This window comes from Sus scrofa, chromosome 6, assembly GCF_054392235.1.
Source record: "Sus scrofa isolate SSC_HxYL_T2T_F1_AM1 chromosome 6, Sscrofa_HxYL_maternal_Yorkshire_Landrace_v2.0, whole genome shotgun sequence".
NCBI lineage: Eukaryota > Metazoa > Chordata > Mammalia > Artiodactyla > Suidae > Sus > Sus scrofa.
This window is the reverse complement of record NC_139388.1, coordinates 48,387,674-48,441,846: the sequence shown is the minus strand read 5'-3', so window position 1 is coordinate 48,441,846 and position 54,173 is coordinate 48,387,674. Positions and strand designations below refer to the sequence as shown.

At 43.1% G+C, this 54,173-nt stretch overlaps 2 protein-coding genes across 5 annotated transcripts; both read left to right on the top strand.

The window, feature by feature from the left end:
• Nucleotides 1-4,089: 4,089 nt before the first annotated feature.
• LOC110261279 (zinc finger protein 550-like) lies at nt 4,090-33,222 on the top strand. 2 transcript variants are annotated; one of them, XR_014806130.1, is made up of 8 exons: nt 4,090-4,197; nt 4,952-4,989; nt 7,019-7,145; nt 8,536-8,606; nt 23,680-23,806; nt 25,918-26,013; nt 29,432-29,545; nt 31,219-33,222. XR_014806130.1 is itself a non-coding variant. In XM_021097226.2 (7 exons), exons 2-6 carry the CDS (start codon nt 4,957-4,959, stop codon nt 25,998-26,000), a joined length of 441 nt encoding a protein of 146 aa, XP_020952885.1. In that variant the 5' UTR covers nt 4,090-4,197; nt 4,952-4,956; the 3' UTR covers nt 26,001-26,013; nt 29,432-29,584. The 2 variants fall into 2 exon arrangements, 1 of the variants encoding a protein (XP_020952885.1); XM_021097226.2 differs by lacking the exon at nt 31,219-33,222 and having other exon boundaries at nt 29,432-29,584.
• Nucleotides 33,223-34,284: 1,062 nt separating this feature from the next.
• On the top strand, nt 34,285-53,155 carry ZNF599 (zinc finger protein 599). Of its 3 annotated transcripts, none has more exons than XM_021097155.2 (4): nt 34,285-34,364; nt 36,658-36,784; nt 39,476-39,571; nt 50,713-53,155. In XM_021097155.2, exons 2-4 carry the CDS (start codon nt 36,751-36,753, stop codon nt 52,236-52,238), a joined length of 1,656 nt encoding a protein of 551 aa, XP_020952814.2. In that variant the 5' UTR covers nt 34,285-34,364; nt 36,658-36,750; the 3' UTR covers nt 52,239-53,155. The 3 variants fall into 3 exon arrangements, with proteins under 3 accessions (XP_020952814.2, XP_020952812.2, XP_020952811.2); XM_021097153.2 differs by having other exon boundaries at nt 34,285-34,457; XM_021097152.2 differs by having other exon boundaries at nt 34,285-34,737.
• The last annotated feature ends 1,018 nt before the right edge of the window (nt 53,156-54,173 follow it).

Sequence of the window (54,173 nt, the reverse complement as noted above, 5' to 3'; positions counted from 1 at the left end):
AATGTGTGGTTTTTTGGGATTTTTTGTTTGTTTGTTTGTTTGTCTTTTGAGGGCCGCACCTGCAGCACATGGAGGTTCCCAGGCTAGGGGTTGAATCAGAGCTACAGCTGCCATCCTAACACCAGAGCCACAGCAACTCAGGATCTGAGCTGCGTTTGCAACCTACACCACAGCTCATGGCAACGCCAGATTCTTAACCCACTGAGTGAAACCAGGGATTGAACCTATGTCGTCATGGATACTAGTCAGGTTCATTAACCACTGAGCCACAACAGGAACTCCAATAAATGTGTGCTGTTTCAAGCTGCTAAATTTGTGGTAAACTTTTTTGCAGCAACAATAGAAAACAAATAAAGGGACAGACATACAAGAAGAGGAAAGAATAGAGACAGAAGAATTTAGAACAAATTAACGGGTGCTCATTGCTCTATGAGGTAATTCTGACCATGAGATGGGGTGGGATGAATGTGGATAAAGGAAATATTTCATTTTCTGTGGCTTCATTGTTTATACACATTATATATAATCAAGTTAAAATGTAATGTATACATGGTGTCTCATCATAAAATTATTCAGGTGTGAATTGGGTCAGCTATGGGTAGGAGATCATCCATACCATATTTATCTGACATTAAAAATAGTTTTGCTTTCATCCCATATATTTTGGCCACTGTATGGGTTTTGTACTTTGCTACCAACTCCTGTATGGATCACTGAACACTGGGATTTGTGTCCTAGGAAGGGTGTTCCCAGTACCTGGGACTTTCATTGCTGAAACCAAGACAATCTGAGCAAATCAGGGTGATTGGATATTCTTCCCACCCAGTTCCCCAGACATTTTCCACAACTATTGGTGGAAGTGGAGCCCAGAGAGCACAGGGTGGAGGCAAAAGAGATCAGAGCCTCAGGCTGCTCTGGCAATTGGGGTCTTTGTGGGGGCCTCTCATTAAAATGGGATATGTGTAGAAAAGCAGCCCAAGAAATCTGTATGGGTTCCCCTGGCTTTTTGGTGGAAGACTGAGTTGGGTGGCTTCTGGACAAGACTCCCTAAGGTCTGATGAGAATAGCTACTGGGGGCTGAGCGCTGAAGGGGGTTTTGCAGAGGTTTACAGTGCAAGATTCATTTGAATCCTGTCCTGCCCAACCACAGGGGAGAGACATCCTCCCTGAACACGTTGGGCGTTCAGTGGAGACACCAGAGAGACCACACCCTAGAAGTAACCCGGTGCCCTAGCATGCATGTTCCTCCTCCAGAGGGGAGGCGGCTGCCCACGGCTGCTGGTAGAAGGGTTCAGAGAAACTGGCTGCTGGCACAGCAGATCCCCAGCAGAAGGTATCTTCCTCTTGAACTCGCTTTAAGATTCTTTTCAACTTTGCCAGTCAGTTCTTGTAGATAATTGGTCTCCTGCTGGGGGGGAGGGGGGCTGGCAGGTCGCTGAGAGGGTGCTGAGTCCCCTCAAGGGTCGCCTCCCAGAATAGGAAGCCATTCTAAGTCCCTAGCTCCTCTCGGCATCTGGGATGAAGTCAGAAGCTAGTCCCCAGCGCTCGCGCAGGAGCTGCGTCCTGGCTTTCCATCCAAAGGACTAAGTCTTGACCTTTCACTCCAGAGATTGTCTCCAGGACACATAGGGTCGGGTCCCCTGGGCCCCGGTAAGGCCTGCCTGGGTGGCGTGCGACGGCCCAGGCCGGTCCCTGCCAGCAGAAGGCGCCCCCGAGCACGGGCCGAGCCGCCGCATCTCCTTCACTTCGGCGGGCACAAGGAAACCTGCCAGGATTGCAGGTGCAGCCGTCGTGTTGCTACGCGATTGGCGGGAACCAGGATGCAGAGGCGGCGAACTCGACTCAGCATGAAACCAAAGGCCACACTGGGAAGCATCTGAGTCATGAGACCAAAAAGACGTCCCAGCAGGTCTCTGCCACGCTCTCAAACAAAACCGCGTTTCTCACCCCTTGGGGGTCAGAGAGCACCGCCCCATCACATCACGGGACCCCCCCCGGGGGGTCCTCTGCGGAATGTTTCATGGCCTTGGCAGAGCAGCCCCGCGATTTTAAACAGTAGTCTGTAGCCTCAAGCAGGGCTGAGCCCATCGCACACGGGCAGACCTCGTGCATACTCACCAGGTCACGATGCAGCTTTTAAAAGAAGGCACTTTGGGCGTACAGGGTGTTGGTAAGGAGACATTGTGAGCAAAATAAAGAGGTAGCTTTAGGTTGACCAAGGTATACTGAGACAAGCAAACTGCAAATCAGTTTACGAAGTAGAACAATTTTCACTAAGAAAAACGTGTTTAGGAATATATCTGAACACAGATACATACGCATAGAGCAAGGCCTACATGGTGAAGAAACCATTCTAAAAGGATAATAGAATCTGGCAAACGTTTTGCTCCAGAAGCCAAAATTACCAGAGACTTTTCACTTTATATTTTATAAATGCATGTAGGGTTGTTTTATATGTTAATTGTTTAAGTATTAGGAAAAATAACCTGCACAAATGCATCTTGCAACCTCAGTTAAAAACTCCTGCGCCTTTAGGAGGACTCCTGTTAGTAGCAAAAACCAAAAACGCATGATTCCCATCCATAGGAATCACAGCAGATGAATGGAATGTTCTTAAATTTGCATCAAAATCACCTAAAGAAAGGCCCTTTAAAAGAGATTTGGGGCCCTTAACCCCAGAGCTTCTGATTCAGTAGGTCTGGGTTCACAACAGAGTGTTTGTGCTTCTAAAGGGTTCTCGTGTGATGCTGCTGCTGCTTCTGGTTCACAGATCAAACTCAGAGAAGCAGTCTTCCAGGAAAGGTAATGCTGCATGCTGTCTCAGGTCCCAGTCTACAGGGCTAGAGGTTTGCAGACTCCAAGGGGCAGATCCCAGAGTTCTCACCTACATCTCTAAAGGTCTCTGCAATGAGTAAAGCAGAGAAATGGCCATCTGGAAGTCTTAGTTCCTTCACTGCTAGGGGGCGCAGTGAGGAATTCCCAGGATTCAGGTGATCACGAATCCTGGCCAGGCTCCACCCCCAGAAGCCCCAAGTGGCTTATTTCTTCTGGAACTCAAAAAACCCTATATGGCTCATTCCTCACCTCCTTCAGGTATTTACTCAATTATCCTCTTACTAAGGAGACCTCCCTTGCTGCACTGTGTAATATTACAGCCTATCTCCCTACTCCTCAGCACAGTCACTCCTTTCCACTCTACATACTACATTCCACTTATTATATAATTTAGCGCTTCTTTCGTGTTGCCTGTCTTTTTTGAATATAACATAAGCGCCGTGAAAACAGGAATTTTTGTCTCAGTTGGTTCATGGTGTTTCCCATGCACCATGGGAATAGATGCTCATTGAACATTTGCAGTAAATGAACATGACACCATAGATCCCTGTTCGTCTTCACCATTACGTCACTCTAAAGGTTCTCTTTAGTTTCCCCTCCAAGCTGGATGGAAAATGCTCAATATTTTTGAGAATGAAAAAGAATCGCATTTGGAGAGAACGTCCTGTGTCCACTTGCTTCGGGGCAGCCCAGCATCCCTGTTCTGTCTTCCTCGACCTGGCCCTATCTGAAGATTTTTTTCTCATCTTCGACAATATACTGAAATTCACAAAACTGACCAACACTTCAGGCTATACGCATTTGAAAGACAGTAAGTTATGTTTATTAGTTCCCACTACGAGTGGAAACACTGTAGGTGCCCGTGACACCATGGACTGATCATTACACTTGGACTTGTAGCCTTTGGGAGCATCGGAAATAATAGGTTTAGCCTCTGGAGCATGCTTAGCTTGATAGAGTATGAAATGGTATGTATCAACACTTTGGTGATCAATTGCTGACAATATTGCTCAGAAATCTGGGCGCCTTCCTTTTGAGAGAATGCAAAGCGCCTTTTCCTCAGTAAAAGCCTGAGGATACCTTTCCCGCGGTTGGAGATGTTGGGGGTGGGAGGGAGCGGGCGCCTTTCGCAGTGTGCAGAGCTGGGGCTGTATTACCCAGAGTGCTCTGCGCTGAGCGGCGGCAGTGCTGATCCAATGAGGGGTGATTCGTGTTTGGCGCCAAAGATAGGGGCGGGATTTCCGGTCTCGTTTTGTGGCAGTCATTTTGGCTGCTTGGAGGTTGGTTCCCAGTCGCTGGGTCGGGTCTGAGGCAACAGTAGGCTGACCGATCGAGAAAAAGTGTTGTCGTCACTGCACAGAGGTGAATCTGAGGCTTGGTGGGGGCTGCCCCGGGGTGATCCCACGTCAGGGCTAGGCCGGAAAGGGTGGGGACTGAGTCCTCCCTGTCCGCCTACGAGATCGCAGAGGCCTCACTTGAGGACCTGGCACGAGTTGGTGTGAGACCTTCAGGGCCTCACCAGAATCCCCCCTTCTTTTGAATAGTGAAACTCCAAATATGGGGAGCCTGTTGTGATCACTGTAGCTGAGGCCTGAGCATTCAGCATTGGCTGGGGTGTAGGTGATGTCCCCGTCTCTGGAAAGCCAGTTTGATGAGGTGTGGGGAGTATCACAAGTGGAGGGATCAGTATGTGCAAAGGCTGGGGCTGGGGAGGGGTCCTGGTCCTGGGGCATTTGGGAGACCTGGACTCCCTGTTGTGTCTGTATAGAACAGAGTGTGAAGGGGAGTCCCGCCTGGAATGGCAGGTGGAAGAGGTGCACCTAAGTTCTTGGAACGATGGAGGCTCATGACCAGAAGAGGGGCATGGTCTGAGTTAGGGTTTTTAAAGTTTCTTCCAAACTGGAAAAGGGGCGATGAGGACAGTGAGGCACAGGGAAGTTGAGTCCTGCTCCAGAGTCACACACCTGGTAAGAAGCATTACTGAAAACCAGGGTTCGCAAGTTAACAGTAAGCCCAAGTTTGCCTGGTTCCAGGGCTTTCCAGGAGTATAAGGGGATCTGAGCCCAGGAAGCCCTTGCATGGTTGGTTGCTTCTCACAGCCTCCTTCTCCCCATAGGTTCCATGGCCACAGAAGTGCTTAAGGACCCTACACAGGTGAGTAGGCCCTCACCAGTACCACCTCTACACACACACACACACACACACACACACACACACACATACACATGTTCTCTGCAATTGTGATGTTCTAGGACTCTGCCACTCTCCTAGCTCTTGATAAATGTTCAACTCTAGGCCAGAGTTTATATTAAATAGTTCCTATGTCCAGCAGCCAAGAATATATGAGATGTGGAAGTTTATCCCAGGCACAGGTAACATCATGTCCAAATGCTTGAAGATGGGGCTGATCTGGGAGTGTTCAGAGAACCACATTTCTCTTTCCTTTGTGGTGATCAGGAGATTAAAAGTTGGGCCTGGAATGGCAACCTGAGAAGATGGACGTTTTCCTGGAGGTGATGGGAGCAATGGGATGGGAAGGAGGAAGTTGTTTGACCCAGTTCTTCGAAGGCTCTGTTTGGCTTCAGAATGGAGAACAGATTTTTAAGAGGGAGGGAGAAGTCAGGAAGACCAGGGATGAGGCTACTGCAATAGTCCAGGTGAGTATTGGTGGTAACTGGACAGTGTGGTGGCCGTAGAAGTGGGAGGAGTGGTTGGATTCTGGATCATTTTTTTTTTAAGTATGGCTGACTGGATTTTCTAATGTTGAGGGTAAGAGAGGAAAATGTAGGAATCAGGGATTACCCCCAAGTTTTTCGAAGGAAGAAAGGAAAGTTGGCAGTCATTTTCAGTGGGAATGTCAGGAGTTTTGTTTTAGCCATATTGAGAATCCAAGATGTTTCCAAGAACACTGCTTCATGGCATCAAGTTGGCAACTGGACCCAAACGGCTGAAATGGATGGATCCAATCTGGTGGATGGATCAGGGTGGAGACATCCAAATGGTGGTGGCTACTCTGTGTATCCAAGAAGAGGTGGAGCCGTGGGTCACATTTGGGAATCTTCAGGTTGTGGTGATAATGCTATTAGCAGACCAGGAAAGGGAGGGTGGTGCCCCAGGACTGGTTCTCTTGTTAGAGCACCCGGTTACATGTGGTATGTGTCACAAGCACAATTGAGGAAGAGAACTGGCCATGAAAGGAGGTCTGGAAAGAGGATGGTCTGTCAGTGGCCAAGGCTTCCAAGGGCAGGATGCAGAGGCCTAGGAGTAGTTGAGGATCGTGAGGCTGAGGCTGGTTCTTGTTACATCTCAATGGAATTACCTGGATTTTTGGTGACCCTGGAGTGTTTTGGTCAGGCTGGTGGATTAGCTCAGGGGGAAATGTGGTTGTGTGATGGAGTCACTGAGCGGAGCGGCTTCGGGCCAGGAGCCCTGAGGTGGGCTTTGAATGAGGGTTAGGTTGAGAGAGGAGGGATATGACTAATAAGGGGACAGCGAGTGCAACACAGAGTAGAAAAGAACCTGTGGGGTCTGGAATCTTCATATGGATGGTTCTGAATGACTGAGGGGGACACAAGCAACAGAGCCAGCGAGTGAGGCTTTTGTAGCAGGATTCGAAGCTTCCCCTGGCAGTGGGAGCCATTGAAGGCCTTCATTTGCATAATCTTGGTGCTGTGTGGTGAGTAACACATGGGGAGGCCAAGGGAGAGATTTATGGCTTGGAGCAGGGAGATGGTGGCTGTGGGGTCTGGGCATACAAGAGGTACAGTCTAAAGAACGAGGTGCGCATGGAGAAGTATGAACTTATGTCCTCAGATCCTGGTAGTGGGGACCTCTCTAGGTAAGGCCCTCATACCTAAGGCAGGCCCCAGTTTGGTTGGTTTGGGAGGCACCATCTGGGAAACTTCTTGGGAATTGCCTGGCAGGACGGGTAGAGCCCTGCCTGGCAGGCCCAGATCTTAATGGCATCTATGTGCCCACCAGTCTAATGTTGCTGAGGGCCAGGCGAAATAATTAATGAGGCCATGAGGAGGGGCAGGCACACATGGCACCAGGGTCTGATACCTAAACTTAGTTGTGGAGCTATGGAGAAGTACGGGGCGGGGCGGAGGGAGATATGTGGGGATATGGATTGAGGGTCCTCGAAAGAGGCCATTCATGGTTTCCTCTCTTCTCATCATGGCAGGGCAGTGTGACCTTTGAGGACGTGGCTGTGTACTTCTCCTGGGAGGAGTGGGCTCTTCTTGATGAGGCTCAGAAACTCCTGTACTGCGATGTGATGCTGGAGAACTTTGCACTGATAGCCTCTCTGGGTAAGGCTTCCACACCCACCCAGGTGTCCTCAGCCCATCTCTGCCTGTCCTCTTTTCCCAAGAGGCAGCTCTTGCACTTAGCGCCTCTCTAGGTAGGACCCTCATACCTGTTCCCAGACCTTTTCCTTTCCCCAGGAACAGATCGGTATTTCTTATATCAGGACCACAGGCACTTCTTTCCTCAGTTCCCCAGGTAGGTGCTCTGGTTGCTAGGGCTGAGCCGTTAGCCCTGTGCTATCCTCTTCCCACTCAGCCTCCAAACCTGCTGCTCAAAGCCTTGCAGGGAAGGAGTCAGGAGTCTTGCATTTGGTCTTTTAGATCCCACCTTGCTTTGTTTCTCTGGCCAGATGACCTCCCTGCCCTAGATTTTACTCCCTTCCTCTAGTTGATGTGTCCTTGTATCTACCTATGCTAGGAATTACAGTCACTGATAAGCTACTGACAAGGAGCTACTGTGGGCTGCTTATGTGGCCCTCAGGCTATTCTTGCAAGCTCCTTCTCCGAGGTATTCTTGGTAATATTTTGTTTTCTTTCCTATGGTCTATCAATCTAAGTTGCTCTGGGCCAGTGCTGGCCACCCATCTGTCCAGTCTTTTCCTTAGAACTTGCATCATCCAGGCACTCTGTTCAGCTGGGGGTAGAGGGGAGCGCCATGGGTGCTTCTCATGGGGAACATGACTCCAGATCCACAAAATGGGTTTAGAAGGTCCCTGGTGGGTGAGAAGGCATGACATCATGGCTGTGTTCAAATCATACCATTAACCTGTTCTATTTCCACACTGTTTCGGTGTCGGTGCCATTGGCCACACCTCATTTTTGCCTTCCCTTCCTCATTCTTGACACTTTGCCAACTTGTCGTTTCTGCACTGATTCTCAGCCCAGGGTGAATCCTCAGTCTCACAATGGATTTCACATCTCACCCAGTCTTCTCCCCTGCTCCCTCTCGCAGTGTTCTCCACTTTCACCCCACACACACTGTGTTGTGAGATGTGAACATCTTTAAGTAGTCTTTGAACATGAGTTACTCTGACGCAATTGAGTCTTGAGCCCAGACAAACCCTTCCGCACAGCATTCCTGTGTCATCAGCAGACAAGTGCTAAAAACCACTCAGTGAGTTGTAGCCCTGCCTCTCCTCTTTGTGCTGTACCCCATCCTTTCTCCTTAGCTTGGTCCTTCTCTGTGTCCTTCATTTCCCCCATGCTATGACCTTTAGAGGGCCATTATTGTACAGCAGCTGCTTCCTCAGCCTGACTCCAACTTCCTGCTTCTGACAATAATCCTATGGACTCAGGTACACTCATTCATTAGTATCTCAGGTGCACATTTGTGGTGGGGTTGCCCCTTCCCACCAGAGTCAACTGCACTTCACCTGTGTTTCTTTGTTTCCAGGTTCTTGGCATGGAGTGGAAGATGAGGAGGCACCTTCTGAGCAGAGTGCTCCTATAGAAGGAATATCACAGGTCAGGACTCCAGAAGCTGATCCCTTTCCCTAGAAAGTCCACCCCTGGGAGACATGTGCCTCTGTCTTGAAAGACATTTTGCACTTGTCTGAGGAAAGGGGCACACATCCCAGGCAGAAACCGTACACTTATGGGATGGGAGGGAAACACCTCTTTCAGGATAAACCTTCAGCAGAAGCAGCACTGTGGAGAAAACCTTTCAGAAGGGATGTGGCAGGGCCTGTTTGTGAAGAGCTACAAATTCCATGTGCTAAGGAATGACTTTACCTGTAACAGAGGTGGGAAGTGCTTCCTGGTCAGTTTGGACCTTCTCTAGCACAGGGCCACTGACAACAGAAGAAGCCACATAGCAGCACTAAGTGTAGTCGGCCATTCACTGTGGGAAAAATCATCAGAAGTGTGACATATGCAAGAAAGCCTTCAACCACAAATACACACCTCACACACAGGGAGTTCACAATGGGAAAAGGACGTGTGTGTTCCACAAATGTGGGAAAGTCTTTGACTGCAAATACAGACCTGTTGCCACCAGTGAATTCACACTAGAGAAAGGCTTTATTAATGCAGTGAACATGGGAAGTTCTTTAACCAAAGCTCCAGCCTTGTTGAATACCAGAGATTTCATACTGGAGAAAGATCTTCTGAATGCAACGAGTGTGGGCGAGCCTCTAGGAAAGCTTCAGTCACATCACATATTGGATAGTTCACATCAGAGAAAGGCCTGAGTGTAATGAACATGGGGAATTCTTTAGCCAAAGCACCCACCTTATTATTATGGATTAATTGGGAGCTGCTCCTGGCAGACGGGTGTGTAATGGTAACACTTGGAGATACACGAATATGACAGATGTGTGATGGTGACACACCTAGGAACGTGGTATGACAATGTTTTGCTAGTACGCTGAAGCACAGAAACATACACATATTTCAGGTACTAAATTGTGCCAGGTGTGTAGTGATAACTGCAGCACAACTTAGAGTCATTCACATATATCCCTGGGACCACGTGTGTCAAGTTTGTGATATACCTAAGTACAACCTTGGAATCGTCCCACAAACACTCTTGGGATAGTGTGTGTGAAAGGTGTTGGGATTTTAACACTCTTCAGCACAGCCGGGACCCAGACGCATACACCACATCCATAGAGAAAATGTGTGACAGACATGAGACACATTCAGCTGACATATGGGGGGAGGTACTGACATACCACAGCAAGTGTGGTGACACACATACTCTGTGGAGACTTGTGAGACAAGCACGTGATAGGGTTGCCCCAATCCCTGACCTGTAGGCCACAGGCTACCATCACATGGTTCCCTGGATTAAGGGTGATGAAACAGGAACCCCACCCCCACCCCCACCCCGATTTGGAGAGAACAAAGCTTCCTCTGTCCCTACAGATTTGGTGATGCACTGATTGGGGCAGAACAGGGAGCCATGGTGCACATCTTGGCACAACCTAGAGACTCACCCATGTTTGATGATTGAATATGAGCACAGTAGATACATAGTGGGAAGAGAATAGCTTGAACTGTGTGGCAGAAGCCTTTACTTTGAAATGCCAGCTGAGAAGACCTGGAAATAACAATCTGACCAGGGCTAAGAGTCCCAGCCTAGATGGGGGCATGAAGAGGTCCTAGGGAAGAGAGGTAAAAGTATTTACAGCTCAGGGGCCCTCCTGGGGCTGCAGGTTTCCCAGTCCCTCTCCACCCGTGCTCTTCCCTCTATTCTAACCCAAGTTGAACCCCAGCCCCTTGTGCAGTTGGCTGCATGGCCAGCAGACACCTGAGACATCCTAGGTAAGGGGCAGCCTCATCTAATTGCTGAGATTAGGTCCATTTCTGCATCATAGCTGCATTTGCTCTATGCCCCTGGCCCCTTCTGTTCCTCATGTTTCCCCGAGTACCCTGTCCTCTGTGCCACCTCAGCCCCCTCACTTTGCTAGATCCTCTCATCCATAGGTTACCAGTGAGAGAAAAGGGGCTTCTCAGAATCCTTTGACCACACACAGTCTGCAGGGAATAAGCCACAGAAAAGAGCGTAAGCCATGAAGTCTGGAAAATTCAGTCTAGTTTCTGCCTATGCCCCCTTCCTGGGTTGTGATCTTGAAAAGCCCTCCTCTATTTACTTGGCCTCCCATTTCCTCAGGTATAAATGGAAATATTAACAACTCCTCCCCTGGGTTGAGGAGACCAAAGAGGTCATGAGTGTGCTGTGTGTCCCCCAGTGCCAGGGCAGATGTCAGCCCCCCTTAGGTGCCTTTTCTGTGAAGGGTATGATGACAGCTCTGCTCATGTCCACAGGAATACATTCAAGGGTAACTGAAATAAATATAAGAACAACAGATAAAGGAAATGCTTCACATTCTTATTACTGAATCTTTGGAGGAGTCATGGGGTTTACACATGAAGACCATGGACCAGAGAAACCTGGGTTCAAGTATTCCCTCTGCTCATTAGACTAAGGCTACTGTGGACAGCTTGCTAAGGTCACTGACTGATTTGGAAAAGATGATGGTTCTTACCCCATAGCTATGGAGGATTGATAAAAGTAGCAAAAACTCATGAAAACAACTGATTAAAGGCCCTATATCAAAATATATATATATAAAAACAGATGGCTAATCTAAGCACAGATGGAAATGCTAAGAATCAAAAGGAAATGCCAGAGTTCCTGTTGTGACTCAGAAGTAACAAACCCGACTAGTATCCTTGAAGATTCAGGTTCAATCCCTGGCCTTACTCAGTGGGTTAAATATCTAGCATTGCCACAAGCTGTGGTGTAGGTTGCAGACAAGGCCGAGATCCTGCTTTGCGGTGGCTGGCAGCTGCAGTTCCGATTTGACCCCAGCCTAAAAACCTCCATATGCTGCACCTGTGGCCCTAAAAAGCAAAAAATAAAAAAGGAAATGGAAAAAAAAAAAAAAAGTTGTTAACACAAATGAGGAATGACTTTGATGGACTCATCAGTAGTCTGGACATGGCTGAAGAAATAATCAATGAGATTGAAGATATGTCAATAGAAACTTCCCAAATGGGAATGCAAAGAGAATAAAGACAAAAACACAGAATATCCAAAAACTGTGGGACAATTACCAAAGGTAAAGGACACATAATAGGACTACCAGGAGAAGAAAGAGGAGCAGAAGAAATATTTAAAGTAAAAATGGCTAAGAATTTTCCAAAATTAAAACTAATTTTAATTTAGCATACTTATAACTTTTCTACCTGTTCTTTTAAAATATTTCCCTCTTTTTCTTGACATACACTAAACCATAGATCCTGGAAGCTCAGAAAATCTCTAGCAGGATAAATACTAAAAAAAATCTACACCTGGGCATGTCATATTCAAACTGCATAAAATACAGAAAAAAATAAATAAATAAAAGAGTCTTGAAAGAAACCAGAGGAGAGGTAAGAATAACAATTTAGGAGTTCCCATCGTGGCTCAGCAGAAACGAATCTGACTAGCATCCATGAGGACACAGGTTCAATCCCTGGCCTCGCTCAGTGGGTTAAGGATCTGGTGTTGCCATGAGCTGTAGTGTAGGTCACAGAGACAGCTCGGATCTGGTGTTGCTGTGGCTGTGGTATAGGCCAGCAGCCACAGCTCAGATTCGACCCCTAGCCTGGGACGCTCCATATGCAGTGGGTGCAGCCCCCCCCCCAAAAAAAGAATAACAGTTTATAGAAGAATAAGGATAATAATTATATCAGAAACTATTCAAATGAGAAGTGAGTAGAGTGAGATATTTAAGAAGGAAAAGAAACCACTAACCTAGAATTCTGTATCCAATAAAATTATCCTTCAAGGGAGTTCCCATTGTAGCTCAGCGAGTTACAAACCCAACTAGTATCCATGAAGATGCAGGTTCATGGAGTTCCTGTCGTGGCACAGCGGAAACTAATCCGACTAGGAACCACGAGGTTTCGGGTTTGATCCCTGGCCTCACACAGCAAGTTAAGGATTCGTTGTTGCCGTGAGCTGTGGTGTAGGTCTCAGACGCAGCTCAGATCTGCTGTGGCTGTGGCTGTGGCTGTGGCCAGCAGCTGCAGCTCTGTTTCAACCCTTAGCCTGGGAACTTCCATATACCACAGGTGTGGTGCTAAAAAGCCAAAAAAAAAAAAAAATTATCCTTTAAAAGTGAAGAATAAATAAAGTCTTTCTCAGATAAATAAAATCTGAGGGAACCTGCCTTTCAAGAAATATTAAAAGGCATTCTCTAGAGAAAAGGAAAATTGTGTAGATTGAAAACTCAGGTGTCCATCTAAAAGAAAGGAAAACTGTCAGAGAAGGAATAAATGTAAAATAAAATATTTTATTTTTAATTGATCTAATAAATAACTGTTCAAAGTAATAATACAAATGCATTGGGTATTGATAAACCTATATTGCAAACTCTGAAGGAACCACTAAAAAGTGTTTTTAAGAAGTATAGTCAACATACTAAGAGAGTAAATAAAATGGAATGATGTAAAATGTTCAATTAAAATCAGAGAAGGCAGGAAATGTTTTAACAAGTGGAAATCAGTTATAAGTATGCTATTAGTCCAACTATATCAATAATTACATTAAATGTGAATGACCTAAATATGCTTACTATAGAGACAGAACCTTCAGAATGGATTAAAAAATAAGATCCAACTATATATTATCTATAGGAAGCTTACTTTAAACATAAAGACATTTATAGATTAAAAGGTATAGAGAAAGATATACCATGCTATCACTAATCCCAAAAAAAGCAGTACCAGTTATATTAATATCAGACTTCAGAGCAAGGGAATTTGGGGGGACAAAGAGAGATACTACATAATAATTAAGGAATTGATTCTCTAAGAACCTATAACTGTCCTTAAAGTGAATGTTCCTAACAACAGAGCTTCAAAATATGTGAGGTAAAGAACGCTTCAACTCAACAATTAGAAAATAAACAACTGGAGTTCCCGTCGTGGCTCCGTGGTTAATGAATCCAACTAGGAACCATGAGGTTTCAGGTTCGATCCCTGGCCTCGCTCAGTGGGTTAAGGATCCAGCGTTGCCATGAACTGTGGTGTAGGTCGCAGATACGGCTCGGATCCCTTGTTGCTGTGGCTGTGGTGTAGGCCGGTGGCTACAGCTCCGATTGGACCCCTAGCCTGGGAACCTCCATATGCCGTGGGTGCGGACCTAGAAAAGACAAAAATACAAAAATAAACAACCCAGTTGAAAAATTGGCAAAGATCTGAACAAACACCAAAGAAAATACAGATAGGGCAGACTAGCTTATATAAAGATGTGCATTATATGTCATTAGGAAATTACAAGTTGAGACATTAATGAGATACAACATCTATTAGACAATAAATTTTTTAAAGCCTTGATAATTCCAAATTCTGGCAAGTACATAGCGCACCAAAAACTTTCATTCACTGCTACTGTGAATGCAAAATTACATAGCCATTGTTATGGGCATCCCCAAAATCATATATTGAAGTCCTGACCCCCAGTATGACTCTTTGGAGATAGGGTCTTTAAGGAGCTAATTCAAGGTAAATGAGACCGGAAAGTAAGGCACTAATCCCATAGGACTGGTGTCCATATTAGAAGAGGAAGAGACAACAGCGTGTTCGCTCGCTCTCGGTCTCTCTCTCTCCCCCGTCTCTGTGCACAGAGGAAAGCGTGTGAGTACAGAGTAAGAAGGCAGTCATCTGCAAGCCAGGAAGAGAGCTCTTACAGGAACTGAAATTTCTGACACCTTGATCTTGTATTTCTAACCTCCAGGGCTTTGAGAAAATTAGTTTTTGTTGTTAAGCCACCTAGCATGTGATATTTTTTATGGTAATACAAGCAAACTAATGCAGCCACTTTGCAAGACAGTTCGGCACTTTCTTTAAAAGTTCAACAGTCTTGCTATGTATTTACTCTAATTGAGTTGAAACTTCTGTCCACACAAAACTTGAACATGAATGTTTATTGCAGCTTTATTCATAATTGCCCCAAACCAAAAGCAAATAAGATGTCATTCTGTATGTGAATGGGCTAAAACAACTACAACAATAACACACATGCACACACAAAACCAAACAAACAAAACAGGAGTTCCTGTTGTGGCTCAGTGGGTTAAAAACCTGACATAGCATTCATGAGGATTCGAGTTCAATCCCTGGTCTTGATCTTTGGGTTAAGGATCCGGCTTTGCCACAAACTGTGGTATAGGTTGCAGATGCTGTTCGGATTCATTGTGGCTGTGGCTGTGGCATAGGCAGGCAACTGCAGCTCTGATTCAACCCATAGCCCAGAAACTTCCATATGCTGCAGGTGCAGCCCTAAAAAAGAAAAAAAAACAAAAACAAAAAACACTGTGGTACGGACATACAGTGGAATTCAGTGATTTAAAAATGAGCTATTGAGGCACAAAAGGCATGGAGGTATTTGTACTCTGTTTTTTTCATTTAGCATAATAATACCGTTCATATCACAAATGGCAGGATTTCATTCTTTTTTATGACTGAGTAGTATTCCATTGTATATGTACTCTTTTTTTTTTTTTTTTTTTTTTGGTCTTTTTTTTGCTATTTCTTGGGCCACTCCCGCGGCATATGGAGGTTCCCAGGCTAGGGGTCCAATCGGAGCTGTAGCTGCCAGCCTACGCCAGAGCCACAGCAACGTGGGATCTGAGCCGTGTCTGCAACCTACACCACAGCTCACAGCAACGCCGGATCGTTAACCCACTGAGCAAGGGCAGGGACCGAACCCGCAGCCTCATGGTTCCTAGTCGGATTTGTTAACCACTGCGCCACGACGGGAACTCCTGTGTATGTACTCTTTATCCATTCATCCACTGATGGACATTTAGGTTGTTTCCATATCTTGGCTATTATTCCATAATGCTGCAATTAACAGAAGTGGAATAGGTGGGTCATAGGGTAGCTCAATTTTTAAGAGGAATCCCTATACAGTTTTCCATGGCTGCTATACCACTTTAAAGTCCCATCAACAGTGTACGAAGGTTCAGTTTTCTCCAACAGTTGTTACTTCTTATCTTTTTGATAATAGCCATTCTTACAGGTGTAAGGTGGTATCTCATTGTGGTTTTGATTTGCATTTTCCTACTAATTTATGATACTGAACATCTTTTCGTGTGCTTGTTGGCCAACTATGTCTTTTTTGGAAGAATGTCTATTCAGATCCTCTGCCCATTTTTAAATTGGATTGTTTGGTTTTTTTGTTGTTGAGTTGTATGAGTTCTTACATGTTTTGGATATTAACCCCTTATCATATATGCTGTATGATTCCACTCATATATGGACTCTAAAACAAAAGCAAACAAAGAAAATAAAACAAAAACAAACTCATAGATGCAGACATCAGATCAGTGGTTATTAGAGGGGAAGGGGGTTGGGGACTGGGCGAAATGAGTGGAAAGGGTTGACCGTATGGTGCTGGATGGTAACTAGACTTGTGATCATTTTGCGCTTTGTACCAATACTGACTTATAATACTCTACACCTGAAACTTTTTTTTTTTTTTTGAAGAATCACCTAGAGGGCTTGTTAATGAAGAGATTGGTAGGCCCCATTGCCAGAGTCTCAGATTCTATAAGCTTTGAGGGGGATCCAAGAAATTGCATCTAGGGAGTTCCCTTTGTGGCTCAGCGGTTAACAAACCCTACTAGAATCCATGAATGCGGGTTTGATCCCTGGCTTCGCTCAGCGGGTTGGGGAGCTGGTGTTGCCCTGAGCTGTGATGTAGGTCACAGGTGAGGCTTGGATCCCGCGTTGCTGTGGCTGTTGCATAGGCCAGCAGCTGTGACTTTGATTTGACCCCTAGCCTGGGAACTGGTAAGGCCCTAAAGAAAAAAAGAGAAGAAAAAAAAAAGGAAGTTGCATTTATAACAAGTTTCTATTTCTGTGTAGTGCTGATGCTTTTGGCCAAGGACCACACTTTAATTATGATTTCTATAGACCAAGCTATTTGCATAGATTATTTTCTGCACAGGCTGTAGTGCTAAGCAGGTATGGTGAACTAATAATGCAATACCAGGACAAAACAAAACAAAATTCAGCTTGCTTTGCTACAATTTCATTCTAATTAACATCTACTCTCTCTCTTGAGCTCTCTGAAAAAATCTTTTGATGTTTGTATTTGTAACCAATACCAAAATGAGCTTGATGCAAGACTTTATTTTATTGCCCAGCATTTCATTTATGGTGACAGAACATTTGTCTTCTTTCTCTGAGAGAGAGAAAGAGAGAGAGATTTAAGAGGTATAATAACTGAATGTAATGTTTGGACTTGTTGGATGATGAGCTGAGCAAACCAATAATTAAAAGCCAAGTTTGATATAATTAGAAATTTTTAAGTGTGGACTATTTTATTAAGGGATCTTTTTAAAAAATCTTCCTAATCTTGGCGTTCCCGTCATGACGCAGAAGAAACAAATCCAACTAGGAACCATGAGGTTGCAGGTTCGATCCCTGGCCTCGCTCAGTGGGTTAAGGATCAGTGTTGCCCTGAGCTGTGGTGTAGCTTGCAGATGTGGCTTGGATCTGGTGTTGCTGTGGCTATGGCTGTGGCTGGCAGCTGTAGCTCCAATTGGACCCCTAGCCTGGGAATCTCCATATGTCATGGGTGCGGCCCTAAAAAGCAAAAAAAAAAAAAAAAGAAAACCCAAAAAACCAAAAACGTTCCTAATCTTTTTTTATTAAAGTATAATTGATTTACAATGTTTCTTCAATTTCTGTTTACAGTAAAATGACCCAATTACACACAGTTCCCTGTGCTGTACAGTAGGGCCCCATTGCCAATCCATTCCAAATGTAACAGTTTACAATCCCCAAACTTCCTGTCAACACCACTCCCTTCCCCCTCCTCACTGGGAACCACAAGTCTGTTATCCTTAGCTGTGATCTATTTCTGTTTAATAAATAGGATCATCTGTACCATATTTCAGATTCCACAAATAAGTGATATCATATGGTATTTGTCTTTTTTCTTTCTGGCTTATTCACTTAGTATGAGAATCTCTAGTTCCATCCATATTGCTGCAAACTAGTTAGTCCTTTTTTATGGCTGAGTAGTATTCCATTATAGTTATATACTATATATAGCTACATATATATGCTTTTTTTTTTTTTTTTTTTTTGCTTTTTAGGGCTGTACTCATGGCATATAGAAGTTCCCAGGCTAGGGGTCGAATCAAAGTTACAGCTGTCAGCCCAGCCACAGCCACAGCCACAGCAACACAGGATTCGAGCCATGTCTGTGACCTATACCACAGCTCATGGCAATGCCAGATCCCTGATCCACTGAGTGAGGCCAGGGATGGAAACTGCAGCCTCATGGATACCAGTTGGATTCATTTCCGCTGTGCCACAACAGGAACTCCTGTTTGTTGACTTGTTAATGATGACCACTGTAACTGGTATGAGGTAGTACCTCACTGTAGTTTCTTTTTCCCCTGGGTTTTTTTTTTTTTTTTTTTACGTTCATAGTTGTACAACAACAACCCAGTTTTATATCATTTCCATCTCAAACCCCCTGCGCATCCTCCCACCCCTAACTGTCTCATTTGGAAACCATAAGCTTTTCATAGATGGTGAGTTAGTATCTGTTTCTGCAAAGAAGTTCACTGTAGCCTTTCTTTAGATTCCACATGTAAGTGATAGCATATGATGTTGGTATCTCACTGTCTGACTCACTTCACTTAGCATGATAATTTCTAGGTCTATCCATGTTGTTGCAAATGATGTTATTTCTTTCCTTTTAATGGCTGAGTAATATTCCATTGTGTATATGTACCACATCTTCTTTATCTACTCCTCTGTCGATGGACATTTAGGTTGTTTCCATGTCTTGGCTATTGTGTATAGTGTACCTCATCGTAGTTTTGATTTACGTTTCTCTAATAATTAGTGATTTTGAGCATTTTTTCATGTGCTTGTTGGCCATCCATTTGTCTTCTTTGGAGAAATGTCTATTTAGGGCTTCTGCCCATTTTTCAATTGGGTTGTTTGTTTTTTTGTGGTTGAGTTGTATGAGTCATTTGTATATTTTGGAGATTAGGCCTTTGTCTGTCGCATCATTTGTTTGCAAAGATTTTCTCCCATTTCATGGGTTATCTTTTCTTGTTTTTAATGGTATCTTTTGCCGTCAAAAGCTTTTGAGTTTAATTAGGTCCCATTGGTTTGTTTTTGTCTTTATTGTCGTTATTCTAGGAGGTGGATCAAAAAAGATGTTGCTGACTTATGTCAAAGAGCATTCTGCCTATGTTTTCCCCTGGGAATTTTATAGTTTCTGGCCTTATGTGTAGGTCTTTAATCCATTTTGAGTTTATTTTTGTGTATGGTATTGAGAATGTTCTCATTTCATTCTTTTATGTGTAGCTTTCTAGTTTTCCCAGCACCACTTTTTGAAGAGACTATCTTTCTCCCACTGTATGTTCTTGCCTCCTTTGTCATAGATTAGTTAACCATAGGTGCTTGGGTTTATTTCTCAGCTTTCTGTCCTGTTCCATTGATGTATGTTTCTGCTTTTGTGCCAGTACCATATTGTTTTGATAACTCTACCTTTGTAGTATTGTCTGAAGTCAGGAAGCCTGATTCCTTTATTTCTGTTTTCTTTTTCAATATTGCTTTGGCTATTCGGAGTCTTTTGTCTTTCCATACAAATTTTAAAATATTCTATTCTAATTCTGTGAAGAATGTCCTTGGTAATTTGATAGAGATTGCATTGATCTATAGATTGTGTTGGTTTAGTATAGTCATTTTGACAACTTGATCCTTCCAGTCCAAGAACATGGTATCTCTTTCCATCTGTTTGTCATCTTTGATTTCTTTCATCACCATCTTATAGTTTTCAGAGTATAGTTTTTTTTTTGTCTCTTTAGGTAGGTTTATTCCTAGGTATTTTATTCTTTTTGATGTGATGGTAAATGGGATGGTTTCTATGATTTCTCTTTCTGATCTTTCTTTGTTAGTATATACAAATTCAGTCAATTTCTGTGTATTAACTTTGTATCCTGTGACTGTGCCAAAATCACTGATGAGTTCTAAACAGTTTTCTGGTAGTGTCTTCAGGGTTTTCTAGGTATAGTATCAGGTTATCGGCAAACAGTGATAGTTTTTCTTCTTTTCCAATTTGGATTCCTTTTATTTCTTTTTCTTCTCTGATTGCTGTGGCTAGGGCTTCCAGAACTCTGTTGAATGGTAGTGGTGAAAGTAGACATCCTTGTCTTGTTCCTGATCTTAGTGGAAATGTTTTCGCTTTTTCACCATTGAGAATGATGGTAGCTGTGGGTTTTTCATATATGGTTTTTATTATGTTGAGGTAGGTTCCTTCTGTGCCCACTCTCTGGACAGTTTTTATCAGAAAAGGGTGTTGAATTTTGTCAAAAGATTTTTCTGCATCTATTGAGAAGATCATGTGGGTTTTATTTTTCAGTTTTTTTTTTCTTTTCTTTCTTTTTTTTTTTTTTTTTCGTCTTTTTTAGGGCCACACATGTGGCACATGGAGGTTCCCAGACTAGGGGTCTGTCTAATCACAGCTATTGCTGCCGGCCTACACCAGAGCCACAGCAACCCCAGGTCCAAGCGGTGTCTGTGTTCTACACCACAGCTCATGGTAATGCCAGATCGAGGCCAGGGATCGAACCCTCAACCTCATGGTTCTTAGTCGGAATTCGTTTCCACTGCACCACAATGGGAACTCCTGTTTTTCAGTTTGTTGATGTGGTGTATCACACTGTTTGATTTGCAGATATTGAAGAATCCTTGCATCCCTGGGATACATCCCACTTGATCATGGTGTATGATCCTTTTAATATATATTTGTATTCTGTTTACTAAAATTTTGTTGAGGATTTTTGCATCTATGTTCATCAGTGATGTTAGCTTGTAATTTTCTCTTTTTTGCGGTTAAGGAATCTTTAAAAATTATTTTACATATGATAGTAGCATTGTAGTTATATTTTTAACATGTTCTTATCTGTGGGAGATTCATACTGAGGTAATTTTAGGACTTTCCTTAAACTACTCCAACCAGGGGTAAAAAAGGAGGGGACAGATGAAACAAGAGTAGCAAAAATGAGGATAAATGTTGAAACTGAGTGATGTGTACTTGGGAACTCATTAAATTCCTCTCTTTATGTGTACATAATTTCACGCTTTATAGGCAAATTGTTAAGTAAAAGAAGCTAGTCTGAAAAGGCAACTGTATTGTTCAAATTAGGTAACATTCAGTAAAAGACAAAACTCTAAATACAATAAAATCAGTAGTTTCTGAGGCTCAGGGGAAGGTGGGAAGGGTGGATATGTGAAGCACAGAGGACTGTTATGGCTGTGAAACTGTTCTCTGTGATGCTGTTACATATTTGTTAAAACCCATAGAAATGTGCAACACAAAGAGTAAACCTTGCTGTGTGCAAATTAAAATAATTTTAAACATTGAGAGATCCCAGGAAATAATGCAGGCTGTGACAAGAGACTCTAACTGTATTATAAATGTGTGAAAATACCTCACAGAGGGAATGGGGAAAGGGGGTTGACCTAAGTAACTTTGGAGATGAATGGGATCTATAAGACTAAAGGCAAAATGAACCGCAAATGTGCACTTTACACTAGTTGATAAAGTTGTCCCCACAGAAGTACAGGATAGGAATTCTGATACTGCTTTACATGTATACTGGATTGAACTATTAAGTAAATGGATGGCCAATGGTAGGAGCAGGTGTCTCACTGTTGGAGGAAGAATTTACCAATAAGAAAGGAAGGGGACTAGAAAGATCCATGAGGCAGTGGATTAGAGCGGAGACATCAGTAAGAATTCATGTTTAATTTAATGTAGATTCAGATGGCATATAGAGGTATAAATTAGTTTGTATACATATATTTCTTTGTTTTGTTAGTTGAGAGGGCCTAAAAGCAATGACACCCCAGTAGCAGTGAGCACACCTAAGGCCCAGATCTTGATTCTAATACAATTCTCTGATAAAATGAATCAAGGCTTCTTGGAGAAATGGCTGAGTCTAGGACTGAAGCAGGATGCATGGAGCATCTTGTAATACTATAAAGTTAGTAAGTTCTCCAAGAAAACCCCACATAGTAATGGGAACATGTCAGAGAGACCCAGGGAACCAACTGAAGGAGTTCCCACTAGCCAAAGGTGGAACAGTTTGAGCAAGAACAGATATTATATATAAAATCATAATTCAAAATACAAAAGTATATGAATATATATTGATATCAATAGCTTATTGAAAAAGTTAATAAATGGAGAATAAAAGACCAGCCTCCTGGCTGAAGAATTCCAAATAAATTCATAGATGCTCCACTCTAAAGGAGAGGGAGCATAACTCCCCACCCTTAAGTGTGGGCTGTGCATAGTGACTTACTTTCTAAAAGTGCAGTGTGGATAGTGGGGAAAACAGTAACTACCGTGGAGAACCCTGATCAACACAGCTTCAGCCAAGTAATCAAAGTCCACATGAACAGGCAGTCATAAATCATGTTGATGGTATGTACCCTTCCTATGATGTGATAAAAATGGAATTCTGTTTCTGTGGCCTTCCTCCACCAAACCCATAACCTCATACGAAAAACCCATAATCATGAGAATAAGCAAGTTCCAGTAGGAGAGCATCCTACAATTTACGGGACCAATACTCTTCAAAACTATCAAAATCATCAAAAACAAGCAAAGTCTGAGAAACCATCACAGCCAAGAGGAGCCTGAGGAAGCATAACTAATGCAGTGTGGTATCCTGGATGGGGATCTAGGGCAGGAAAAAAAATCATTAGGTAAATATTGAGGTAAACTAGAGACTCTCATACTAAGTGAAGTAAGTCAGAAAGAGAAAGACAAATACCATATGATATCACTTATATCTGGTATCTAATATATGGCACAAATGAACCTTTCCACAGAAAAGCAGCTCATGGACTTGGAGAACAGACTTTTGGTTGCTAAGGGGGAGGGGGAGGGAGGGGGGTGGACTGGTAGTTTGGGGTTAATAGATGAAACTATTGTCTTTGGAATGGATAAGCAGTGAGATCCTGAACTATATCTAGTCACTTGTGATGGAACGTGATAGAGGATAATGTGAGAAAAAGAATATATATGAATGACTGGGTCGCTTTGTTGTACAGTAGAAATTGACAGAACACTGTACATCAACTATAATGGAAAAAATAAAAATCATATAAAATACTAAGGTAATAAGAATGAACTGTGGACTAGTTAGGAATAACATATCAATATTGGTTCATTACTTATAACCAATGTACCATACTAACATAAAATGTTAATAATAGGGGAAACAGGGGAGGGAGGTGGTAAATATTGGAACTCTATTATCTTCTGTCTTTTTTCTGTAAATCTACTATCATTCTAAAAAATTAGTCTACTAATTCCAAAAAAGGAAAACTCCAAACTCTTAAACACACATACACTCACACTTACCACACACATTGAGTCATCATATAAGCCATTCATTCCAGTGTTTGCTTTTGCAGCATTTTCCCTTTAATTCTCAGGGCCACCTGAGAAGTGGAAACTACTACTATATATATGGGGAAGTTGAGGCTCAAAGAAATGAAGTGCTTTCCCCAAGGTCATATACCTGGCAAGGTTTTCTTCATAGAGGCTAGACTGAAACCTGGAAATCTAGGTCCAGACCTGGGACTTTAGACACAAGCACAGCACATGCAGCCCTCAGCATGGTGCTGACATACAGTGAGGACCAGTGAGGCTCAGCTGCTGCCGCCATTATTGTTGGGACTTTCATCATATTTTCATATTATCTGACACAACAGAGTTTTTCTCTCTGCACTTTATACTCCTGTGGACTTGTCCTAACTTTGTGTCATTCTCAAGTGGCTTTCCCTATTGATGGCTTTTCTCTCAGGAATAACTGCATTATGTCCAAAGGCAATATCTGCCTCCACAATGAACGTAGCGTAGAGCTTGACTCACTAGATGTCTTTGGTGATTAAGGCCGTGGGTCTCTGCATCTTTAGCGGTGACCAAGCAACAGGTTCTAATCTCATCCAGCAGTGCCGAGGTCAATGTGGCTGTCTCTGTTTGACTTTCCAGGTGTCAATGACCTTCAAGTACTTGGCCATGACCTTCACTTGGGAGGAGTGGGGGGAGTTGGATCAGGCACAGAAGACCCTGTATCGGGAGGTAATGCTGGAGACATGCGGGCTTCTGGTCTCACTGGGTAAGGCTCACCTCCCTTCTATGTGGGGAACCCACAGCCTCCTTCTTCATTTTCCCTCTCATTCCAAGCCTGACTGGTAAAGAAGGCCTCTGGAGCCCACCCTCCCTCCCACCCATAACTCCTGCTATGTCCCTGTCCCACTTCCTCTTTCCTGGTCTCCCTGTGTCCATCCAGGCACCATGAAGCACTAAAAAACAGTAATTAAAATCCAAAACTAAACCAAGCCCACATTCTGTAGCACAAACTGTCTTCAGCCTAGGCCCTTATTCCAGATTCTCACCAGCACGAAACTGCACAGTCAAGCTTAGCTGGGTTAGGTCTCCCTATAACCCAGTGAGCAGGGGCTGCAGATGAGGAGTCATTCTCCAAAATGTCTGCAAGTCAGGCAGGCCACCCAGCAACACTGAAACTACACAATCTCAGCTTGAAGGCTTCTTTTTTTCCCTGATGCCTACATCATTATCCCTTGCTTCCTAAGGCCTAGGCCACCATCCTCTACTGGCACAGGAACTGGTGTCGGAGGATATGCAGGCAAATCAGCTGACATTGATGGATACACCTGAGAAAGTCATTCTTTTTCCCCTTCTCTTTCCTGCCTTCTGATTATTGTCAGGAGAGTCTTAGTTTCGTGAAAAATCTTTGATGCTTCCCCTAACTTTGGCTAATTTTCCTTTTCAACAGAAGGAACATTTCCTGACTCATAATGTAGGGCAGGCCACATAAGCTTGCTGGAACTTACAGCATTCTGTTTTCATTGGTGTGTTTTGATGGTAGCCTGGTTGTGAAAACTGAAACTAATTTTACCATTTACAAGTGATACAAGATTCTCTTTCTGAAGAAATCAATTTAAATAAGCAAAATGTGGGTCAACTTAAAAAAAAAAGCAATTTCTAATAGTGACCCCAGCTCATGTCCTCTGAGCACTTACACCCAATATCAGGCCCATATTGCTACTCCACTAATTTAATTCTCACAACATCTTTTGCTCACTCTGAACCCAGTTCTCTCCCCTCAAGGAAGCTGCTGCCCAAAGACAACTATGACAGTTTTTAGCATGAGTTATTATTTGAATATGCTTGTTTATTTGAGGTATAACTTATATTCAGTAAAATGTGCAATATTCAGTAGCCAGCTCAAGCTGCATTTCTCCGGATACCCACCCATGTGACTTCCACCTGGATCACGCTGTGGAACATTCTTCTCCCCAGAGCAGGTTTCCCCACTGTCTCCCAGTCCGTTTTCCCCCAAAGGCACCACTCTACTGACCTCCACCCCCAGATTTTTGGGTTGGCCTGTTCTTGAACATTATACAAATGGAATCACACGGTGCGCACTGCTTTGTGTCCAGGGTCTTCTACTCAGCATCCTGTTTGTGAGATTCCCAGCACAAGGATTAATTTCTGTCCTGAGATTGTTTACGCAGACATCCCCTGGTTTATACAAATTCCCTTTGCCTCACTTTGCACCATCATAAATCATAGTTCCAAAACAGCAGAATATCCAACATTTCCCATAATTAAAAAGAGGTTAAGTCAGGTATCAGCTGATTTAGAACAGTGCTTTTCAGTCCTCCCTGGGCACCTGAATCACTTGCAGAATTTTTATTTTATTTTATTTTATCTTATTTTATTTTATTTTATTTTACTTTATTTTATTTTATATTTTGCAGAGCTTTTAAAGCAGCTGTGTCCAGGCTTCTTCTCCCCCAGAGATTTGACTCCTTTTGGCTCACGGTCAAAACCAGGCATCCTCATGTTGTTCTGATGCCCAGGGAGGTTGAGATACTGACTTAGGTTAATGAGAAAATAGCTTCTGGGAAGAGGATGTCACCTTCTTGGGGTCCTATAGCCATGTGTAAAGGGAAGGGTGCCCCTGAATTTGATTCTGTGGAATGGAAATCAAGGGTAATGCATGTTAGGTAGACAGCTACATCCAGCCTCTTGGTCCAAGGATGACGTTTGTGTTCTTGGTTTCCAGATTCTACGCCAGCATTTTCTTTGCATGAGTAAGAGCAGTCCCATTCCAAGATCTCATCTTTGAATGTCATATGGAATAGAGAGGTTCATTTGTGCCTTTACTCAAACACTGCTGTCCTATTTTTCCACGGTCAGGGTATCCTGTTCCCAAACCAGAACTGATCCACCTGCTGGAGAATGAGCAAGATTTATGCATGGTGAAGAGAGGTCTTTCCTAAAGTTCCTGTCCAGGTGGGTGACGAATAACCAGTGGAGGGAGGGGGGGTGCTACTGCACCCTGAAGACCAGTAGAGGACCACTGGGAAGCCTCTTACTGTGACCTCTCTGGGGGCCTGGGCTGCCATGGAACCCTTTGACCTGTCCTCTCACCCTTCCTAGTTACTTAGGGAAGAGTAGGTTGTATTAGGTAAATGTCAGGCTATATACTGCATATTTTTGGGTTTAACACCTGGCTTTGTCCTTTTTTTTTTTTTTTTTTTTTTTTTTTGTCTTTTTAGGGCTGCACCTGCGGCATATGAAAGTTTCCAGGCTAGGGGGTCGAATCAGAGCTGTGGCTACCAGCATACACCACAGGCATAGCAATGAGGGATCCGAGCTGTGACTTCAAACTACACCACAGCTCACGGCATCGCCAGATCCCTAACCCACTGAGTGAGGCCAGGGATTGAACCTCATGGATACCAGTCAGGTTCATTAACCACTGAGCCACAATGGGAACTCTGCTTTGTCTCTCTTTAGTTTTGTGACCGTGGTGCTGTTGAATGGTCTCATTAATGTTAGAAATAGGCTAAGTTAATGCTAGCTACTCTAATAGAGAAAGTGTAATCTCAGCAGCAGCTCAGCACTGGGAGTTTTGTTTCTGTTTTTGTTTCTTTTCCTCATCCATGCCAAGATCTGCATAGGTCAGTGGGAAGCTCTGTACCACAGTTATTTAGGAAACGAGGTACCTTTTATTGTCAACAAATGACTTAATTTAGGCTTTCCTGGCACTGGCTGTTGAGCAGAGGGCAAGTGAGAGGCATGAAAGAAGTCATACTCTCTTGTGCACATAGCATTGCCATTGCCACTGCATTGATATCCCACTGATGAAACCTGGGCATTTGGCCACACATGGATTCCCAGGGCTAGGAAATGGGTTAGCTGCGTGCTCCAGGAGAAAAGCAAATGGATTTGGTAAACCTCTATTTGGTCTGCTATACTCAGCTTACAGTTAGAAAATGGTAATAATAATAATACTATCTCATTTTATCTCATTGAGTTGTTTGAGGATCTGACCAATATAAACTGCATATGCTAGTGCCTGACGCATAGTCAGTGGCTCACTGTACCTTCGCCGAGACTGTTTCTCAAGCAGGAAGATGGGACAAAGTAAGGAAGGACAAGATGGAGTTTTCAGCAAAGAGGCTAAGAAAATATTATAAAAACATGTCTCGCAACACAGGGGGAGAGTAGTCTAGTTGCTGGTTGTTAAGAAATTGGATTCTGAGTATAGACTGGGATTCCAGCACTTTTGAGCTATTCCCACCACCAGACTTGGATGTGTCTCTTCTCCCTGGGCTTTAGCATTCTTGTCTGTAGAAATGGGAAGATGGTCATTAAATCTTATTGTAGAGTGCAGTAAGGAGAGCAGACACTAAAGAATAGGTTTTGTGCAGACTCCTTGGTAGGCACTGAAGCCCTGCTCAAGGGTAGGGAATAGTATTCCTGCGAAAGAAAACAGCGTGGGCAAAGATTCTGAGGCTGGCAAGAGCTGGGCCATTGTAGCTGAGGGGAGTGGCAGGCAGTGAAATATGGAGGGGGATGCAGAGATGTGCAGGTTTTTATCGGCCTCTGTGAGAAATTTAGATTTTCTCCTAATTGCTCTGGGAGGCTGTAGGAGGGTTTCACTAGATTAGAGACATGATCTGACGTGTTAAATCTCCCTCTAACTACTGCGTGGGGAATGTACTCAGCAGAGCCAAGAACTGATGCCAGGGACATGGCCAGGCTGTATAATCCAGGAGTGTGTTGCTGGTGGACTGGCCCAGGACTTCAGTGTTGAGCTGTGGGGAAGAGTATGGCTGGGGACGTGTTAGAAAGCAGCGCTAACAGCATGTGTGGATGTACAGATGGTTGGGATAAGGCAGTGAACTCCAGGGAATGGTTTTCACATCTCTGTCGTTAAACGCCTACTACATGCACGGGACTGCAGGGCATGTCCTATTCTCATGTTTAGATTTCTGAGTCAGCACCCAGGAACACGTTGAGTGACTGGGTGAAGCCAAAGGCTTCTGGAGCACAGAAAAGGTGCGATTCTTCCCCGTCTCCGTAAGCATTATGTGCATGGTTCATTTTTCCGTGGTCTTGTTTCTCTGACTCAGAAGGGTCTTGGCCCTGCCCAGGTTAGATGCTGCTGGTCAGGAGACCATGTGCATGGTGGCCAGAACTGCAGCTCTGTGGGGCACTACGCCCAGCTACTTATCAGACATTATCCTGGGCAGCTTGATTTCCTTCTCTGTAAACCGGCCTCCCTCCAGGCTGCTATGTAGATTAAAGGGCATTGTCTGTACATGTATATATGCTTGATATATGAATATGCTTAATAAACAGGAGATACTTTTGTAGTTATTATCCCATATGGTTTTCCTCCTTTGTACTAACCTTTCCCCACATCCCATCTCCCTCACCAGAGAATGCTTCTGACTTAAGGATTTTCTGGATAAAACCATATGTACCACAGTTTTCTAACGACATTTCAGCTGGCTTTAGGCCTTAAGTACCTTGGTCATGACCCTGATGATCTCCAGCATAAGATCTTGACATCCCACCAGCCAAACCCAGGACATCCCTGCCCATCCCCTGGGTCTTTTTCCACAGGTGGCAGCTGGGGATAACATGGAATTAATTGTGCTTTAAATGAAAATTTAAGTTCACTGATGAAAATTAAATCCCTCATAAAGGGCGTTTGGGGCCAATAAAAATCACTGGCTGCTAATTTGAACATATTTCTCTCATATGCACTTAATGTAATAGTTGATATATTTAGCCTTAAATATCCTTTTATTTTGAAGACATCTTTGCCTCACTGTTTCCTAGGTAGTAATTTTTTTGTTTCTATCGATTACTTATTTACAATCAAGATTTTCTTTCTTCTAGTTCGAAAGTGTATGCACTGACTCTTAGTATGGTTTAAGCTAAAAATTACACTTATTTAACACGATAGAACAAAAGGTTTCAGGAGTTCCCATTGTGGCTCAGCAGGTTATGAACCCGACTAGAATCCATGAGGATGCAGGATCAATCCCTGGTCTCAATCAGTGGGTTAAGGATCCGGCGTTACTGCAGGCTGCATCGTAGGTCACAGACGTAGCTTGGATCTGGCATGGCTGTGGCATAGGCCAGCAGCTGCAGCTCTGATTCAACCTCTAGCCTGGGAACTTCCATATGACGTAGGTACGGCACCTCCCCCCAGAAAAAGAAAGAAGAGGGAGGTTTCAAATACTTTACTTTCCTCTTGTACAATATTGGGACTTAGAACATTAATCATTTTGTCCCATTTGTGTGTGTATGTGTGCTATTGAGACAGTAAGTGACAATGCTATTGTTCTAACTTCGTAATAGAATGTTATCCATGTCTTACACAGATAATGAGCATCTTTTAAATCCACAGATGCATCTCTCTCTTGGATCCTCGTTTCTTCCAACATCGCAGATCTTTCATCTGGGATCACTTTTCATCCTCTTTGAATAGAAAATCCTTAAATAGGAATTTTGTTTTATGCAGGTTCATTTTACATTAAATTTTCTCATTTATGACTTGAAATAGTTTTATTTCATACTCTTTCTTCAAGGACACTATAGATGCGTTTAGAAAGTTAGATTAACACATTTCTTCCGCAGTCTGTATAGGTCCCTTCCACTGTGTCCCTGAACCACAACTGTGTTATCATATCCTCCAGGTCTGAGGTTAGGTTAGGAAGAGAAATCCCAACATCAGCGGAGGCAATGACTGAGTGGGCTTTAGGATTGTCACATTAAAAGGATGAGAGTGTTGAGTGTAGGGAGAAGTAATATGGCAGGTATCTGGTGGCCAAATTAGATTGTGCCAGAAACTGGCTAGGTGCTCTGTGGTCCCTTTTGCTCTTCTTGGACACCCAGCTTCCCTTATACTTACACATTTGGTGCTTGTCAACTGCTGTCACATTCTTAAAATTGACAAGTGGAAATTCTTGAAGTTGACAAGGGGAAGAACTGACATTACTTCCACTTTGGCTTGAGGACAGTTAGACATGATGTCTCAAGTGTTGGATCATATGACCTGTAAGGATTTGTCTGTTAGGCAGTAGACCTACCTATAGTTATGAAACTCTTCTTTATGACCTATTTTTAAGAATAAAAAATTTAAAATGCACCAAATAATACAAATTGGGTTTTGGCCACGTTGAGTCTAATGTTCCAGAGACCCTTGAATGAAGGTTATGAATAGGCAGGACTAGACACACAATTATGGTGCTGGGGAGACTTTCAGGTTATAAGAGTCCAAAACGTAGCATCTGATGTATGGATGAGTATGGAATTGTGGGTTAGATTTAGGAGGAGGAACCTCTTGGTCATGGTGTCAGTTAAAGTGCAAGGAAGGAAAGGATAGGGTGGGCCCTGAGGACTGGTTATATTGTGTGGGCAAGTAGGTGAGAATGGTGGGCCTCACAAGGACAGGAGAGGGAAATAGTGGCCATAGGGGTGCATATAGGGAAGATCGGGGTCTGGCAGGTGGCCAGGTATTCTGGGGGGAGTGGATTTGAGATGTATGCTGAAGTTCAGCAGAAATGGAAGTACAATTACAATAAAGCCTGGACTGGTGCTTATTCACCCTTCTGTGGGCATATCTGGCTTTTGACCTGGTACTACTGGTGATGAAGGGACAGAATGTACAATACAGATGAGAAAACTCTTGAGGGTGTAGTTATGACTGAGATTGAAGCCAGAAACAGGGCCCAGCCTAGAGGGAGGCCTTCAAAGCAGGATTGGGTGCTGCCCTTGCCAGTGCGTTCAGTTACATCTCCCCTAAGAGACATGTTGAAGTGCTACCACATAGGACCTCCAGATGTGACCTCACTTGGAAATAGTCGTTATAGAGCTAATCAAGCCAAAATGAGGTCATTAGAATGGGCCTTAACCCACAATGACTGGTATCCTTAGAAAAAGGGGGAAATGGACACAGAGACATATTCACAGCAGGAAGATGATGTGAAGACACAGAAGATGACCAGGTGGCTGGAGTGAGGCATGTACAAGCCAAGGAACACCCAGGACTGCCAGAAAACACCAGAAGCCAGTTAAGGGCCTGGCTCAGAACCAGAGAGCATGGGCCTGCTGACACCTTGATTTCAGACTTCTAGCCTCCAGAACTGTGAGATAATTAATTTCTATTATTCAATGTGTGGTACTTTGTTACAGCACAATGAGGAAACTAATACAGAAGGCCTTGGGCAGGATGGGATCCTGGTTACACTTGCAAAACACTCTCCGAATGCCATCTGCAGAGTGACTTGTGGGGAATCCATGGAGAAAGCTATGGTATGGGCCAGGGTTGGGTAGCAGTGGTGATGAGGGTTCATGGGTGGGGTCTAGAATTGTGAGGAAAGTGCAGTCTAAAGAGTAATGTGCATGTGGGGAGGAGGTGTTAACTGTTGGCTCCAGGGTCCTGGTATTAGGGCTTAAAGAAAGCTGAGCCCACATCTGTTTGTATCTGGGAGCTATGATCTTGGTGACAACAGGAGATGGGGTTGGACCCTGTGTATTAATCATGTCTTTTTATTTTCTATATTTATGATGTGTTGACATTTAGGGGGGGTTGCTAATCCTAGAGAGACTGCCCCTCTCAGAGCTAAGCTAATTCCTAGAGGCAGGAAACAAGGTACCTGTGAGCAATTCTTTGATACGCAAACCAACCAAACAGGGTCCTTTCCACCAACCATGTCATTTTATCAGGGTTGTGCAGCCTGGAACACTATCCCCTTGTGCTAAATCATCCCAGGACCAGGTCAACTGCCCAGAGCTTACAAAATTATTCAAACTCTCTAATCCTAAACCTGCTGAGCTTGTCTACCCTGGTTTGTCAATTCCTTTCTGACAAAAACCACAATAGTCTCTGGCCCTGCTTCCTCCTCACACCTCCTGCCTCCTGACCAACCCTGTTTCCTCCCCACGTGGCCCTGCATGGCTTGCCACGCTCCTTCTTAGGAATTGTAAGTAATAAACTCTTCTTTCATAGAGAGTTTTCTCCATGTCTGTCATCTTACCTTACCTATTTAAATAAATCCCGGGTATACCTTAAAATACCCTGCATACCAAGGGTATCTATCTATCCTAGGCCTGTCTGTCGTCACTGTGGGTTAACACAGTGATCAATAGGTAAGAGCTGAGAGAGCACAAGTGGCACCAGTATCTGTATTGCCTCTGACTTGGGTAGTTGGGGAAGAGGTTGAGCTTGGGATGGACATATGGGAGGATGGACTGGACCCTGATGATCATGGAATCAGCTGCCCTCACACTGTGTGACCTTTGAGGCTATCACTGTTTAATTTTCCCTGGGGAACTGAGGACTGTTTGATGAGGCCGAGAGAATCCTGAACTGTGAAATGATACTGGACAACACTGTACTTAGAGCTTCACTGGGCGGGAGGCTTCTCATGGACCCTGGGGACCTGAGCTGATTCCTGCCTATCCCCTTCTCCCCAGAGGTAGCTGTTATTCCCACAGCTGGAGCAGAGTCCATCCCCACTTTCCCAGCATATGGGTTCTAGGGCTGAGCTGTATACACTACTCCAAGTAATGCACTCCTCTACCAGCCCTGACAACTGCCACCCTGAAGCCCTGCATATAGGGGACCAAGAGTCCTTAGTCTTGAAGTCAGCCCAATGGATCCCATCTGGCTTGGCCACTCCCTCCTCGGATGGGGGCGTCTACCATCACTAAACAGGAGTTGAAGCACCGCATGACATCAAGACTAGGTTCAGAGTTCCTTTTGCTGCTCAGCGGGTTAAGAACCTGACAATTGGTTTTCAAATATCAAGCAAACCTTATATTTCTGAAATAAACCCATCTTTGTCATGATGCATGATCCTTTTATATATTCCTGTATTTGATTTGCTAAAATATTATTGGAATTCCTGCATGTATATTCATAAGGAATGTTGGACTGAATTTTTCTTGTAATGCTTTAGTCTGGTTGAGATATCAACATAAAGCTAAGTCCACAGAATATATTGGGTAAATACTACCTACTCTTCCACCTTTTGGAAAAGTTTGTGTAGAATTGCTATTACTTCTTCCTTAAGTGTTTGGTAGAACTCACAGTGAAACCATTTAAGCCTGCAATTTGCTTTGTGAGAATGTTTCTAAATAGAAATTTAATTTCTAAAATACAGGACTAAATATATTATCTACTTTTTTTCTTAACTGAGCTTTCATTGTTTGCATCTTTAAGGAAATTGTTTCATTTCACTTTAGTTTTTCAATTAGTGCCATAACAAAGCTCATGATATTCCCTTATTAACTTTAATATCCATAAAATCTGTGGTTGCGTCTAGTCCTGATTCTTGATTTCATAATTTGTGTATTCTCTCTTGATAAAATTTGTCTAGAGGTTTATCAATTTTATTGATTTTGTTGTTTTGTTTTAGGGCTATACCTGCAGCATCTGTAAGTTCCCAGGGCAGGGCTCGAATCAGAGCTGTAGCTGCCGACCTACCCCACAGCCATAGCAACGGGGGGATCCGAGACACGTCCATGACCACACTACAGCTCACAAGCAGTACCGGATCTTTAACCCAGTGAGACAAGGGATCAACCTGCATCCTCATGGATACTACTCGGGCTCCTTACCGCTGAGCCACCGCAAGAACTTCTCAATTTTATTGATCTTAAGGCTTTTGGTTTTAATGATTTTTTCTAGGTTCCCCCACACACACACTGGTTTCCATTTTGATCTTTATTAAATCCTTTTCCTGATTTCTCTGTTTGTCTTCTTTTTCTGATTTTTTAATATGGAAACAGAGATCCACGATTTGAGACCTTCCCTTTTTTAATATCTGTTTAATGTTATACATTTCCCTTTAAATTCTATTTTAGTTGCCTCCCACAAATTTTGATATATTGTGTTTTCATTTCCATTCAGTTCAAAACACTTTCAGAGAACAACTTTCTTTAAAATTGATAAAGGCTCATTTACCATTTTTTTCCCTTTTGAGCTTAGGGGGTTTTTTTGCGGGGCGGAGGGAGTGGACAAAGCATGGATCACGTCTTAGGGACCCTTAAGTAAAGAGCATTGTCCGAAGGGCCACGGAAATCTGTGCGCCTTCCTTTTAAGAGGTAGCGAAGCCACGTCCACTCTTTAGAACCTTTGGGCTCCATTTCTCAGAATTCAGGAAGTGAGCGCCTCCGCTCACCAGGATGCAATCTGAAACTACATTACCCAGAAGCGCCTCCAAGGTCGGCTGCGGGCGCTGAGCCAATGACGGCAAACGGAGGGGGGCGTTGCCTGCGGCAGCTTGGGCTGAACTTCTAGTCTCCGGCCTCAGGGCGTCTTTTGGAAGTGGCAGGTCTGTTGTTACCGGCGTTTCTGGCTGAAGCACAGGGCAGTGGCCGCTTCTCAGAAAAAGGTCTCCGAGACTGAGCAAAGGACAGTGAGGAGAGTAAGACCCACCACCACGCTTTTGTATGAGCCGTGACTCCGCCTGGAACGGGGTTGTCCGCCGTGCGCACTCCGAGCCTCGCCCCACCCCTCGGTCTCTGCAGCTCTGGGAGGCGGCCCCCTGGGGCTTGCGCGCATTCTACATCGCGGAGACTCGGGTGCCGGTCCCCCCCCCCCCCCCGCCGCGACCAGGGCTGGTCTGAGAGGTCGTGGACCGGCTTTTGTCGCTGCCTCTCGCCGTTCCGCTTTGCCCACTGGGCCCCATGGCGGCGCCAGCGCTGGTGAGTGGAAGGTCTCGCAGGCTCACGTGCGCAGGGGTCGCCTATGTACAATTCCACTCTCCATGATATAGAGAATCCCGGGATTCTTCGCTTTTCCCTCTTCATATTCTTGAATCTAGAGGTCCTGTGAGAACGGGGTGTGGACACGGCTGTGCAAATCACGTCCAACCCAGCGTTCTGAATCCAGGCCAGGGATAAGGGGGGCATCCATTTCTGGCTCTAACCTTGAGCTTGTCGATTCACTGCCTTTGGCTTCTCTTCCCTCGGGGCCAAAATCGGAATATTAACAATTTTTTTCTCTCGGTTGAGGGAACTGCAGAGGACACATATGTGCCCTTCAGTGTTGAGCATGACCCAGAGAGCCTTATTCTGTATGTGGTTTCCAGACAGGGACTCTCCTAGTCCTGCTATTATGTTAGGCTCACCCCAGGCAGAGTCTGACCCTCAGGCCTCAACCCAGCTCAAAGCTGGGAGAAAGGATGAGAGAGCCTCTAGCAGAGGTGAGGCGGGAGCAGCGTTTTTTAAATTGCTGCTCTTTTAATAAGAATAGAAGTTCCCTGGAGAGGCCTGAAGACAGGGCAGTCACTGGATTTCTCTTTGCCACTGCCATTTGGGCAGCACAGGTAAAGTTGACTTGCCACAGCAGTGAATCCATTATCCTAACACATTTACTTATCTTTGAAAAGTGAATTTGTTACAGTCCACTGCAATATTTATTGATGACTGCACGGGAATGTGTGTCTTGTGGGATGTAAACACATGGAGAGGCCCAAAGCTGCTCTTCAGCATGGCACCCTGTTTGCTTTCATCATAGCTCTGATCACCTTCAGGACTTCTCTTATTTATCCACATTTCCTCACCTGCCTTGCTCCCTAACTTTATTCCAGCCTTATTCCAGTGTCTGCTCAGAGAGGGCTGCCTGGTTGCCCTTCCCCTAGTCTTTGTAGGCATCTCACTGTCTTTTGGGTTTTTTTCCAAGCACTTAGGGACGTATGACTTTATCTTGCTCATTTATTTAGTTTCTTGTCAAGGATCTCTCCCTAACTCTGGAATGTGAGCTCCTGTTTTCTCCTCTATCCCCAGACTTAGAACGGTGCTGGACCTATATCAGGTGTTCAGTAATTGGTTTATGAATGAAAGATTCTATCTCTAGGGTTCCCATCATACTTAGTTTAAATTTAACCATCTTCCCCCACCGTGGTTGGACCAGAGGGTCCTGGGTTCAAATCTTGCCCCTTCTCAATAGAAGTATGACTCTGGGCAACTTGACTTTGAATCCCCATTTGCTGATTGTGAAAGGGAAACTGATGGTGTTTACCTCACGGGATATGTAAGGGTTCATGAAATTTATAAGCATACATGTCATGAGCACTGACATGAGCCAGGGCGCTGCACTGTTTGCTTTATGAACTTTCTCACCTTAATTCCCACAACAGCCTGGTGAAGTTGGAACTGTGAGTGTATTGGTGTGGAAATTGAGGCTCAAAGAAATTATGTGTTGATTCAAAAGGCTGGATTTAAACCTCAGGAAGCCTAGCTATAGACCTAGAGACTTAGTTGCTTTAACACAGCATCTAAAGCCTTATAGATGCAGACATACAGTGCAAACCAGTGAGGCTCAACTACTGCTGCTAGTGTCATTACTTGAATTATTATTTTTTTCTCTGCTCCTCAAAGTCCACATGGGATTATCATTGTTTTGTGTCACTCAGTGGATTCCCATATAGGCGGCTTTTCTCTCCCACACGATTGTGTTGTGGCAAAGGCACCATCTGCCTTCCTCCAAAACAGAGTGAAGTTCTCAGGAGATACTCAGTGATTCAGGCCTTGGGTCTCTGGACTCTTGCCACAACCAAGTAGTAGGCTCTAATTTCATGTAATAGCCATACAGCCACCATACCACTTCTGTTTGACTTCCAGGCATTGGTATCATTTGAAGACGTGGCCATCACCTTCACTGGGGAGGAATGGAGACATCTGGACCTGGCCCAGAGGACCTTATACCAGGAGGTGATGCTAGAGACTTGTGGCCTCCTGGTCTCCCTGGGTAAGGCCTCATCTCTCTCCCATCTGGTACCCACAGCCGCTTTCATCCCACCCTCTCTACCTAAGCATGGCTGCTTGAGAAGACCTCAGGAACCTGCCTTTTTGTCTCCTTGCAGCCTCAGCATGTTCTGGTCTAACCTCCTCTCACTTGGTTTCTCTGTGTCTCCATCAAGGATTGTTGTCTAACAAATAGTTCTTCTCAACACTGTTGCCCAAGTGTTCAACACAAGCTGACCTCAGTCTGACATCCTTATTCCTGATACCCATAATCTGGAATTCAGCTTGGTTGGGTCACATGTCCTCACAGCCGAGTTAACATTAACCTGTGGTTAATGGGAGAGTCTCCAAGAAGGGGGCGAATCAGATGGACAGGAAACTATTTGTCCTCAGTGCCACCAGTATCTTTCTAAGCAACGCAATCTCAGCTAAAGGCTTCTTTGACCCCTGGTATCTGCACCGTTGTCCCTTATTCCTAAGGCATCTCCTTGCTTCTCTGCTGCTGTGGCATTTTATTTTATTTTATTTTTATTTTTATTTTTTGCTTTTTAGGGCCATATGTGCAACATATGGAAGTTCCCAGGCTGGGGGTCAAATTGGAACTGCAGCTGCCGGCCTACGCCACAGCCACAGCCACACCAGATCCGAGCTGCATCTGCAACCTCCACCACAGCTCATGGCAACGCCGGATACTTAACTTACCGAGCAGGCCAGGGATCAAACCCACATCCTTAAGGTTCAAGTTCATTACTGCTGAGCCACAATGAGAACTGGGAGTTAGTTTTAGAGAGCACACAGACACATTTTCAAATGACATTGATGGGCATCTGAGAAAGCAGTTTCTTTTTTTCCCTTCTCTTTGCTGCCTCTTGATTGTTGTCAAGAGAGTCTGGGTTTAGTGCTGGGTCCTCAGTGCTCGTATGATTGTTGGGTAATTTCCCCTGCAGCAGAAAGAACAGCCTCGCGACTCTCAGACTTGAGCAGGCAGCATAATCTTGCTCAGACCGTGATTATTTTTATTTTATCGTTTCTTTTTTGACCATGCCTGCAGCATGCTAGAGTTCTGGGGCCAGCAATCGAACCTGCGCCACAGCAGCGACCTGAGCCAATGCAGTGACAGTGCCAGATCCTTAACCTACTGAACCACTCGGGAACTCCTGTCATATTTTTATACTATCCTTTTACTTAGACCAAATGAACTAATATCTTTAAAGAACTTAGAATAGAACTGGGAAAACAGTAAGTGCCACCCATGTATTTGTTATGTATAAGAAATAAAATTACAAATGTTCTTCCACCTAAACCTTTTTTTTTTACTTTTTTTTTTTTTTTAGCTTTTTAGGGCCGCACCCATGGCATATGGAAGTTCCCAGGCTAGGGGATGAGTCAGAGCTACAGCTATTGGCCTACACCAGAGCCACAGCAACACAGGATCCGAGCCACATCTGCGACCTGCACCACAGCTGACAGCAATGCCAGATCCTTAACCTATTGAGTGAGGCCAGGGACTGAACCCACATTCTCATGGATACTAGTCAGATTCGTTTTTGTTGCACCATAACAGGCAGTCCCCCACCTAAACCTTAAAGGACCAGTTTACCCAGAAATGGTTACCTCTGACAGGCTCTCCCAGCCTTGTGCCCACAGAGTCTCCCCCAGGAAGTCAGTCATCAGTGAAGTAAATAGAGTGTTCTTTTATGACAGTTGTGATCAGTTGTTTAAAGGAGATATTTGGACAACAGTTTTTTTTTGTTGTTGGTTTTTTTTTTTTTTTTTTTTTTTTTTTCTTTTTGCCATTTCTTGGGCCGCTCCTGCAGCATATGGAGGTTCCCAGGCTAGGAGTCGAATCGGAGATACAGCTGCCGACCTACACCACAGCCACAGCAACATGGGATCTGAGCTGCGTCTGCGACCTACACCACGCTCACGGCAACGCCGGATCCTTAACCCACTGAGCAAGGCCAGGGATCGAACCGGCAACCTCATAGTTCCTAGTCGGATTCGTTAACCACTGCACCACGACGGGGACTCCTGGACAGCAGTATTCCAGGTGGAGGGACCAACACAAGCCAAATCCTTGAGGAGGACAGGGAGCTCAGGTCCTTAACAGAGAGGAAGGAAGATCTGGTTCACCTTTTCCACTGCCCCATCCCTCAGCTCGGTGCCAGGCATATGGCAGACATCACCGAACATTTGCTCAGTGACCCTGGGTGCCTTCTGGCTTGCAGTACAGGATTTCCTAGTCAGATTCTTGTGGGTCCTGGTGCCTAAGTCATTGACTTCTCTCCAGAGTCCTCCTGTCCTTGAGCCTTTGCAGGTACCAGAACATCACCCCCTGTTGGTTGTCCCCTGAAAAAAGTTTATTATTTCACCTCATGAGAAGCTCTGAGTTTGGTGCTGGCTCCTGATTTGGTAGCTCCCAACCCAGGTCTGTCTGTCTATCTGCTTTCTGTCCTTGGTCCAGGCCATCAGGCCAGCAGCCTTGAAGGGACCACAGGACAATGCAGCAGCAAGTAGGGCAGCAGGGCCCCACATTCAGCCCTATCTTCCCATTCTGGGTTGAAGGCTTCTTCTTCAGAATGGGTAGCAGTTTTAGGTCATGGCCTACCTCAGACAGCTGACTCTCAGTCGAGTTGAGATTCCTCATTTTGTTTTTACCTATATACCCATGTTCTATTTATTTCTCCATGCACAGGGCATCCTGTTCCCAAACCAGAGCTGATTCACCTGCTGGAACATGGGCAAGAACTGTGGACAGTGAAAAGAGGCCGCTCCAGAAGCACCTGTGCAGGTGGGTGCATGGCAGCTGGCAGACTGCCAGGGAGTCTCTGTGTCTGAAACTCCAGGGGCGGTTTCTTTTTGTGGACTTCTGGGGTCTCGGGCAGTCCTAGAACACTTTGAGCTGTGTTTCCCCCATCTTCCCACTCCCATCACACTCTTTGCCTTTACTCAGGTTGAAGTGTGGTGTACTGGGCTAGAGACAGGCTCTAGAGGCTTGGCCACTCCTAGCCTCATAACCATGGGCAAGTTGCATGATCTCGAGGTGCCTTTGATACACGTTAGGCTGAATTAATGCTACCTGCTATAAATGAGAAATTCCAGAATCTTTTTTTTTGCCTTTTCTAGGGCCGCACCTGCAGCATATGGAGATTCCCAGGCTAGGGGTCTAATCGGAGCTGTAGCTGCCAGCCTACGCCAGAGCCACAGCAACGCGGGATCCAAGCCGCATCTGCGACCTACACCACAGCTCACGGCAACGCCGGATCCTTAACCCACTGAGCAAAGCCAGGGATGGAACCCACAACCTCATGGTCCCTAGTCAGATTCGTTAACCACTGAGCTACAGTGGGAACTCTGAGAAACTCCAGAATCTTGATGGGTCAACAGATTAAGACTTTTTTCCTCATTTGTGCTATGGTTTAATGCAGGTCAGCAAGGGAGCTCTGTACCACATATCTATTCAGGGACCCAGGTATCTTCTGTTGTCAGTGTGTGGCTGTGAGGTTGCTTTGCAGCCAAGAGGAATAGGTGAGAAGGGGAGTAGTCATATCCACTTGCTCACATACGTGACTTCTGTTCACATTCCAGTGACAAGAACTAGGCATTAGGCTGTACGTTGTATCAAATTGGGAAATGCGGTTTAGCTTTATGCCCAAGGAGGAAAGGCCAGGTTTGTGATGAACATACAGTCAGTCTGCTAAACTTATCCTCCACCAGAAAAAAATAATAGTTTCTGCATCATTGGAATGTCGTTAGATAACGTGAAACTGCTTATTAGCACACTAACTGACCCCAAAAGTTATGACTAGTGATATTCCTGTATTATTAGTCCTATTGAATAATAAATAGTGCTATCTCAAACTTCCTTCAGATTCAGAAAAAACAGTCCTTTCTTTAGCTACAGAGCGCTACTTCCAGCTATACTTTGCACTCCACCCATTTCCATCTCATCCAGTCATTGATTTCTCTACACATCCCTGCATGCATCCATCCTTCCATTTGTAAAACAGATATTTGGAAGTTTTCCCTAGCCTTGTCATCTTCTTGCGCTCCTGCCTTGGAAAACCTGAGGGGGCGTTAGCCCTTGTCAGCCCCCATGGGGCGTGTGCATAGCACCAGTGCAGATTCGTGGTCTCTCCCCTCAGCCAGCCAGGGAGTATCTCTGACCAGCCTCTTCTCAGCCCCAGAGAGTCTGTCTCAAACCTCCACCCCTTTCTGCGGTTCTGCATCTTCACCTGAATGTTTCAAAGGCACTTCACACCCATCAGGCCTGAAAAGGACCTCATGATTTTGCCCTCTCATCTCATCACTGCATTTCAATGAATGGCCTTGCCATTCAGAGAAAGCCAAAACCAAACTTGGACAACCCCTCCACAGCTCCATCTTCATCATAACCCAATATCCAGCCATCCCTGAATCTTGATCATATTTCATCGTACCTTTCCCCTGCATCCATCACCTTCACCTGTTCCAGCCTAATCACCCTAGTCCAAGCTATAATCATCTTTTGCCTGCATGTTGCTAACAGATTCCTCACTGGTCCCCCACATCTGCTCTGTACCTCTGATCAGCTTTGTGTCTCACACTCACCTCCCTATCCACTCACACCTTGTTCCAAATATCACCACCTCCCTAGCCACTGAGATCTCAGCATGTGACCTAGTTCATTTTGAAGAGAAAGGCTATTCACGTGTTCTTCCTGTTCTTGAATCCTTACTGACTTATCCCTGCAGCTTTCTCCTCACCTCTATGGAAGAGTTCTCATCCCCAGCCATGGCTAATTCCCCCAGCAGAGTCTAGATCACACCTTCAGCTACGTTCCCAGGTGAATAAGTTATCCATTGCTATATAGCAATGTTTAAAATTACTCATCATTAATATTAAAATATCACTCGTTTATTATCTCTCATCTGTGGATCAAAAATCCAGGCACAACTTAGCTGGGTCCTCTGCAAAGCTGCAGTCATAGGCAGCTTACATCATGTCAGCATACTTCAGGTGATGGCGTGAGAGACCCCAGCAGGAAGGATGCTACATAAATACTTTCTCTGTTGCCTCTTACGTTGTAGCACCTTTGCTGTATTCTGTTCTTTAGAAGGAAATCAAGCACCTGCCAGGATTCAGGCAGAGGGAGTCATAAAACTTGATGCACATCGTGAGACAGGGATTAATGAGAAGCTATACATGAGTGTGTCCACTGCATCAGGGAACATGCTTCTTCGTTTATTTCTCTTGTATATCTCCACCTTCTCTCTACTTAAGATAAAAAACATGGTGAAGTTTCTGACATTTGAGGAAAACAAACACAAATGTTCTTGGCTTTCCAACAATATCTAAATGTTATTGACTCTATTTCAAGAGGTTTCAACAGCCAAACTTAATTCTTTTGTACTGACTGAGGTGTAATTTACACATAAAATGCGCAGATGTTAGAGGTTTATCATGAAATCTTACATGTATATAAATCAGAGGATTCACCACACAGGTCAAGAAATACAGGATTACCAGCACCTCCCAACCTTTTTATGTTCCCTTCTTATTAATATCCCCTTTTACAGAAGTAACCAGGGTTTAGACTCTGTCTTTATAGAATAGTTGTGAAAGCTTATAAATGGCGCCAGACAGCATACAATACTGTCATACCTGTCTTCTTGATTCATTATGACTCTGGAATTCATCCGTGTGGTTGCATCTATTTGGAGTAATTTCTCACTGCAATATCTCAATGAATTAATGATTACATATACCAGGAGTTCTCTTGTGGTTCAGCAGGTTAAGGAGCTGGTATTGTCAATGCAACAACTGGGATCATTGCTGTGGCGTGGGTTCAGTCCCTGGTCCAGGAACTTCCACATGCCACTGGTGCAGTCAAAAAATAAATAAATAAATAAACATACCTGTTTTCGTTTTTTGTTTGTGTGTGTGTATTTTGCTGTTTAAGGCCGCACCTTTGGCATATGGAAATTCCCAGGCTAAGGGTCAAGTTGGAGCTGCAGGTGCTGCCCCATGCTACAGCCACAGCCACAGCAACATGGGATCCAAGCTGCATCTGCTACCTACACTGCAGCTCACAGCAACGTGGGATCCTTAACCTACTGAATGAGGCCAGGGATCAAACCCACATCCTCATGGATACTGGTCGGGTTCGTAACCCACTGAGCCACAACAGGAATTCTGACATATACTTGTTTTCCTGTTGATAGACATTTGGCTTAGTCTCCATTTTCAGGATATTATGAAGAATGCTGTTATGAACATTTTTGATCATATTTTTTTGTTGGCTATAAGCACACATTTCTGTTGAAAATAAACGTATGAGTGAACTGACTGGATCATGGTGTAGTTCTATGACCAGCTTTAATAGAAACCACCAATCAGCTTCAAAGTGACTGCACTGTTTCGCATTCCCACCAGCCATGTGTAGGAGTCCTCAATGCTTCACATCCTAGTGAGCAGGTGGTGTCTTCCCTTTACTCTTTGAAGCCCCGTTGAGGTATTTCTCAGCACACAGTACTAAAAATATTCTCACTCGTCTTACTGTTGACTTTCTCATTGACAACAAATGCTACAACTGTGATAATGATAAGAGGTAGTGGTCTACAATTACAGAACATTCGCCATGCACCGTGCTGATGGATTTACATGCTTCCGTTTATATAAGGTTGTCATGAACTGAATGTGTGAATGTAAATGAACTGAATGAATCCCAGTGTGATGATACTAGGATGTGGGGCCTTCGGGAGGTAATTGGGTTTAGATGAGGTCTTGAGGATGGAGCCCCCATGGTGGAATTAGTGTTTTTATGAGAAGACAGACCGTGGCCTTTCTTAGGTGTGGCATGTGGTGCTTGGTCGGGGCAGAAGGGGGAGAGCTCTTTGGGTGTCTCTTCTAAGGACTCTAATCCTCTCAAATACAGATCCTTACCCTTCTGACCTCACTTACCTTAATTACTTCTGTGAAGGCCCTATCTCCAAATACACATTGAAGGTTAGGGCTTCAGCAAATGAATTTTCAGGGAGCAGATTCAGTCCATAACAAGATTTGTCTTTTGAATAAATACAGGGCTATTCAGATATTCTTTTTTCTTGTATCAATTTTGGTAATGTGAGTCTTTTAAGGAATTTATCCACTTCATCTAATTATTCTATCAATTACTTTTTAAGACTATTTCATCTCAAAATGGTAAATTTTGTTACATATATTTTACCACGATAAAAGGCTAAAAAAATAAATTTAAAATGTGTCCACAGTGTTTTTATAATATCATTAGAAACTGACATTCTCTTGGTATGATAATCTCTAGGTCCATCCATGTTGCCGCAAATGACATTATTTCATTCTTTTTTATGGCTGAATAATTTTTCGTTGTATATATGCCACATTGTCTGTATCCATTCCTTTGTTGATTGACTTGTAGGTTGCTTCTGTGTCTTGACTGTTGTAAATAGTGCTGTAGTGAACATTGGGGTGCATGTATCTTTTCAAATTATGGTTTTTTCCCAGATAGATGCCCAGGAATGAGATTGTAGGATCATATGATAGCTCTATTTTGACCTTTTTAAGGGACCTCCATACTGTTCTTTATAATGGCTGTACCAATTTACATTCCCACCAACAATGTAAAAAGGTTCCTTCTTCCTTATACCCTCTCCAGCATTTATTAATTGTAGATTTTGTGATCATGGCCATTCTGACCAGTTTGAGGTGATACCTCATGGTAGATTGTATTTGCATTTGTCTAATAATTATTGATGTGAGCATCTTGTCTTGTGCCTGTTGGAGAAATATCTGTTTAGATCTCCTGTTCATGTTTTGATTGGGTTGTCTGTTTTTTTGATGTTGAACTGTATGAACTGTTCGTATATTTTAGAAATTAATCACTTATCGGTTGCATCATTTGCAGATATTTTCTGCCATTCTGTAGGTTGTCTTTTCATTTTGTTTATGGTTTTCTTAGCTGTGCAAAAGCTTTCAAGTTTAATTAGGTCCCATTTATTTATTTTTATTTCCCTTATTCTAGGAGTTGGATCCAAAAAAATACTGCAGTCATTTATATCAAACAGTGTTTTTCCTTTAGGAGCTTTATAGTATCCAGTTTTATATTTAAGTCTCTAATCCATTTCGAGTTTATTTTCATGTATGGTATTACAGAGTGATCTATCATTCTTTCACATGTAACTGTCCAGTTTTCCCAGTACCACTTACTGAAGAGATGATCTTTTCTTCACTGTATATTCTTGGGTACTTTGTGGTAAATAATTGACCATAGGTGCATGGGTTTATTTCTGGGTTTTCTATCCTGTTCCATTGATCTGTACGTCTGTTTTTGTGCCAGTGCTATACTGTTTTTGATTACTGTAGCTTTGTAGTGTAGCCTGAAGACAGAGTGACCTGATTCCTCCACTTCTGTTTTTCTTTCTCAATATTGCTTTGGATATTCAAGGTCTTCTGTATTTCCATACAAAGTTTAAAATTTTTTGTTCTAGTTCTTTGAAAAGTGTCCTAATTTGATAGGAATTGTGTCTATTCAGTAGATTGCCTTGGGTAATAGAGTCATCTTGACAGTATTGATTCCTCCAATCCAAGGACATGGTATAATTTTCCATTTGTTTGTGTCATTTTCAGTTCCTTTCATCAGCATCTTATAGTTTTTGAAGTATAGGTCTTTTGTCTTTGGGGTAGGTATTTTATTCTTTTTGATTCAATGGTAAATGTGATTGTCTCCTTAATTTCTCCTTAGATCTTTTGTTGTTGATGTACAGAAATGCAACATACTTCTGTGTATTAATTTTATATCTTACAACATTACTGAATTCATTCATGAGCTCTAGTAGTTTTCTGGTAGCATCTTTAGGATTTTCTTTGTATAGTATCATGTTTGCAGACAATGGCAGTTTTACTTCTTCTTTTCCAATTTGGATTCCTTTTATTTCTTTTTCTTCTCTGATTGCTATGGCTGGGATTTCCAAAACTCTATTAAATGAAACTGGTGAGAGTAGACATCCTTGTTTTCTTCCTAATCTTAGAGGAAATGCTTTCAGCTTTTCGTCATTTAGTATGATGTTAGCTGTTGGTTTGTCATATATAGCCTTTATTATGTTGAGGTATGTTCCCTCTGTGCCCACTTTCTGGAACATTTTTATCATAATGGATGTTGAGTTCTCTTGTGGTGCAGTATATTAAGGATCTGGTGTTGTCACTGCAGCTGCATGCGTCACTGCTATGGCGGGGGTTCAGTCCCTGGCCTGGGAATTTCTGCATGCTATGAGTGCACCCAAAAAAGAAAAAAGAAAAAAAAAAAACAAATTTATGATTACCAAAGGGGAAAGGGTGGTAGGAGGGATAAGCTAGGTGTTTGAGATTGACATATACACACTACTATGTATAAAATAGATAACCAGCAAGCATATACTATATACCACAGGGAACTGTACTCAATATTTTGTAATAACCTGTAAGGGAAAAGAATATGAAAAAGAGTAGATATATATAAATCACTTTGCTATACACCTGAAACTAACACAATATTGTAAATCAACTATATGCAATAAAAAAATAAAATAAAAAAGAAGAGCCCTCTATTGGTAGCAGAGAATGGCCATGCCTAGGTTGAGAACCGGAAGCTTTGAGGAGGCAAGTAGATGTAGCCATGGAGAGATAATGAGGGCCTAGAGAAAGACCATAATAGCAAGGATAGAGAATGAATTCAGTACGTATTTAAGAAGTAATTAAGATTTTTTTTTTTTATTATCTGAGTGCTGGGAAAGGAAGGATATAAAATGCCCTTTCCCTTTGATGTGATATGGAATTAGAAGGGATGACATCTTTCGCTAGGTAGGCCATCAAGATGGGCCTAGATAAATAGATAGATAGGAAGAAGAGAGAAAAACAGGTTATGTTGTTATTTTTTAGAATGTGTGTGTGAAAAAAAAATTTCTAAGTTTAATTGGTTTACAAAGGAAATTCCTTTTTACTGTTTTTCACTGTAATGGAAATTAATCATATAGGAAACATTTAAGAGTTGAACATCTGAGATTCTCCTTTGCACAAATGAGCTAGATGGTGTACTTGCCCTATTAATCATCTCTGCCTAGTCTTAGTTTTTGTAATAACAGGAATTTTTAAAAATATGAAAATAACAAGAAGATTTTGTAGTGAGTCTCTTGGTCTTTATCCCATCAAGAATGGTTTTCAGGAGTTCCCGTTGTGGCTTAGTGGTTAACGAATCCGACTAGGAACCATTAGGTTGCGGGTTCGATCCCTGCCCTTGCTCAGTGGGTTAACGATCCAGCGGGATAACAATCCAGTGGGTTGCCGTGAGCTGTGGTGTAGGTTGCAGACGTGGCTTGGATCCCACGTTGCTGTGGCTCTGGTGTAGGCCGGTGGCTACAGCTCCGATTGGACCCCTAGCTTGGGAACTCCATATGCCGTGAGAGCAGCCCAAGAAAATGGCAAAAAGACAAAAAAAAAAAAAAAAAAGAGTGGTTTTCATATAATGTGTATGACTTGAAAAATGTATTTATCCAAGAAATAGGTTAGAACCAGATATGAAATGAATTCAAATCTATGGAATTGAGTTTTTATAAACCAAAAACAACAGATAAATAATCTTTTTCCTCCTCCTTTTCTATTCAGTTTGTTTTATTTCTGCCATTCCCCTGTCTTTATATCAGTCTTGAGTCCTTTGTCATTTGTTAGGAGTTATGCTTATTGATTATTGCTGTGTAATACATTAACCTTAAACGTAATAACTGAAAACAGCTATTTTCTTTGCTCACAGTTTTGAGGTATTCTCTGTGGTTACAGTATGTCCTTTGTTGGGTGGGAGATTCATGTAGCATTTTACTTAATTTTAAACTACAACTTCTACTTTTTTTTCTTTTTGTCTTTTGTCTTTTTAGGGCCACATCTGTGGCATATGTAGGCTCCCAGGCTAGGGGTCCAGTCAGAGCTGTAGCTGCTGTCCTGAGCCACAGCCACAGCAACACAGGATCCGAGCCACATCTGCGACCTACACCACAGCTCACAGCAACGGTGGATCCTTAACCCACTGAGCAAGACCAGGGATCGAACTTGTGTCCTCATGGATACTAGTCAGGTTCACTAACCGCTGAGCCACGACGGGAACTCCAACTTCTACATTTAATCAGCAATAAAGATAGTATTTTGAACTTCAGAAAAACCTTGACATTCCCAAAAAATAAAAGATTGTTTCATTGTGATTATGTGTGTATTTTTTGCTTTTTTTATTTGAACATAATGAAAAATATCCATTTTATATTGTCTTATAGGATTTGTACTTTTTTTTTTTTTTTTTTTTTTTGGTCTTTTTTTTGCTATTTCTTGGGCCGCTCCTGCGGCATATGGAGGTTCCCAGGCTAGGGGTTGAATCAGAGCTGTAGCCACTGGCCTACGCCAGAGCCACAGCAACGCGGGATCCGAGCCGCGTCTGCAACCTACACCACAGCTCACGGCAACGCTGGATCGTTAACCCACTGAGCAAGGGCAGGGACCGAACCCGCAACCTCATGGTTCCTAGTCGGATTCGTTAACCACTGAGCCATGACAGGAACTCCAGGATTTGTACTTTTTATGCAACAGTACATTACTAAGATTCATGGTTCATATAGCTGTAGTTCACTCATTTTTTTCTTCTGCAGTCATTTATGTGAATGTAACACAATGTATTCATCCATTTTCATGGAGATTTTATTGTCTCCAGTTTTTTGTACCCACAAACAGTACTGCTATGAAAATTCACATACACATCTTCTCACGTGTGTGAAAATTTCTCAGTAATATTTCTAGGACTGGAGTTTTTTGGATTATTAGGTAAGCAAAAGGAGGATTTTAATAGATGATGACCTACTAAAATGGTTATTTATGCCCATTTACACTTCACCTGCCTTGTGTAAACAGTTCCATGGATCCATACCTTCTCCAACACTTAATATTGTCAGGTTCTTGGAGTTCCCACAGTGGCTCAGCAGAAACGAATCTTGACTAGGAATCACAAGGACGCAGGTTCGATCCCCGGGCTCGCTCAGTGGGTTAAGGATCCAGCGCTGCTGTGAGCTGTGGTGTAGGTCACAGGCATGGCTTGGATCTGGCGTTGCTGTGGCTGTGGTGTCGGCCAGTAGCTATAGCTCCAATTCGACCCCTAGCCTGGGAACCTCCATGTGCTGTGGATGTGGCCCTAAAAAGACAATATATATATATAGTCAGGTTCTTAAATTTTTTTCAATAAAGTGAATAGAAAACGGTCTCTCACTGTGGTCTTAATTTTGCCCTTCCTGCATCCAAGAAATTTGAGCACCTCTTGCTATGTTGATTGGCCCCATACATATTTTCTGTGAAATGTCAGTTCACAATATGCTGTTTTCATTTTGGGTGTGGAGTGTTGACATTGCCAGTTGTAATTTTGTCTATTTCTCCTTTTAACTCAGTTTTTGGTTTCTATATTTTGAGGCTCTGATATTTGGTACATAAAGCTTTTAATATTGCCATATCCTCGTTGTAAATTGATCTTTTTATCCCTCTTTGTCTTATTTTCTTTGCTTTATGTTATCTGATATTAATATAGCCATCTTTGTTTGCCTTTCAAAAAATTGTAGGTAGGTTAGTCAGGTTAGTCTTGTATAATAAATACTTCTGGATCTTGTTTATGAAATCTTCCTTTTTCCCAAGATCTAAAATGTAGTCATTTTCACTATTAGAAGTTTTTCATTTTTAGTTTCTGATAGTTAAGTCATAATCAGGATGGAATTAATTTTTTTTGTTGTTGTGTGAGGTAGAAATACAATATTGTTTTCTCCCATGTGGCAAATGATTTTTTACATCTATTTATTGAATAGTCCTTTTCCCACTCGCCTCTCTTCTGCTTTTATCATATATTATCAAAGTTCCACATACACACCTCTGAGCTCCAAATTCTGTTTTTTCTTTTGACAGTTTGACAGCTTATCTTAGATCTATGTTATATCACACTGCCTTGATGTATATAATTCATCATAATCCCAATTCCTCAAAGGGCAAGTCCTTTTGCTTTATTTTTCTTCAGAAATATTCTGGTCTCTTTTCTTTTATATAAATTCTACAGTCAGCTTGTCAATATCCATGAAAAACCCCATTGGGATTTATCTGAAGTTGTATTAAATTTATAGATGAATTTGAGGAGCATTGGCAACTTTGCATTATTAATCTCATATAAATTTTATTAATGTGAAACATTTTCAAGTTTACTTCATCTAGGTGTTATCTATTTTGGATCTCTTCACCTTGTCTTTACTCAGATCTTGTAGACTCAGTATGTCCACCCAGATGTTTCTCACCCACCCACCCCACTTTTACATAGTCCAGAATCCTGAGAGTTTGTTTCTCCTCTGTCCTCGCCTCCCTCTCCACCATCTTGTCATCCTCTTCTCTTTGCTCAGCATTCAACATTCTCTCAAGACCCTAAAATACTGTACTTTCAGTCACCAGCTACAATTTTTCTCCTAATTCCTGTCAGGGAATTTCTGCTCACCTGTTAGAAATAAGCTCACATAGCACGTTGTCCAGGTCAACTCCACTGACCTTTCTGTCTCCCATCTGAGCCAGGTTAGGTGCCCCTTCCCTCGGCTGTCATAGCCCTATGAGATCTTGGAGAACAGTCATTACCACCACTCTTCCCTCCCTCCCTCATTCTGAAATGTGAGGAGGAGTCTCCACTCCAGATTCTTTATCTCCTGTCCCTGATTTTACCTTTTAAAGATGTCAAGAGTCTAAGGAATGGTAGAGAAAGAAATTGTGAACCTAGTAAGAGATGTGAAAATGCCTTATGCAGTAGAGAGGCTTTATTTTCAACTTCATACCTCCACTAAAGAGGTAGTTTATTTTGTTCTTTGTTGACATCACTAATAGACAACCTTTCTTATATTGAATTTCCTTCAGGTGACAAAGCAAAACCTAAGACCACAGAGCTTACTGCTTCTCAGCCAGCTCTCACTGAGGAAGCCCCTTTTGAGGAACGAGTGACACATGGACCCTCAAGGCATTCTAGGTTGGGGCAAGCGAGGGATCAGGGAAAACTGCCAGAAATACAGGAAGGAAACTTGAGGCCAGGAACAGACCCCTACAAGAATTCATGCTCTAGGAAGTTGAGCCGTAAACATGATGATTTGCAGACAGATGACAGTCTGTGTTTAAGGATTTTACAGGAGCGAGTCACTACACGAGATGCTCCGCATGAATGTGATTCACAAGAACCAGGAAAAGACCCTGTTATTGAGACAAAGAATAACCTCTACAAATGCAAGGAATGTGGGAAAGGTTTTAGCAAGAATTGGGCCCTTGTTCGGCATCAGCAGATTCATGCTGGAGTGAAGCCTTATAAGTGCAGTGAATGTGGGAAAGCCTGTCGTTATATGGCAGACTTCATTCGACATATGAGGTTTCATACTGGAGAAAAACCATACAAGTGTATTGAGTGTGGGAAAGCCTTCAAACGCAGGTCTCACCTCACAGAGCACCAGCGTGTTCACACTGGAGATAAGCCCTATGAGTGCAAAGAATGTGGTAAGGCTTTCACCCACCGTTCCTCTTTTATCCAGCATAATATGACTCACACTAGAGAAAAGCCATTTTTGTGCAAAGAATGTGGGAAAGCATTTTACTACAGCTCTTCCTTCACTCAACACATGAGGATTCACACTGGAAAGAAACTCTATGAGTGCAGTGAATGTGGAAAGGCCTTTACTCACCGCTCCACTTTTATCCAGCATAATATGACCCATACAGGAGAAAAACCCTTTCTGTGCAAAGAATGTGGAAAAGCTTTTTGCCTCAACTCATCCTTCACCCAACATATGAGGATTCACACTGGCGAGAAACCCTATGAGTGCAGTGAATGTGGAAAGGCCTTTACTCACCGTTCCACTTTCATCCGTCATAAGAGGACCCATACTGGAGAGAAACCTTTTAAGTGCAAAGAATGTGGGAAAGCGTTTAGTGACAGCTCTTCCTTAATTCAACATATGAGGATTCACACTGGTGAGAGGCCCTACGAGTGCAGGGAATGTGGAAAGGCTTTTACACACCATTCGGTTTTTATCCGACATAATAGGACCCACAGTGGAGAAAAACCCTTGGAATGTAAAGAATGTGCAAAAGCCTTTTACTATAGCTCTTCCTTTACTCGACACATGAGGATTCACACTGGAGAAAAGCCTTTCGTATGCAGAGAATGTGGAAAGGCCTTTACCCAGCCTGCAAATTTTGTTCGGCACAATAGGATCCACACTGGGGAAAAGCCCTATGAGTGCAAAGAATGTGAGAAGGCCTTTTGTGACAACTTTGCTTTAACTCAACACATGAGAACTCACACTGGAGAGAAACCCTTTGAATGTGGTGAATGTGGGAAAGCCTTCAGCCATAGTTCATCTTTCACTCACCATCGCAAGATTCATACTAGAGTTTAAAAGATATAGGAAGGCCTTTTGCAAGTGTGTTCACTTCAGTCAATTTTAGTGAATTCATAATAATGAGTTCATACTGGTGAAATTCCTTTCCTTTTGAACATGACTCATCAGGGAAGTTTTTAGGCCAGAGAAATATCTTAGTATCTGAAGAGAGACATCCTAATTGTCATCTCTGTGAAAGTTTTTTGTGGCATGTCATCGCAAGGGTTTTACTAGAAATTGAGCCAACCCACAGCTCTACAGTATACCTGAGAATCATCCATCAGAGAGACTCAGTGATTATCATGCATTTAGGGGAAATGTCAGCAACAATTCTTCCTGAATTTGTACTACAAATCCATCTCAAGAGTATTTTAAAAGAACAAAGAGATGTAGAAGGAAAGAGAAATGCATGTGTGGTTGCTTCCCCAGTTCCTTGCCAAGCTTATGACAATTTGTCATGTATGTGTGCACATACATGCACGTGCACACATGGGGATGAAGAGAAAATGAAAGATTAAAAGTCCTCATGCATTTTTTATATATCCGTAATCAAAGAGAGTTGGACCATTGGGGTAGCTCTGCTAACATTAAAAGGTCTTTATTATAAAACATTGCCATGTCTACCCCTGAGCACAAGGCCTGAGTCGTGAAATACATACACATACACATGCAGTCAATTTTTGTTACTCATGTGGTTATATTCTATAAATTCACCACGAACACTGAAGTAGTGAATAGTGAACCATTGCTCCTAGTGACAGTGTAGGTTAAAGTTCCTGTGAGCCTCTGTTCACATTTTCATCAGCCAATCAATACATAATCTTTTATGGAATTTTTTTTTCTGTTTAAAGATACCTTATTTAATAAACACTTCTTATAAGTTACATGCAGTATTTCATTGTAATAAAATGAATAATAAAAATATTTTGACACAATTTTGTGTGTTATTCCATTGTTTTTTTTTTTGTTTTTCTTTTTCTTTTTAAGGCCACACCTGCAGCATATGGAAGTTCCCAGAGCTAGGGGTTGAATCAGAACTGCAGCTGCCTGCCTATACCACAGCCACAGCAACACCAGATCTGAGCTGCATCCATGACCTACACAGCAGCTTGTGGCAACATCAGGTCCTTAACCCCCTGAGCAAGGCCAGGGATCGACTGCATCCTCATGGATACTAGTCAGGTTCTTAACCCCTGAACCACAATTGGAACTCCATGTTATTCTATTGTTATTGTACTGATTTAACTCAGTCATGCACACATAGAAACACATACACAGTACTCATATACAGTAAACACTGTGCAATAGACTATGCTGTGCAGTATAATTAGGCAAAGAAAATCCTAGAAAAAAATAAATAGATTAACATTAACTAAATTCTTAATTTTGATAGACCTGCAGGATGTGTGATGGAGCAGTGCACAGTGTAAATAAACCTCTTGACCTTGGCTTGCCCCAAGAAAACCATAGGAAGGTCAGTGCCTTGTTTTGCCATCTATTCCAGATCTACTGCCTTCTCTGCCAAAATTTCTTCCACATCTTCCATCATGTCATTGAAGACTTTTACTTATTTACCATGTGATATGCATTATGTATTTAACACTTGTATTTTCTGTAACACCTTCAAAGCCTTTGAAAATTTTCAGGCAGTCTGGCTAAGCGTTTTTCCAACAGTTAATGATAATAATCTGCTTGATACTATCCCAGGCTGTATCAGCACAGTAACAGTGCGTACAGCAATGGATATCCAGTAGTCCATCATGGTGGTTTCCTTGTTGGTGTTGAAAGCTTTGCTAAAAACTCCCTTGTGTTGTACTTTTATTATGCCCTGATTGAGACATTGGATAACAGATGTAGTATTTGGAGGCATGAAAAGAACATCTAGGTTGGAGTGGACATTTTCAAGTTCTTAATGAAAGTGGACTGGGGCCCTAACCAAAATTAATAAAACCT

Bases quoted from the DNA above. Each gene is read 5' to 3' on its own strand.
- LOC110261279 (XM_021097226.2), top strand. From the start codon at position 4,957: ATGGCCACAGAAGTGCTTAAGGACCCTACACAG. The intron at 7,146-8,535 runs GTAAGGCTTCCA...CTTTGTTTCCAG, and splicing joins TGCACTGATAGCCTCTCTGG to GTTCTTGGCATGGAGTGGAA. The intron at 8,607-23,679 runs GTCAGGACTCCA...TTGACTTTCCAG, and splicing joins CTATAGAAGGAATATCACAG to GTGTCAATGACCTTCAAGTA.
- ZNF599 (XM_021097152.2), top strand. The intron at 36,785-39,475 runs GTAAGGCCTCAT...CTCCATGCACAG, and splicing joins TGGCCTCCTGGTCTCCCTGG to GGCATCCTGTTCCCAAACCA. The intron at 39,572-50,712 runs GTGGGTGCATGG...AATTTCCTTCAG, and splicing joins CTCCAGAAGCACCTGTGCAG to GTGACAAAGCAAAACCTAAG.